The 72,089-nt window shown below is 40.5% G+C and overlaps 1 long non-coding RNA gene across 1 annotated transcript; it reads right to left on the bottom strand.

The window, feature by feature from the left end:
- Positions 1 to 20,669: 20,669 nt before the first annotated feature.
- On the bottom strand, positions 20,670 to 45,686 carry LOC120395929. Its single transcript, XR_005592892.1, has 3 exons — positions 45,502 to 45,686; positions 29,154 to 29,243; positions 20,670 to 20,930 (listed from the first exon to the last, which is right to left on the bottom strand). It is a non-coding gene; the product is annotated as an uncharacterized LOC120395929 (long non-coding RNA).
- Positions 45,687 to 72,089: the final 26,403 nt, after the last annotated feature.

The following is a 72,089-nucleotide window of genomic DNA, read 5'->3' as shown; positions in this document are numbered from 1 at the left end:
AAGAGAAGACTAAGGGGGGACATGATAGAGGTATATAAAATCATGAGTGATGTTGAGAAAGCGGATAAGGAAAAGTTATTTACTTATTCCCATAATACAAGAACTAGGGGTCACCAAATGAAATTAATAGGCAGCAGGTTTAAAACAAATAAAAGGAAGTTCTTCTTCACGCAGCGCACAGTCAACTTGTGGAACTCCTTACCTGAGGAGGTTGTGAAGGCTAGGACTATAACAATGTTTAAAAGGGGACTGGATAAATTCATGGTGGCTAAGTCCATAAATGGCTATTAGCCAGGATGGGTAAGAATGGTGTCCCTAGCCTCTGTTCGTCAGAGGATGGAGATGGATGGCAGGAGAGAGATCACTTGATCATTGCCTGTTAGGTTCACTCCCTCAGGGGCACCTGGCATTGGCCACTGTCGGTAGACAGATACTGGGCTAGATGGACCTTTGGTCTGACCCGGTACGGCCTTTCTTATGTTCTTATGTTAAGCGTGCCAAAGGTGACATGCAAGCTTATTTTCAGTGGCACTCACACTGCCCGGGTCCTGGCCACCGGTCCAGGGGGCTCTGCATTTTAATGTATATTTAAATGAAGCTTCTTAAACATTTTAAAAACCTTATTTACTTTACCTACAACAATAGTTTAGTTATATATTATAGAAAGAGACCTTCTAAAGACATTAAAATGTATTACTGACACATGAAACCTTTAATTAGAGTGAATAAATGAAGAGTCAGCACACCACTTCTGAAAGGTTGCTGACCCCTGATTTAGATGAATGGGCAGAGAAGGATACATCTTCCTCAGAGCTACCAATCTGTCTGTTTGCTTAGTCCATGTCTACACTAGGAGCGCTTTACCAATATAGGACTCCTGGAATACTACTCAGGCAAAAACAACGAGGAGTCCTTGTGCCATCTGATGAAGTGAGTTTTAGCACATGAAAGCTTATGCCCAAATAAATTTGTTAGTCTCTAAGGTACCACAAGGACTCCTCATTGTTTTTGCTGATACAGACTAACATGGCTACCACTCTGAAACCTGTACTCTGGCAAAGTGCTTTTAGTTTGGATGCAGCTTTACTAGCAAAGTTGTGCTTTGTACTTGTATAGTAAAACCAACCCCTCAGGAATGAAACAAGTTATACCAGTAAAAATGCAGACCTGACAGTATACCTGTTTCTACCCTAGGGACATCTTCTGACACAGCTATATTGGTCAGAGATGACACCTCTCCTTACCCCTGACCAGTATAGGTATGCTGGCAGAAGTCCCTAGCGTACATCTGGCCTTACTCAGTAAGGGCTAGCTTCTGCTCTAATTGAAACGAATGCCAAAACTCTCATTGGCATAAAGAGGGAAAAGGAGAGAGCCTTGAGAGAACTTTGCATATATGAACTTTCAGAAGCCTTTCTTTTTGTCCATAAGAGCTGCAGACTTTCTCGAGAGAAAGCTTGTTTTGTATAAAACTGTAAAGAAGGCTTGATAGAGCAGTTGTGATTTAGAGGTTGATGCACATTGGTGTGAATGGGAGCCTCTCAACTGATTTAATTGGGCACTGACTTGCTCTACCTGGAATATAATGACCTTTCTAATTGATTCTAATAAATCTATAAAGAAAAGGTGTAGATGAGACCCATAAGCAACATTTTCTTTGGCTTTCTGTCTACCACATATCTTGTACAGTTGACTCAGGAGTCAGATGATCTTGACACCCAATTATCCAATACTCGCATATTCATTTAAAAGAAAATGAAGTAAATAGTAAGGATAACAGTTAGTATTTAGGAGGAATAGTTCAGATTTCTGCTAATTAACTTCTGTAGCCTGAAATTTAAGAAAAATCTTGTAAATGAGCTAAGACATGTTTGGGAATGGTGAGAGGGTCTAAAATCATTTCTACAACATATAAAGCAATTTCTTTTCAGTGTGATCAATCCTTTAAAGGTCACAAATACAAAGTCTCAAATTATATTAGCTTTAACCGACAGTAAGTGCTGAACATGCTGATGCACAGCTAAACTAAGGGATGTATTTCGTACATTATTACCTTAAAAGAATTATGAGCTTCAAAGGACTATTTGAAACAATGTGCCAGAAAAAAATTAACTTTTGGGACAAACGAGGTTAAATGAGTTTCCCAGGAAATGTTCTGGGAGAAGTGAATGCAAATATACCACTTCCGGTTATTCAAAAACTCAGCCTTTTGAAGCTACACCCTGAGAAGGAGACTTTTGACTGCTCAGAGGTGTGAGCTGGATAAAGGAAAGACTAACTGATTAATCACTTTTTCTGAGCTTAGGCTATTATAAACTTGTAACCACATACCCCTTGTTCGAGATGCGGTAATCTCTGGTAAGCTTATTAGCATGCATGTAGGTTCTTTTATTGTTTTGATATTTTCTCTGTAATGCTTTGACCTTAAAAATAAATGTGCTTATTTAGAAAGATTTGAATGGTAACTTATAACTGCTGGCAATTGTCATTCAGTGCCTTAGGAAAATAAGCAAAGCACAGACTCTGGCTGGTTTAGGCAGTCTGGGTTGCTGGGAATAAGACATTTTAGGCAGGGAACTGTGCAGCCTGGAAAAATTCCAATTAGGAAGGAGGGAGTCTCTGCCCAAGACAGGAGACTGAGGAGCTGGGAGTCTAGAGTGGACCACGGAGAGGGAAATACAGATTCAGTTGCCCTGAACTGTGACAATTATATTACACATTTTTCACACTTTTATTTAGATAGCAATTACATCTAACAATAATACTAGAAAAAAACTGTTCCTGTGTTGTTATATATAAAATGCAAACAAACAAAAAACCCTTACACTATATTAAGGCAACTTTAAGATTGCACAATTTGGTATTCAAAATGCATTGCCTGAAGTTTATCTCTTTCCTCTTACCCACATGTATTTTTGATACATGCTATTTTTCAAAAACAATATAACATAACAATGTTTTCTACAACCTCAGGAATACTAGTGTTTCTAAGATAACCTAGGATCACATAGTAAGACTGCTTATACATTCTATACTTATACAAGAGACAAAATTTAAGAGCAAGTTAATCTTACCTTTATTTAGAAGTAATGTTAGAATTAATCTAAAATTCTCAAATTTCCTGATTTTTACATTCCTTAATTGTGCAAATTTTGTGTGGCATTAATGTATATGTTTCATTAAATAGTCCTAACATTTTTAAAGGGGAGGAATTCCTTGTTTTGTGACAGGTACTTGTCTGCAACAACTAAATTGCTTAACAATATCATTAGTAAACTACATACTTATATTCTTAACAGGTACCAGCCAGAAAATACATATTGGTGTCTGTTAGTACTGAAGGCTAAATACATTTCCAAATCTGTGCACATCCTTATAATTACACAGTTAAAAAAATTCTTAAAGCAAGTATAATCACTTTCCTAACCCTTTAGACTCTGTATGTCCTATATTGTGGTTCTAGAAAGATTTTAGTGTAGTTTTAAGAAAATTACGGCCTTAAAGCTGAATACACCTAATATCATTTTAGGTAGCTTAAGCCAATAATGAGCTCTCTGTTGGAAATGATCAGCTGTTTATGAGGCGTTCTTATTTCTCTTTTTTTTTCTAAATATATATTATCCTGTCTAGACCAATTTGATATTGGTCTTGTCAAAGTGACTAAAGTTATGCATTGCATTTTGCACAGTCCTGTAATCAATTCAATTTACTAATATTCTGTAAATTGGTTTCTCTGTGACACCAATCAGTAAAAAATTCCTGTGTAGTGTTAGCTACAATTACCCAATGAGGCATAGTGGTCATGTATTTTAAAAATTATATAAGTCATGTATCTGGGGAAAATCTAGCTCAAGTAACTGTTCCAGAAATGGGTCAGATGCATGGGGGGGGTTGAGAGAGAGAGAGGAGAGTCCGCGGGGCTGGTATCCATTATGTGTGGCCCCCCCCAAGGCTAATTGAGGAGGAGGACATAGTAGTAGGTCCTCTGGCACTGCCACCTCAGGGCCATCTCTACTTATCATTTCTTCTTTCTATGGGATTAATGTGTGTAGGATAAATAGATTGGCAGACAAATTAATTCAGCAATTACCAAACTGTGGTCCATGGACCACCAGGGGTCTTCAGAATACTTGCTGGTGGTCTGTGAAGGTCCTCTTTTTAAATTGCATTAGAAGATGTCATTGGTGTAAGTGGGGTGGTGTTATAGTGAATAGTGAACAATTGGAAGGCAGTACTAAAAACTGGCTGGATATTTTAGCTGTTTATTTCAAAACAGTCTAATATCTGTGTTTTTTAAAAGGTGTTGAATTTTGGGTGTAAGATGGACTCAATCAAAATACAATTTCAAGCTTAACTCTGTTTTGACTAAGTATTTGTTTGCCTTTGTGATGAGTATACCAGCCCCACACTGAACCAGCAAGTGTTAATGAACTGCTGTGGGACCTCTCAGCCCCACTCCGCTGCACCTCCACTCACTGTTAGTAAAAGGGCCAGTTAAAAGGGGACAAGGACAGTTCAGTAGTTGACTGACCAGGGAGAACAGACCTTCGGTCCTTTGTTTCCTGAGGTAAGGCCCAGAGGAGAACCTTTTAAGAGGGTGCTGACTGGCAAAGTCCCCTGGACAAAAGCAGACCTGGCACAATGCTATTGAGTTTATTTTCTTCCTGGGGACTATTTTTTGCTTTAATACCAAGAGACTACTGTGCAGCCTGGACAGCCTAATGAGACCATTACAGGCAGCTCCTGCTCAGGAAAGGATATGGTGAACTGATTGAATAAACTCTTGTGTTCCATACTTGATTCTGCCCTGTAATTTGCCTTGAACCATTAAGAGTGTGGTCACAGTCTTTGAATTTTAAATTAAAAGAGTTGTGAATAATAATTGCCATACTTCTTTTCTTCTTTTTTTTTCAGGTGGTGAGGACAGTTGTGCAGATGAGAACTGTAATGGTCCTCACTCGAGGTCTGGTTGGAGAGCGTGGCCTAGTGGTCACGGCCCCAATCCCTGACTGCCAAGAGGGTTGTGGAGAGAGGAACCGGGCCCCCCGACTCCACTGGGCTCCAACCTAGGGCCCTTTGGGCTACCAGTGTTTGACAACTAAGGCTGCTTAAGACTGTTCTCCCTGGGCCTCTTCCTCTCATCACCCCCACTTCCCTTGGGTTCGCTTAGATCCATGGCTTTCCCCTGTTGAGGAAGTCCAAACCAAAATAAGTTAGAGGGGTTACCAAAGTCCAGGGTCCACGGTAGGAGAGAGGGGGATATTTTCATCTCTAATTGTCTTGGGGGGGGGCTTCCCTTCCTTCAGGGAGAGCCCTTTTGGGCAGCTGTGTCAGAGACTTTAGGCTTCCCTCTGCTCTGTGCTGCTGGAGCTGTGGGCTGCAGGTTTTCTCACCTCCAACTCTGCCACCCAAATGAGCTAATTCCCTGTCTTTTAATTCCTCCAGCAGATGGAGCATTTGCTGCAGGTGTGGTGGGGCAGGGCTGGCACAGCCCAAAGTAATCCCTTAACCCATTGATGCCCACTGTGGGGTTTGTACACCCCATCACAAGAACTAAAACCTTATATGGTCCAATTATGCTTTCGTTCTCTATATCCTTCATAACAGAGATGACATTCTTGTTATTATTTATTTATTAGTAGGGCTGTCAAGCAATTAAAAATATTAAGTGCATGATTTAAAAACATATTTTAAATAATTGTGATTAATTGCACTGTTAAAACAATAATAGAATACGATTTATTTAAATATTTTGGATGTTTTCTACATTTTCAAATATATTGATTTCAATTAAAACATAGAGTACAAAGTGTACAGTGCTCACTTTATATTTATTTTTATTACAAGCATTTGCACTATAAGAAAACAAAAGAAATTGTATTTTTCAATTAATCTAATACAAGTACTGTAGTGCAATCTCTTTATCGTGAAAGTTGAACTTACAAATGTAGAATTATGTAAAAAAAAGTATTAAAAAACAAAAACAATGTAAAATTTTAGAGCCTGCAAGTCTACTCTGTCCTACTTCTTGTTCAGCCAATCGCTCAGACAAGCAAGTTTGTTTACATTTGCAGGAGGTAATGCTGCCCACTTCTTGTTTACAATGTCACCTGAAAGTGAGAACAGGCACTGTTGTAGCTGGCATCGTATGATATTTATGTGCCGATGTGCTAAAGATTCACAAATAATTTTTATTGAATTAATCATGTGAGTTAACTGTGGTTAATCAACAGCCCTATTTATTAGTGCAAGAAGCCAAAATCATGAACAGAGAAGAGAAAGCACAGAAGACAGCAAAACTTCATTCCCTCTTTTTGACTTTCCCTTTCCTCTTTATCTGTCTATGAAAATAGTAAGGAAATGTACTGTATCATAAAATTTTGCAAAAGAGAAGAGGAAAACACTCAGACTAATTACAGTATTTAACCTGAAGCCTTTATATGTATCAAAGAGCAGCTACTATATTTGAGCTACTGTTAATTCAGGACAAAAAGCTTTACTTCTTTAAGGAACTCTAACTTCTTTAAGAGTTCCAGTAGTCAACAGAGAATTCCTGAACCTATATTAAAGTGATGCATGCATAGAAAAGAAGAAGTATGTTTTGCTAATCTTAAAAATAAAGTAACTCTCCTCTGTCCAGGAAGGAGGAGGAGAGAGAGAAAAAGTGGGAAATGAAAATGTGAATGTGTACATCACTGATGCTAATAATATCAGCATCATTAAATGAACAAGAAGCAGATCTGAGGGAGAAATATTTTAGCACCTGGCAATGAGAAGAAAAAATAAAACATCCATGATCTACTGCTCAATTGTAGCACACAGCCAAGTGTGGTTTCTATGGTTTCTGAGGGCCCTCAGCCAATGTGAGCATCTACTAAATATAATGCAAATAAGAGGAATACCATATATTGTAAAATCAACAAATGAATACAATGTTAAGGTAAATGTAGAAGTGTACTCAAGAGCAGGCATGCAAAAAACTGAATACAGTCACTGGTTTACTTACTCTGTTAATATAATAATTTGTGGGCTCAGCAAAGACTGTACCTCTTACAATAAATCAATGCACTATATAAAAGCTTTATCATAACTTGTGTGGACAGAGAGATCTGTCCCCAAGGAACACAAATCAAAGCAAAATAAATAGACAAATGAAGCTCAGATGGGCAAGTCAACTTGATTTCTTGACTTCCTCGTAGTCTTCCAAAACCAAATTCTCCATAGATGGCTCATCACAGGTCTGTGATTTGGATCTGTAGCAAACTTTCACGATAGCTGGGCAACAAAGAATATATATATACACACACAAATATTCTTTATTGCCCAGCTACGGTGAAGGTTTGCTACAGATACAAATCACCGATCTGTGATGAATATATATATTCAATTGGTTCAAATACCAATCTCTTATTTTGGATTTCTAAACAGAAAAAGAGGGTGAAACAAAAAAGTTGGTTACTTCATTTCAGCATCTACTGTCCTGTTGGTCTCAGACAATATTAATTCCCTATTATGAAACCTCACTAATATGATGCTAATAGGCCTGATTACCTTCAAGAACTTAATGTTGTGAGATCTGATTTGAGCTTTCTCAAATAAGGAATCTTGGAAAGAAGGCATGAAGATGGGGATTTCAGGAAAGGTATCATACCTTGATCTTCAGTCCCCTCTGGCATGTGGATGAGATTTGACCTGTATGCTCTATTCTGCAAAATCTTGAGCTTGTCAACAGTCCAGGACAAGCTTAATAGTATTGGGGTTATACCCACTGCATCCTTAGGGGGTTATTCTCCACCAGTAGAAGCAGCTTTTTTTAACTAACCCAGCTTTTGCTTGCTCCCAGAAATAACTTTAGCAACAAGCTAATCATGTTTGGACAAGGACTTTCAGCTTTTGTCCATGGCTGTAGGTCACTACTAAATTCATAGCCTGCTTAGACATAGCAAAGTTAAACTAAAGGTAGGGAGCATGTGGAAATTTTCCCTGCTATTTTTTCCATAGTTTGTGAGTACCCAGAATGAAATTCACTAATTTTAATAATTTAGCCCAAAGACCTTTACAGAAACAAGAACTGGTTTATTTAATATTCATGAGACTTCCAAGAAATATGGCTGAAGGGGAGAATAGGAAATTCTTCCTCATAGCTCTCCAGGGAGAGTTGCCACCAACACTCAATACTCCCCTTTATTTTTAAAATTAAATTTGTGACTGCCATAATGAAGGATACTGTGAATTATTATTTTTTTTAAATAAAGGATTCTCACACTAGTGGGATAAAGAACCAGTTTTACTAATTTATCTTTGATTCACCTCAGAGACTCTCCTGCCCTTAAAAATCTGATTATGTAAAACATTTATTTTTCTGTCTAGGCTCAGAAATCCTTTCCTTGTAACCAAGCCAGTATCATAGGTTGCTTGCATTCAAATAAACGGCTAGTATAGTACTGTGCCAGAAAGATAGTTGCCTCCAAACATTCAGAGCTATTGACCTAAATCTCTCTTACATCAAAGCTTATATCCCCTCTCCATGTCTTGGGGAATTATGTTATTTATCTCTCTATATTATATCTCTTATGTTAACATTCTCTGTTCTCATATTCCGCTGATGAGGCCTTGGCAGCTGCATCATAGTGCTCATGATCCCAAGAATATCAACAACACTAAAATCCGAATTCAGTCAAAAAGCAAATTCACAGTGTGGATCAGGCTAAGGAGATTAGGTGCTTGCTCCATAATACAGGTTTGCCATGGGCAAACAACACCAAATGCCACTCCTGCCAATGCATCTCCAGTCAGATTTGTTGTTCTCATACAGTAAGAGTCAACAGGAACTGAATGGCAAGTTTCAGTTTCTACAGTTTAATAACAGCTTTAGGAAAGTATCCAATCCATATGCTGAGGGCTAAAATATGTGTGTGTGCCTTCATACTCAAAACCAAACTCAAGATTTATCAGAACTGCATACTTTCAACTCTACTTTATAGTGCAGAATGCTGGGAAATGACAAAATAGGATATGTCCAAACTGTCTTCATTCCATACAACCTGCCTCAGAAAAATCCTCTGTATCTTTTGGCCCAGAACAATCTCAAATCAAGACCTAGTCACACAGTGCAGCCAAGAAAATATGAGCACCATCATTACTAGGAGGTGCTGGAGATGGAAACTGATTCCATCACCAGAAAAGCATTAAGATGGACACCTGAAGGAAAGTGAAAACAACATGGCAAAGAGCTGTGGAACCATTGAAAGACTTGCCAGAAACAGACAGGAGTGGAGGAGCTTTGTCACTGCCCTAAACTTCAGAGTCATAATGGGTACTAACCAACTCATAAATTAGAGGAGGCATTGGGATGGTGGTATAGAGGCAACATATGCCATAACCTCTCCTTAATTATGGGTCTAACACTACCATATGTCCTCTCAAAGTGGAAGGTTTGAAGACTGTCACTGGTGAAGAAGTGCAGCATATGCATTCTGCTGCCTATGAGGGGATGCTATTGATCAGGGTTTGTCTTGGGTTTCTACCACTCTGGTGAGTGTCCTAACCAGTGGACTAAAGAGTCATTCTCACTCTTTCACTCTGGTCCAGTGTATTATTTATACACAATGAAGCAGCAAGAGATTGAGAGAAACCCATGTCAGAGTATCACAGAATTCAGTGTCTCAGGTAATCATCTGAAAGGTGAGAAATCCACAATTCAGATCATTTCTCCTCATCAGATGATGTCGGAAGAGAGAATTGAAGGGGACCTCCCTCATCTTGGCTCCATTGTCTAGCCACTGGATTTAAGGATTCTCCCTCTGCTTGCTGTTTTGTATGGAATTAGGCATGCTTTCAGAATTCCTGCTGAATTAGGCCCCACAGGTGAGCTAGGCAGGAGAATGCCGATCTTCATCTGGTTTGAGGATCACACTGGGGCTTAGGTATGAAATAGGCACCCAAGAGCCTAGGCTGATGCATTTTGCCCATGCCCAAAGATAGAAAAATAGGCCCCTAGGGGACTTTTATATAGAAAATTTAGGCACTGAGGGATTTTAGTTACTCAACAGTTAGGTATCAACTCAGTGGGTTTTTATGGAGATCTCAGTGACCCTTAAACTTTGGACTTAGACACCTACTTCCTTTTGTGTACCTGGACCCTAATACCTAGATCCAGGGGCATTATGTCAATGCTATGTGCTTTCTGTTTGCATTCAAATCATCAATTCATCTCCAACTGAGAACTCTTGATTTATGTATACAGTCCTCTTAGTCCACTGACTCATTTAAATCAATAGAATTGCCGCATGCATATTAACTGGAGTGGCATGTTGATGACTAGTTAAGTAACCTCTGTCACAATGACACTATTTAAGAATGATCTAACTTGTTGAACTTGGCCTCATTGTAGTTATACATTATAGAAAATAATTATTAATAACTCTTCTTTAGAATCTAATTTATTTTAAAGTGTCTATCCCCATAGTTTTAAATAATTTCAAACTTTATGGAAAGATTGAAAGGTTGTTACAGAGACTCAAAAAGACTACTGAAAAATTTCTTAGAGGGTTCATTTTAATTATCTTTAACTTGTAACTTATCAGTTTCCTTGAAAAATGCTCAGAAAATTTAGTCTTTACTCTCAAATTATATGTTGTAAATTTAGGTATGAGACACCATAATCTTCATTTAAGCACAGTCAACAGACAGAGACAATAGAGATCTATTTACATAATAGGTAACAAAGCTATCAAACTAACAAGCAGGGGAAGATACAACTTCCAGCAGGGAAGAGAAATGTCATCTGTGCTATTCATACCGGGGGGTTGAACCTCGAGTGATAAGCAATTGAATCAACTGATTGTGTACAATATTACTGTATCATAAACATTTATCAAGCAAGGTGTTTTAAGAAACCCTGTGCCACACTGGAGATTAATATAATAAAATGTATGTATTTACACTCTATAAAGAATTGTAGATATTCATTGATATTGGGCTTTATAGTCTGTGTATCACCCAGGCAGGAGAGAAAGTCATAGCTATCAATCTGTCTCCAATGAAATTAAGCAAGGTGTGACCAAAAACAATGGAAGTCCCATTTACATTCAAATCAGCAGAGGGATGGGAAGTCCACAGGAAGGGAAAACAGCATGAGGTTGTTCTGCCTCTTGAAACATGTTCATTGAACTTTGTTATCCAACACTAGACAGACCCAAAGTTCTTGCAAACTCAGAAAGATAAGACCTACCGAGGTGGGAGGGTAGGGGTAGAATTGAAGTCTCTGGAAACTGAATATAGGTGAGAAACCTCATTGCTTAAGCAAAGATTTTTCACCTAGGAAGAGAAGGACAGCCAGCATCTTCTACTTCTGTGAAATGTTCTGATTGTGGGAAAGTCCATCATGGCTGGGAAAGATGAAGATTTTTTTTTAAAAATAATTGGAGATATACCAATCTCCTAGAACAGACCTTGGAAGGTCATTGAGTCCAGCCCACTACCTTCACTAGCAGGACCAATTTTTGCCCTGGATCCCTAAGTGGCCCCCTCAAGGATTGAACTCACAACTCTAGATTTAGCAGGCCAACACTCAAACCACTGAGCCATCCCTCCCCACACACTGAGCTATCCCTCCCCCAAAACCAAGATATTTTTGGTGAGAGAAAACATCTTGAACAAAATCTGTATCTTGCTAAATTAAGTCTTATACTTGTAGATCTGTGTTTTCACTTCTGTTTGCTTGTAACCATTTCTAACTTTATTCCCTTTACTTGGCATCACTTAACTTATGCCCTACTGTTAATAAATTTGTTTTATTATTACTTTAAACCAGTGCTATCTTTGCAGGGAAGGGTGAATTTAAGTTAATGAACTGTGAAGGTATTTTGTCTCTTTAAAGGTTTCAGAGTAGCAGCTGTGTTAGTCTGTATCCGCAAAAAAAACAGGAGTACTTGTGGCACCTTAAAGACTAACAAATTTATTTAAGCATGAGCTTTCGTGAGCTACAGCTCACTTCTTCGGATGCATAGAATGGAACACACAGACAGGGGATATTTATACATACAGAGGAAATAGATTCAATTGGTGTAATGACCACCAATCTGTTTTTGAAGTTTTTTTGTTGCAAAATTGCCACCTTCAAGTCTGTCACTGAGTGGTTAGAGAGGTTGAAATGTTCTCCCACTGGTTTTTGAATGTTATGATTCCTGATGTCAGATTTGTGTCCATTTATTCTTTTGCGTAGAGACTGTCCGGTTTGGCCAATGTACATGGCAGAGGGGCATTGCTGGCACATGATGGCATATATCACGTTGGTAGATGTGCAGGTGTATGAGCCCCTGATGGCATGTCTGATGTGATTAGGTCCTATAAACAGACTCCAAAGAGAAACTGCTAAACTTGAATTAATATGCAAACTAGATACTATTAACTGTGGCCTAAACAAAGACTGGGAATGGTTGGGTCATTACACCAATTGACTCTATTTCCCTATGTTAAGTTCTCCTCACACCTTCTATGGGCCATCTTAATTATCACTTCAAAAAGTTTTTTTCCTCCTGCTAATGATAGCTCATCTCAATTGATTAGACTCTGCCTGTTGTTATGCATACTACCACATTTTCATGTTCTCTGTATGTATAAATATCCCCTGTCTGTGTGTTCCATTCTATGCATCCGAAGAAGTGAGCTGTAGCTCACGAAAACTCATGCTTAAATAAATTTGTTAGTCTTTAAGGTGCCACAATACTCCTGGGTTTTTTTTGTCTCTTTAAAGGAACTCACAAACCTTCTTATTTCTCTGAGCTGTCCAGGAGAGAGCTGGACACTTCAGGGCATATGGTTCTGGAATGGGAGTATCTTGGGGTCACCTTGCTGGCTGTAACCAAGGTTGGTGGAAGCATCTGTGAGGTTGTAAAGGCTGCTGGGGTCAGAGCTAATGAACCAGGGCTGTCTATCACACAGCAAGTCAGGGTATGATCTGCATGGCTGTAAGCTGGCTGTGAGCAATCCTGGCTGGCAGCTACAGCACAGAAGCATTGTGAAGAACCCAGGAATACATGGCAAATGGTGACACAACTCCTTACTGGTTTGAATTGCTCCTCCCCCGGCCCAGATCCCTATGACAGGATCACCAAGGCTATTCAATGAAAATACCATTAATTTAGACATTTGATATGATTTAATGTATATTTTTTTCAGAAACACTTAATTGACTAAATATTTAATGCCTAAAAACTGAAACACACCTGAAATTTTCTCCATATTTTCTCCATATAAGCCTTGATTGCTTTTTTAAAATGATGAATAACTGTGTAAAATAAAAGTAAAATAAAATAAAATCCCAGATAAAGGTTAATTAAAATTTTAATTGTATCTGTATGAATTACCAAGGGAAGAGGTAAAAATCATACACAGAAGATTTCTAGGGTGTTCTCCCCCTCCCCCCTTCCTTTTCTGACTATTTTGGAGAGTTATTTTTGTAGGCTACAGAGTACAAGAGCATCCCCTGCAGGATCATTTTAGGCCAGTCTTAATTTTTCTTTTCCACCGAAGCTTTTTCTTTTGTTCATTTGTATTCACCCTGTACGGTGCACAGTAATTGTGTCTAGAAAATTAGAGAGGGATGGCTATTGCAGTGGTAATAGAATTACTATCAGTGTTCTAAGCTGGTAAAAGGATTCTGAGTTTCAGTGAAAGGATTTAAAAACACATGCTGAAATGAATATTGGGATCTCTTTTCTGCAGCTACTAGTTAAAGATGGGTCTTTTGGGGGCTTATAAATGGTTTGACTTAAAGCCTGTAAATATGGTCTATGAAAATTCAAGGCTGGACTTTTTGAAGAGCTGGTTTTTTTTGTTTGTTTTTTGTTTTTGATCAGGCACTGCAAAGTAGCCTGATCCTGCCCCCTTAACTTAAATGGGATTTTTTTAATATTGATTCATTGGGAGTAGCATTGGGCCTAAGCTTGTCTTTTTATTGGCCTTTTTTTTCACTAACATTTTTTCCCCTCATTCTTCTTTGGTAGAAAAGGAGGGAGGAGGGGCTTGGTCAATATACTCAAAAGCTAAATGGAGGTATGGTGATGTTGGTGTCACTGAATCTGCAGTGTGAGGCCTTTTCAGGGAACTAATATTTATGAGCTCAGTTGTAACTCAAGCAAAACTCTCTTCGAAGTCAGTGGGAGTTTTGCCTAAGTAATGACTGTGAAAATTCAGAAAACATTTGCCCCCATGTGGTTTGGGCAGGTCTAACATGCATTTCCATATGTCCTTTCCCCAAATATACAAAATAACAACCAGCAAATGCTATTACATTTGGAACAAATGGAGGGTTACCATTTAATGAACATAGATGCGTTGGTTAAGTAAAGTTTCATTAATGCATATGTGGCTAGTAATTCTGCAGTGAAGAATAGATAAATTCTATCCTTTGTTCCTGTGAGGCATTGATGTCTGCTGTAAGTTTCTCAAGCGTGGGATCTAAAATGTAACCATGCCAACCCTGATTCTGTATAAAAGCATCTGCTGCACAAAGGCTTCAAATTCTCTCGCATGATTTCTGAAAAACACAAACTTGAACAGTGATGTCTGTGAAACTTGTGGTCAGATTCACACATGCAAAATAAACAAATCAAGAAAACACAAATTAGTGTAATTAGTACTCCTTTCCTTCCAATATGTTGATCCACCCAGGAGCAAAGTGAGAAATATATATTTCTCTGGCAGGCTGACTGCAGTGCAATGTGCTGCATTGGACTGGGAGGAACAGGGAGATAATGTCTGACTCCAGGTTTTGCTCTTAAATGAGCAGAAGTTGGGAGCCCACAATTCACTTACTGGATATATTCTTTTCTACTACAGCCCTCCTGCAGTTGTAATATGAGAATGAAGGCTGCAATCTAAAAGGAGAGCTATGTTTGTTCAAAAAGAGGGAAAAAGAGCTGAGGCATTGTAATACTGATTGTTGCAATGCCTAAATTTAGGCACCCTGCCATCCAGTGGAATTCACAGTCCCAGGTTGGAAGCCTTGGTTCCCTATACAATGTATGGGGAAAATTAAGCACCTAAGAATGGGATGTGCAAAAGGCATCACAATGAGCATAGAACCAGCATAAACTAGCCATTAGGAAATGCCGAGAAGGCTTAAGCCCCACACCTCAAAGTGACACAGGTGCCTAAATCCAGGGCAGTGGCTTGTCTGTACTTGGGATTCACAGCCGTGGATGCTCTCCGGGAGTTAGCCACCTAAGCCGGGTTAGTACTTTTTCAAGGAGTAATATGATAGCACTTGTTGGCCCTCCCTTGTAACTTTTAGGACAGTGGGATCTCACCTAGCATATGGGAGAGTCATGATCAACTCTCCGCTCTGCTTGAGGCAGCAAAAGGATTTTAAGTTGGTTCTCCTACTTCTCAAAAGGGTGCGCTAATCACTGAGCTATGGGACGTTGCATGGTAGGGCTCTCTCCATCTCTCCCCTTTAAAGCTATTAAATTTTGTATAAATAATTAATTATTGCAATAAGGACTTGAACTTGGGTTTCCCCTGTAGGTGCTTTAATCACTGGGCTATAGAGTCACTTAGACTTTCTTAGGCCCAATAATGAGTCAGTGTTTCATACAAAGTGGAACAGCTTCAACAGGGCCCCACCAGAATATTCTATAGTGCAGTGAGTAGGATACTCTCTTAGAAGGTTGAAGACCCACATTCAAATCCCTTCTCCATATTATGTAGTGGGGAGAATTGAACCTGGGTTTTCCACTTCATAAGTGTGTGCACCAACCCTGGGCCAAAAGTGACAAGGGAGCCACTTCCTCCTCTATTGACAGTAGCTTTTCTATGGATTTAAGTGTGCTCAGAGCTTGCCTCTCGTATCAGGCCCAAAAGGCAAGATAGGTGGGGGGGATCACTCATTTGTGAATATCTCTGAGTTTTAGGCATGAGTTAGGTGCAGAGCTGTTAGACTATGTGAGGACTGAAGTGGCTGTATTGGGTGCCCAGCTGCTGAAGTTTAGGCACCGGAAGGCCTTTAGGCAAATAAGTTTCTGCCAAGGTTAGGTTAGGTTTAGTGAATGCCAGTGGTGCCTAAATGCTGGAGTTAGGTGCTACACACCTAATTCTCTTTGTGAATCTAGCCCAAAGTAGTGAAAGATCAAAGGTGATATAAGTAATGAGAATGGTCTTACTGGTGGATCAGAAAACGAAGCTGAATTCTTCTCTCACACGGTTATAAATCTGGAGGAAGGGACTCAGTTGTGTAAATCCGACTCACAGAAGTCAACTCTGTTACTCAAAGTATATTATTATATTTGTATTTGCATATTCTTCATATGCTACCAATTAAAAAAAAATGAGAGTGAAAGAAAAGAAAAAAAAATACACCTGTGCACGTGAGAGCACACCTGAAACCAAATCTTTTATTGGCAATACAAAAATGCTGGATAGATGGCCAAATCGTGGCCCAAACAGCTGTAAAAGGGAATGAGGTTGCCTGTGCTATTGTGCATGGCTGAGTTAGCACATCCCTATGTCTCAGTGGATCCTGCAAGAGGAGGATGGGGTGTTCAGCTGATTCTTCCCCACTGAGTAGGTGACTAGGCAGAGCAGATATAACTCAGACAACTGTCAGCAGTCGTCAGCTGATTTTCATATTTCAGTTCTTCATTTCCGTCAATTACTGTGATTTTTCAAAATAACTCTTTAATAAAATCTAAAAGTATATTTAAAAATAGAACCCACTTAATTGGTACCCTAATTAACTGGATGCCTTATTTATAGGGATAATTGAATAAATGTTGCCTGGCAATCAATGCATTGCAATGATTTTATACAATATAGTAATGGCACAATGAGTTGTTGAATCCATTGAAATAGCATTGTTAGTGTTATCTACAAGCTTCATTGCAAATGTTAATGGGTGTTTGTAGTTGCTAGCATACAGTGAAAAATATACTTTCTCTCCCTTTCTTCAACATTAACTGATTCCCTGTTTAATTTTGGAGACTGCATGTTATAATGACATTTTTTTTAAAGATAATGCTTTGAAAGATGCTAACACAATAGAACCTCATAGTTACAAACACCTCAGAAAGGAAGATTGTTCATAACTCTGAAATGTTTGTAACTTTGAACAAAACATTATGGTTGTTCTTTCAAAAGTTTACAACTAAACATTAACTTAATACAGCTTTGAAACTTTATTATGCAAAATAAAAATGCTGCTTTCCCTTTTTTTAGTAGTTTATGTTTAACACAGTACTGTATTGTATTTGATTTTTTTTTCTTTTTTCTCTGCTGCTGCCTGATTGCATACTTCCAGTTCCAAATGAGGTGTGTGTGGTTGACTGGTCAGTTCTTAACTCTGGTGTTCATAACTCTGAGGTTCTACTGTAATTATAAAACCACTTAACACTGACACTCAACTTTTTAAAAGAACCTAAGAACAAAAGAACGGCCGTAGTGGGTGACACCAAAGGTTCATCTAGACCAGTACCCTGTCTTCCAACAGTGGCCAATGCCAATTCCAGAGGGAATGAACAGAACAGATAATCATCAAGTGATCCATCACCTGTCACCCATTCCCAGTTTCTAGCAAACAGAGGCTAGGGACACCATTCCAGCCCATCTTGGTTAATTGGCATTGATGGACCTATCCTTCATAAACTTATCTTGTTCTTTTTTGAACCCTGTTATAGCCTTGGCCTTCAGAACATCCTCTGGCAAGGAGTTCCACAGGTTGACTGTGTGTTGTGTGAAAAAATACTTCCTTTTATTTGTTTTAAACCTGAAGCCTATTAATTTAATTTGGTGTCCCTGGTTCTTGTGTTATGAGAAGGAGTAAATAACACTTCCTTATTTACTTTCTCCACACCAATTAGCAGTTTATCATAACCCCTCTTAGTTGTATTTTATCCATGCAGAAAAGTCACTGTCTTATTAATGGCTCCTCATATGGAAGCCATTCCATATCTCTAATTATTTTGTTGCCCTTTTCTGAAGCTTTTCCCATTCCAATATAGCTTTTCTGAGCTGGGGCAACCACATCTGCATGCAGCATTCAAGGTGTGAGTGTACCATGGATTTATATAGAGGGAAGATGATATTTTCTGTCTTATTATCTATCCCTTTGTTAATGATTCTCAACATTCTGTTCGCTTTTTTGATGTTTTCAGAGAACTATCCACAATGATGCCAAGGTCTCTTTCTTCAGTCTTCTTCTTCTTATTCACTCCCTGTGGAGCATAAGGCACCAACCACTCTCCTCCATTCATTTTGTTCTTCAGTTTGTTACTTTCTTCAGTAGTAACAGTTAATTTAGACCCCATCATTTTATATGTATAGTTGGGATTATGTTTTCCAATGTACATTACTTTGCATTTATCAACACTGAATTTCATCTGCCATTTTGTTGCCCAGTCTCCCAGTTTTGTGAGATCCTTTTGTAGCTCTTCACACTCTGCTTGGGACTTAACTATCTTTAGTACTTTTTGTATCACCTGCAAATTTTGCCACCTCACTGTTTGCCCCCTTTTCCAGATCATTTATAAATATGTTGAATAGGACTGGTCCCAGTACAAACCCCTGGGGACTCCACTATTTACTGCTCTCCATTCTGAAAACTGGCCATTTATTCCTACCTTTTGTTTCCTTTGGTGAGGAACCATGTAAAAGTCTTTTTGAAAATCTAAGTACACAATGTTCACTGGATCCCCCTAGTCCACATGTTGGTTGAAACCCTCAGAGAATTCTAGTAGATTAGTGAGGCATGATTTCTCTTTACAAAAACCCTGGTGACTCTTCTCCAACGAATTATGTTCATGTATGTGTCTGACAATTTTGCTCTTTACTATAGTTTCAACCAGTTTGCCCGGTACTAAAATCAGACTTACCAGTCTCTAATTGCCAGGATCACCTCTGGAGCCCTTTTTAAAAATTGGTAACATATTAGCTATCCTCTAGTCATTTGGTACAGAAGCTGATTTAAATGATAGGTTACAAACTACAGTTAGATATGCTGCAATTTCACATTTGAGTTTCTTCAGAACTCTTGGGTGAATACCATCTGGGCCTACTGATTTATTACTGTTTAGTTTATCAATTTATTCCAAAACCCCTTTTAAAGACACCTCAATACGGGACAGTTCCTCAGATTTGTCACCTAAAAAGAATGCGAATTCCCTCACATCCTCAGCTGTGAAGACCGATGCAAAGAATTCATTTAGTTTCTCCACAATGGCCTTCTTGTCCTTGAGTGCTCCTTTAGCATCTTGATCATCCAGTGGCCACACTGGTTGTTTAGCAGGCTTCCTGCTTCTGATGTACTTAAAAAAAAATTGCTATGACTTTTTGAGTCTTTGGCTAACTGTACTTCAAATTCATTTTTTGGCCTTCCTAAATATATTTTTACACTTAATTTGCCAGAGTTTATGCTCCTTTCTATTTTCCTCACTAGGATTTAACTTCCACTTTTTAAAGGATGCCTTTTTGCTTCGCACTGCTTCTTTTAATTTGTTGTTTAGCCACGGTGGCTCTTTTTTTTTTTAATTCTCTTTTTAGTTTGGTGTATACATTTAATTTGAGCCTCTATTATGGTGTCTTTAAAAAGTTTCCATGCAGCTTGCAGGGATTTCACTTTTGGCGCTGTACCTTTCAATTTCTGTTTAACTAACTTCCTCATTTTTGTGTAGTTCCCCTTTCTGAAATTAAATGCTATAGTGTTGGGTTGCTGTGTTTTTTCCCCTGCCCCAGGTGAAAACAAGTGTTGGTTCTTGTTTAGTCAACTCTGTTTTCCTCTCTATTCCTTAGAAACACCTTCTGGAAGGGATAGATGTTACACTGATGGCAAGACTCAAACTTATTTTGATCTCCAGTGGCAGTGTGTTTCATAGTAGAAACAAAATCTTTTATCTCTGCTCCCACTGGTATGCCATGACACTTTCAGTCAGGCACGTAACAGGCTAGGGACAGTCACGTTTACCTGGGAGCTTAGGTACTGCTTCAAACACTGCTCACACACTGCCTTCCTGCAGTAGGAGAAGGGCTTGAATGGGCTTCTCCTCCAGAAACGCCCGGCACCAAACAGGGGCCTGAAGTCCCCCGCTCTCTCTCAGAGAAGAGCTCAGGCAGCATATAGTATCCACCTTGATGCTGCCCCAGAGGACAAGGGGTCTCAACTCAGGGACTTAGCGGGCAGGCAGAATGCCTATCTTCACCTATCCCACTGAGGCTTAGATCTGAGATAGTTATCCAGGTACCAAAAGTGTGGTATCATGCACATGCCCAGAGGCAGAAACCTAGGAATATTAGATGCCTACAAGGTTAGGCAGTGGTTGAGTGAAAGTTTTAAAAATCTCAATAGCACCTATATTTGGACTTAGGTGTCTAAAGTGGGCAATTGAGTGGAAAAACCTATCAATGGTCCTGTATTGAAGATTATTCGTTCTGGGATTCAGTCCAGTGCAGTTGTTTTGAGGAAGAGGAAAACCCATATTTGGTGGGGGTGGGGGAGGAACAAATATTAGCTATTTTTTTAAGATTGATGTCTGCTTCAAAGTGTTCTGAGGTTTAGTGGCTTCTGGGGAGACAGATTGCATGGCAAGATGCAGGTAGGATGGTCAAAACAATTTGCTATTGCTTTGCAATTTACCCTATGGGTATCACAACCACACGGACATAAACACAGACTAATAATAAGCCTGATCTTTGTGTTAGCTTCTATCTTATCTCTGTGCAATGCATACAGAACTGGCCACATTACAAAGCTTGGTCTCCAACGTAGTTTTCAATTTAATTTTCCTAGATTTTATAGTTTTTGAATGGCAATTAATTTCATATTTTACTAGTTTAATTACAAAAGTAATGTGACTAATTGCAGTGGTTTACATGAAGAAGATAGATGTGGTGACTTGACCCCTCAGGAATGGTGATGCTGCCTTCAAACGTCTCTAACACTGCAATTCAAGAGAGCAATCTTTTAAATTTGATTTTTAGATTATCCAAGTACAGTAATAACCGTTTCTTAAACATCAATCAGATGTTAATGTTTTTGGTTTAATGTAAGGAATAAGTGACACAGACTAAAACACTGATACCTCCAAAAGGCTTCATGGCAGCTACATAGCTGGGAAGACACTTGGCTCTAGTGGCTGTCTCTTAAAAGTTGGAGAAAAGTTGAGCAGGGCAATTTCCCCTTTGATAAGAAGAATATACAGTAGCAGATCTAACGAGGTTTGCATGTAATTGAAAGGCAGTATAAATGATTTATTTCTGTCCATTTAGAAATGGTGTGGCTAGCAAATTTTAATGTAAATTATCCTCTCTCTCTGAGATTGTACTAGTTATTGACTAGAACTATAGCTTACAGTACATTGGAAAAATGACTAATTTTAATTATTGCCCATTAGAGATCACCTTCCAGTTTCAGTGATAATAATGGCTTTAGGAAACATGTCTTATTCAGGTAGCATCTTTTTCTTTCTCAACCCAACCAACATTTTAGGAGGTGGTGGGGGGAGACATGGACCTCCTCACCCCACTCCAACCAGTTCCCAACTTTCCCTACATACACATTTGTTTTAAAAAAGATCTAGATCTTTTTTTCAGTGTATTCTGACCTTCCCTGATATCCCAAAGAACATTCTTTCCTCCTCCTCCTATGTCGCATGCTTAGTTGCCATGTTCACACACAAGAAAATTAGTGAACAACTGTTTTCTTTACTGGCTGTTCTGATGGACTCACTCTAGCCTGAATAATGTCACTTAAGAACGATGCAGGTAGACAATTATTTTTTTCTCTTCAGATTTCAAGAAAAATCACTAGTTTTCAGTTTCAATTAAATGCACATAAAATATGTTCCCTGATAACTCATGTTTTGCTTTTTTTGTATTCTTGAAGATAAAGTCACTCAAACTGAAAAATTACTATTTTTCTAAATCTGTACTCATACCTTTGGTTTAAAAACAAACCTTTCCAGAACACCAAAAAATGTAAATAATATAATAGTACTGTAATAATTTTTCAAACTCTTATATTAAATAAGAATTTCTAAATATAACTGATTTACTTTAGTGCTCTAGGGTTCTGCTCCTGGCTCTTCAGGTAGCCTATTGGTGACAATCAGGGCCGGTGCAACCATTTAGGCAACCTAGGTGGTCGCCTAGGGTGCTGGGATTTGGGGTGGGGGCGCCATTTTCTTGGGCAGCGACTGCGGCAGCTGGATCTTCGGCCGCTCCGGTCACTGCTGGCATTTAGGCGGAGGGAGCTGGGGCAGGGAAGTGTGGGGAGGGCCGCCTGCAGCAAGTAAGGAGGGGGGCAGCCACGGCGTGCTCGGGGAGGAGGCGGGGCAGGGGTGAGCTGGGGCGCAGGGGGGGGCTCAGGGTGGATGGGGGTGGGAGCTGCCACAAGGGGGGGCGCCTCAGGGCGGAGCACCTCAGGGTGGGGGTGCGGGCACAAGGTGGAAGTTTCGCCTAGGGCGCGAAACATCCTTGCACTGGCCCTGGTAACAATGGTACCTACCTTGATTATGAAGCACTTGAAGATCTGCAAATGAAAAGTGCTGTATAAAAGCTAGTTATTTATTATGTTTAGACTAGGCTATGTAAAGATAGCACATCTTCTGCTTACACCAGCTACTGATTGTTCTATACACAAGACTGTACGAATTAAGCTTGTTTCTGAAACTAAATGCATGAATAAGTGATAATGCATAAAAAAGCAGATTGCAAATATAAAGAAAAAGTATTGACATAGTAGAAATGTAGCAACATAGAATTATCCATGCTAGATTAGACGACATGATCCAGGATTTTTCTAGCTGTGGCAAGCACCTGATGCTTCAAAGCCAGAAGCTATATTGTGATATTCTTGCTCTCGTTGTATTATAACTTATACCATGAGTAGTCTCATTTAAGTTGATGGGGCTGCTTGTGGAGTAGGGTACTACTCAATGTGAGTAAGGGCATCATAATCTGGCACCAGGTGATTGTACCTCATAACCTTATAATGCACCTAGCTATTGTACAGTGCTGTTTGGGGAACATACCGGGTGTTTTCCTCTCAACTAACCTTATCCTAGGAAGAATAACTCTCTTCACTGCAGGAATTACAGGGTGAAATTCTATGGCCTGTGTTATACTGGGGGTCAGTCTAGGTCATCACAATGGTCCCTTTTGGCTTTCAAATCTGAGTGAGATTTTGCAATATCCCATTGCACCCAGTTAATGCTCCCTTACCCCCCAAAATAACAGTCTTTAGTCAATGATGCCTTTTTGTTCACCTTGTACATTTCTATCCCCTGTTACTCATAACAGAACATCAACTAGAGCTAAGTAGATTTTCTTGATTAGTCTGTTCTGAACTGCTTGGATGGTTTGGAAAATATAATAGGAAATTAAAATTCAAAATACAGTACCAATGGAGGGAAAGTAACATGAACAGTGAATTCCCACCATACAAAATCTCACTTAGCTGAAAAGTAAATAGCAAAGGGAGATAAGGAATAAAAAAAATGCTGAGTATTCAGTAGATGTAAATACATACTGTAAAGCAAACAGACTGAACAAAATAATTATTTTATGTGAGAAAAGCCATTTAATTATATTTTTGAAATGTTTGTTTATTTGAAACTAACACAAGAGAATAATCCATAAGCAAAAAACAAAAACAAACAAAAAACCCTGTGAAATGTGTCAGTCACTGGTCTAACTGCATCTCTGACCCTTCCTGGTCTCTCCACGTGCACATCCCATACACTCAGGTTCATACTGTCAGCTCTCTCAGGTGGAATCACACAATTCTCCCACTGTCAGAGTGGGCTCTGCTCTGCAGTCCCCTGTGTGGTCAACCACACTTACTTCAGTAGGCCTGGCTTAGGTTCAGTATCTCCATTTCAGTTCCCTGCAGCAGCTGAGACAGTGGTATCCAGTAACAAAACTGACTTCTTGAAGCAAAGTGTTATTCATTTAGAACTAAAGCATTTCAGAGAAAGCCAGCCTTAAAACAAATAAACAGTCTAGACGTGTCTGTACATATGTATCCATCTTCAACATGAGGATCCTGGAAGATATAAGCTTCCTATGGACTTCCCAACACCTCTAGGGTCTCACTGGCATTTTCTGTTCCCTTAACTTACAAATCATGCCTCCCAACCTGCTCCAGGGAGTCTCTTGCAAAAGCTGTTCAGTCTTTTTTTGGATCACTCTGGTCCTCAGGGATTGTGGCTTCTTAGCTATCAAAGGGCTATAAACAGTTAAGTTCTCATCACTAGCAATAAAAGCTTGCAACTTTGGAGACGGGATGTAAGATTTTTAAAGGTAAGAGCTTCCCCCATTGCCTTACATGTTGAGATGTTCTTAGCTGGGAAGCCATCCCATTGCCTTCCTGATTGTTCTTCCAATAGCACCCATTGAACTAAAGCAATAGAAGTGTAAAATACACATTCCCCTACCCCAATGTAAATTATACAGGCTATCTTAATAACTGGGTTACATATCCATATCCTTATAGAAGTTCACATCCACCACAATAAGTATTCTAATTGAATAAATATTTCACTTGACAAAATCAGTTTTCTAAAATAAGTAAGAGGATAACAGATTGAAGATTATCATCATTAAGAAGGAAAAAATACTTGCTAGAAGTTCACAAATCAGCCATTTACGGGTAAATTCCAGAAAGTTTAGAGATATACTGATTATATATGATGGCTCAAGTCTTCCAAGTCAGTGGTATCAGTTTGATCCTCTGCATAAGTATTAGTTAATGCCTTTTCTGTAGAAAGTTGAAATGCTAGCCTTAGGGATAATGAAAAGCTTTAAAGTGACTGATAATTTCCAAGCAATCTCCTTATGAAAATAAAACTTAAAACAGAACTTTTATACCAGTAGAAATGTGGATGTAAAGGATAGCTGTGGGGAAGGGAGGTGCTATGGGTCCTTAATATCTCTGTATTCCCACAAGTTAATTGATTGAATATAAAAGCAACAAAGAATCCTGTGGCACCTTATAGACTAACAGACTTGCATCTGAAGAAGTGGGTATTCACCCACGAAAGCTCATGCTGCAGAACGTCTGTTAGTCTCTATATAAGCACAGGATTTTTTGCTTTTGCTACAGACAGAGAGACTAGCTACCCCTCTGATACTTGATTGAATATAGTATATCAACTATACTATCCCAAATGCAACAGGTATCTTTGGTTAAATAACAATAAACACATGATACAATTGAACAGTCCTACTCACTTATATATGTAGTATAGGTGACACCCCATATCCCTGGTCACCACACAGTTAGGACACAGTTTCAGTTCACAGTGGCAGATTAGCAGCAGAAGCTTTCCTTCTGATGGTGCAACATTGGAGGTGTGGGCAGCCAGTCTGTTTCTCTGAACATCTTTCTCTAATTATGGGTAGCAGGCCTCCATACTAGGCCCCTAAAAGACTGAGCTGGTGAGAGAGATCACCATCTAAAGACACCAGAAGATGTTTACAAGGCTGGCTATCTTTTCTAATGAAAATAACTCAATGCAATTGGTGAGAGAAGCCTTGTGGCAGATGTAGGTTACCACTCTGCCTGGGGCGTCAGGTGATCAGGCTGAGGCTGCAGGATCTTTAGGGGGAGGAGATGAAGAGTACACCAATTGTCTGAATTTTAAAGCTTTATTAATAAAATAATAAAATAACAGTGATGAGTGTCGGGACTGCTCCCACACCACTCAAAGGAAGTAAGAAAACGTTAGTACCCCAGCCCTAACCCACTTTCATACTCACACATGCACAACAAGAGGCTGGCCAAGCCTGGGTGTAACCTAAGAAGAAGAGGGGGAGGGGTGGACAGGAGTTCTTGTCCTGTGCACGGGTTGTCCAGGGTCTGCTGTGATCTCCAACTTGCTCCGACCCTCAGGGTTTTTTTAATTCCCAGGTTCTTTAGGGGACATTTTGTTCAGGGACCTCTGTTCCTGTGCTCTTTGTATCAGTCCAAACTGGCTTTCCGTGGCATCCTCTGCATTCGCAAAACACACCAGCTCCAGGGATGTGAGAGTCTGTTTTTCCCCTTGCTGGACTTCACCTTCTCACTAGTTTTGACTGCCTCTGCAACTCTGTTAGCTGAATCCTCCTTTCTCACAGCTGGTCAGGGTGGAATCCAGGTTCCCATCTTTCTTGGCAGGCAGCCGAGAGTCAGATGCATGCTGCAGCCTTGAGCTGGCTGGAGTCAGCGTCTTATCTTCAGACTGAGCTAGCTGAAGTGTCGAGTTAACCAGTTCTCTGCTCTCTTCCTTCTTCCCCTCCCCCTTTTCAGCATCTCGTAACCTGCAAAGGAATCTTCCACTCCACACTCACATCTTTGATCCTCCCCAACATGCTTTGCAATGATTGAAACAGTGTTAGCAACATGCAGTGCTGATCTGCCTTCCCAGGGGATCTGAGGGAGGGGGCCATTGGGTTGTGACAGCCTCACCATTGTAATTGGTGTAAGCAGGAGTCAGATGGGCATGGCTGAGTGAAAATTTGGCAGCCTGAACATTATTGGTAATATTCAGCTGGCCAAACAGCACTGCTGTTCATGTCCTTCTGCAAATGTATTTCATAGTTCACCAACCTTGGCTAAGAGAAATATTACCCACAGGGCTAAATTCTCCCATACAGAGCTTGGTGCAGTGACTGTAGAGCTGACAGGGAGCAAAGCATGGCTCCCTAGTTTTGTTCTGCCCTGTACAAGTGCATAGTACAGCTGCAGCGAGCAGTGGGGCTGTTTTAACATACTTTCACCTCTGGATGTTACATCACTGGTGTAAGCCAGTACAGTCTGGTATGGCCTTCTGGCAAGAGCCAGTAGGCCATCCTGGACTGGCTTCCTCAGGCTGGCACTTTAAAGGGCCCATGGCTCCCCACAGTGGCCGGAGCCCCGGGCCCTTTAAATCACCACCGGAGCCCTGCCGCTGCTACCTCGGGGCTCCGGCAGCGTGGCTCGGGTGGTGCTTTAAAGGGCCCGGGGCTCCAGCCGCTGCAGGGAGCCCTGGACCCTTTAAATCACTGCCCGAGCCCCATGGCTGGAGCCCTGGGGTAGCGGCGGCAGGGCTCCGGCAGTGATTTAAAGGGCCTGGGGTATTTTGATAATCTTGATTTAAAGGGCCAGGGCATTTAAAGGCCCCACCTGTTCCAGTTGAGGCCATGCCCCTTGCTCAGGACTCCGGCATACCGGTAAGTTACTTTCACCCTGGGTAACATCCCTAAGGGACGTTACAGTTGTGGAGAATCATGTGTAGCAGAATTTCATTCCACCAAAACTCCCTTTCTCCATCTTCTCTCCTCGCCTGTCTCATGGCACAGGAGACATGGAGGAGCAGGCGTGGAGGGTGGCATAGCCTCCTCCACCTGCTTTCTACTGGTTGGAGATTCACCCAATACTGGGGGAATTCTCTGGCCGATTTAAGTTTTGCAGCAAGAGGCTAACTCGGCAGTGCTGAGAATATAGCCCCATATAGGCCTTATTCACAGGGGTACTGCACACTTGCAGGACTTCTGCTAGAGTTGTGAATGCTCTGAACGTCTGAAAATCAGGCTTGATTAAGTGCAAGACTCAGTCTTCAAACAGCCATTGGTGCCAAAACAATGCAGATTTTCCTATACAGAATATTAGGTTTATCATCTCCTAGAAATTGATTGACTTCATGATTTTTTGCTTTTAATAGCCATATAGCTCTATGGGGGTGGGTCATGGGATTGGTCTATTCTTCTCTTTGGGGCCTGGTTCCAGAATTGTTCTGAGAAGTTTTAGTTTCAGTCATAAAGACTACTTCATATGACTGTTCAACTAGAGTTGAGGAAGATATTGACTATGATTTCATGAGAAGTTTTGGTTCTATACTCTAATGACAAAAAAACTGGAAGGTAAGGTACAATTTGTGTATTTTTTGTTCCTCTGTTTGTTTTGAGAGTGTGTTTGCTAACTAGGAACTCAAAGTGAAACTTGAAGGGTACAAACCCACATGGCTTGGAACATAAAAGAAGTGTTTTCTTGAAGCCATTTGAAGCAAAACTGTCCACTCTTTCACATCTCAGAACCAATCTCATTTGATACCACAAAGTAAAGTCATTGATTAGATGATGCCATACAAGATCAGATCTTGGCATATCTTCAGTATTATTTTAGGCTTCTTCCTATCTCACAGAAAGTTTGTGAGTCAGTCTTATAATATTAATTGTATAGTAGTCTAGACATTTCAAAGTCAGCATAATAATTACATAGAATATTTTAGCAGTCTAGTAATTACTTAACATAGAATTTATGTTAATGGAGTCAATATATCCCTGCAATATAATTACAGATAGCATTATCTGAATTTTTAGGTAGTTACATCTTGAGAGAAATGCTACTTTCAGCTCTGACGCAGTTCTTTAGAATCTTTGCATATTATCAGTAAAAAGTTTGTTCTGCTTCAGTTTTCTCTCTGGCCGAATTATTGCTTGGATGTAAGAGTACTGCCTGCAGATTGAGAGACAGCATGGTCCCGTGGTTAGTGCATTGGACTGGGACTTAGAAAGCTTGTAATCTAGTCTCATTTCTGCTACTGATCTGGTGTCTATTCTTGGGAATGACACTTAACTTGTCCATTCCTCTCTTTCTCTTCCCAAGTCTTGTCTCTTTAGATTGTGAGCTCTTCCAGACAGGAGACTGTCTCTTTATTATGCATATTTTTATATGTAAACATATATATAGGCCCAGCAGAACGGAATTTTGATCTTGGTTAGGGCTTATACATGCTATTATATACATCCATAGATATAAATACTCAGTGTGAAAACATTGCACTATTTATGGAGAATATTAGTCATTTTCCCCAATTACACTATCAATATTTATTGAAATCTCCTAACAAATGAGAGACATTATCCCCAGCAAAATTCAATAAATCAGCATTAATCTAGGAGTTTTCACCAACATTTTTGTAGTTTCCTTTTGATCCAAGTTAACAATTTTATTTTTCAGTGTCAAATTTTGATTCACAAACATTAATACTGTATGTAAAGCCTACAGTTTTCATTGTTTTGTGTGAATTTGATCCTGGGAACTATATTTCTATTTCTGAAAACAAATACCCCTTTTAATGAAGAAAAACATCAACACATGGGCAACAATCAAAACTGTTACTTCCTTTATTGTTGAAACTCACCTTTTTTGCACAGGTATGCCAGCAGTCTTACAGGAAAAATCTTACTGCAAAATTATAGTAGTTTTCCACCTTCAAAATTTATTTTAAACTCTGTAAAAATGTTAAGCAAGAATGAAAAAAGTATTGTAATGAAAATCTGTGAAATCATGAATTTTCATGGGTTTTGTCTGCAGTGAGAATCTTTTCTACTGTAATTTCAAGCTCTGGTTTTCTTATAATGTCAAATTTAAGAATTCACAGACAATAAAAGGAACAAATGTGTTCTGTTGACTCTTATTTTCTGACTTACTTTCTATAGCATAACATAGTTGTAGCACATAGCTTTCAGACTATAAAGTGAAAGCTAAATTACAGATTTTTGTTTCAGATTTTTACATCAAATTAGGTAAGGTTTATTGGAGGAGACTAAAACTCTTTGGCTCAGGTTTGCAAAGTTGAGGCAGACTGCCTACTTAGTGTTGTTATAGATCTGTGCCATACAAATGCAAATTCTGTGGACTGGAAGTCTTAGTAAGTAAGAGCTAGAGCACCATTCACACATTGGACACAGGATCCAATTCAGTCTAGTTCAATAGTGACAACTGACCAGAAGTTGTCTCTATGACTCTGCGCCAAGTGATCATCTATCTGACCTCAAGTCACTTCATAATGGAAAAGGGGCCACAATAAAAATCACCATCAGAACTCTCTTTAGTGGAGAGGCAGGGAACTGGATAGGCATGGAAAACAACCTCTAATGCAGTAATGGTGTGTGGCTAGAACTTCCAACCAAGCATCTCAAAGCATTTTACAAATATTACTGAAATCATTTTGGAGGACAATTCACTAACTTCAGTGCTAAGTCTGTTAATATGACATTAAATTAACTTACAATTAAATGTACTCGATCTGTTGGTGAGAATGTAGAGAGGGGTACAGAAATGCTTAAATTCATTAATTTGTATTACAGGTGTGCTTCTATGGCCGAGAGTGCAAAAACAGCTTCCTCTCCCAGCCGTTTCCTCCTTTGTGTATTTAATTATTGAACTGAAAAGCACTCCACTACTGTAGGTACATATAAGAACTACTTGAAATTGTGGATGACTTTGTAATCCTTTTATCAAAGCATCTACAATTTCCATTTCCAGGAAAGTAAAACAAAAATAAATATTTTGTAAAGAACATTATTCTGTATGCAGAACATTTTATTGAACGATAAAACAACAAAAGAATGGAACCGTAAACTCAGTGCAAGCACGTTGGCTCTTGCCAACTCCTTTCAGCGTCTGATGTTATACAGCATGTGACAATGATACAAAATAAATAATGGATGCACTATTGAATTATATATTGAAAAGCAAAGGAAATAAGGAGAATGAAACCCATTAACCCATTCATTATTGTTCTTCACTGCAGCCATTTGGGTAACATTGAAGCACCAAACTTCTAGTACACAGGATAACAATGTGCTTCACCCAATGCACCATGTGAAGCAGCTTCCCAATGATTAATTTTTGGGATTCAAGGGAAAGCTTCACACAAAGCTGATGTGTGAACTCATTGTTTTGGAAGCTGAGAGCATGGAGAATGCGACATTTACTGACAAATCAGGCAGCAATCACATTTGTGGGTTGTATTCTAGTTGGATTATGAGACCAGAGTAAAAAGAGTTGGACTAGAGGTACCACAGAGTATAACAGCAATGTTACCACTGATTTTTTTTTCTGTATTTGCGTGTTGCAATTCTCCACTCACAGTACAATATAATATGTATTCATGACAATACTGATGAGATGAATGGCATCACCAATGGTTTATTTCTCATTTTCCATGGCAAAGAAACATTTCTTTGCTATGGATGCTGACAGAGACCCAACATCTCTTCTTAACCTTTCATAAAAGTATGGCAATTGAGGGCATTGACCTAGTTTGAGGATTCAAATGCACTCTAAATTCCTATAAAATATCTTTAAAGAACTTTGATCATTTTATACTACAAAGTAGTTTGACAGCAGGATGGAAACTGCTATAGACCTGGGAATACTGCAGGTGTGGGTTGCTCAGCTGACATTACTTCCACAAAAAGGATGCCTGTCACCCATTCAGAATCCTCTGTGAATCCACCATGAACCTCCTAAGTGGCCAGAGCAGGCTTCATTTCTTTGAAAGCACAGGGTGTCCCACATTTCTATAGTTACCCTCTAACAGGATGATTTGTCCTCTAGCTGGGGGAGAACAGGGAGCAGCTGACCCTGACCAGACAGAAACCCAGCAAGCAAGTGCTGGGAATCAGCTGGCACATCTGATCAGCCCCGCATGATTAGCCCACACTCTCATCTGGACAATATAAAGGGGAGAAACCAGGAAAAAGGGGAATCTCGTAACTAGAGAAGGAAGTTGTAGGCAGGCAGATCCTGTGGATCCTCCTCTGCACAGTCAGAGAGGGCCCTACCCAGTAGCTAGTGGAGACCCCAGTCTGAACTCCTAACCAGATTGTTGTTTGTATTATTTTTGTTACACATTTTTCTTTCTTGTTTCTGAAGACAATAAATAGAACCCTGAAGAAAGGGACAGAAAACAAACCTGGGTGTGGCTGATTGTCTATTTCTAGATGTTGACTAGGGCCACCAGCGCTCACACCTCTGCATGGGTCCAGCGTAATATTTTGGAAGGAGGGGTCCAGCTGCCTGGATGCCCATTTTTTATGCTTCCTTTGTATTCCTCTTAGGATCTACACAATTTTTTTATATGGTATCATCTCAGGATTTGAGATTCTCCTCTGTTCAGCTGTGTAGTGGGAGCCTCACCTTCTAGCTGCTGGAGAGATTCTGCAGACTCAGAATGCATGTGATTTTTGGGGGGACTAACACATAGTCTAAGTTTTAGAGGTTCAGATTGTCCTCAAATTAATGCTGTGCAGTTATTGCCTCTGTGTGTAAGAGCGAGAACCTGCTTGATCATCCCTCTCAGTCCAGGCCATAACGAGTACAGTTGTATCAATAAGATAATGAGCCTGGGAGAGGTGGGATGGCCTGTATGTATCATCACCAGATTTGGGCATGAAGGAAATTCACATACAAGCCTGTGAAAATGGTGCTGGTAATGAGCCACACAGCTTCCTGCACTTCCATACTCCATGACTATCTTGAGCCTAACCCTTCTGCTGTGTGTGTGTGTGTGTGTGTGTGTGTGTGTGTGTTTCCACGCACATGCATGTGCTTGGGAATATAGTCCAGACATTTGCCTTTGGTGTTCTGAAAAACACCCGCTTGCAGGCACTAAGCCACAGAGAAATACACAGGCATTTATTATTTATCCCCTGTTCTTCGGTACTTAATAACACTTGGGCTGCCTTTAAGCACTGTTGCTAGTCAGAGCAGCTTATGGCTGGCAGTTGGTAATTGCTGTCTCAGCTGCCTGTGTCTAGCAGAGAGCCGATGACATGCTGTGCAGCTGTGATTCTCTCACTCTACAAGTGCAGTCAGTTTTGGAGAGCCAGATTCCAGGAGGGAGCAAGAGCTGCACAGTAGGATTATATTCTATACGCAGGAGTGAGGCCAGGAGGATATTTTGTCCCTGCCATCTAATTACTTACCCTAGCACAGTAACATGTAAATGAGAAATGCCAAGAATGCCACCAACTGGAGGTGTTTGATGCAGACATTTTGACTAATTTTCACAGCTTCATAAAGCAGAGTATGCCTCACCTTGTTACTATTGGCTATGTAGGAGCAACATTCCCCAAACTGCAAGATGGTCCCGCTTACATAGTGCTTGCAACACAATGTGTTCATTTAAGGAATAATTAACAAGAAAGTTTATCGCAAATCTCACATGATATATTATTTCTGAATAGGTTTTTTCTGGAGCTAGTGCTAATTGTTGTCCACAGGTGGACAGTATTATTAGACTATGGCTTAGATATAGGAGGTGAGGTGGAATGGAGCTTACATGCCCAGGGGGAGAGGCTAAATTCCAGGGTTTATTTATCTTGGGAAACAAGTAAGTTTGCTTTTAATTGTGTCTCAATCCACAGTGGTGAGCAAAGCAGTAATTTAGATGGATTCACCAAGGGCAAGTCATGCCTGACCAACCTGATTGCCTTCTATGATGAGATAACTGGCTCTGTGGGTATGGGGAAAGTGGTGGATGTGATATACCTTGACTTTAGCGAAGCTTTTGATATGGTCTCCCACAGTATTCTTGCCAGCATGTTAAAGAAATATGGATTGGATGAATGGACTATAAGGTAGATAGAAAGCTGGCTAGATCGTTGGGTTCAATGAGTAGTGATCAAGGCTTCAGTGTCTAGTTGGCAGCTGATATCAAGAGAAGTGCCCCAGGGGTCAGTCCTGGGACCGGTTTTGTTCAACATCTTTATTAAAGATCTGGATGATGTGATGGATTGCACCCTCAGCAAGTTCGTAGATGACACTAAGCTGGGGAGAGAGGTAGATATGCTGGAGGGTAGGGATAGGGTCAAGACTGACCTAGACAAATTGGAGCATTGGGCCAAAAGAAATCTGATGAGGTTCAACAAGGACAAGTATAGAGTCCTGTACTTAGGATAGAAGAATCCCAAGCACTGCTACAGGCTGGGGACTGACTATCTAAGTGGCAGTTCTGCAGAGAAGGACCTGGGGATTACAGTGGATGAGAAGCTGGATATGAGTCACCAGTGTGCCCTTGTTGCCAAGAAGGTTAATGGCATATTGGGCTGCATTAGTAGGAGCATTGTAAGCAGATTGAGAAAAGTGAGTATTCCTTTCAATTCATTACTGGTGAGGCAACATCTAGAGTATTGTGTCCAGTTTTATGAGGAGAGGCTGAGGGAACTGGGCTTATTTAGTCGGCAGAAGAGAAAAGCGAGGGGGGATTTGATAGCAGCCTTCAACTCGATAGCAGGGTTCCAAAGAGGAGGGAGCTTAGCTGTTCTCAGTGGTGGCAGATGACAGAACAATGAGCAATGGTCTCAAGTTGCAGTGGGGGAGGTCTAGGTTGGATATTATAAAAAAACTATTTCACTAGTAGGGTGGTGAAGCACTGGAATGGGTTACCTAGGGAGGTGGTGGAATCTCCATCCATGGAGTTTTTTAAGGCCCGGCTTGACAAAGCCCTGGCTGGGGTGATTTAGTTGGGGTTGGTCCTGCTTTGACCAAGGGGTTGGACTAGATTACCTCCTGAGGTGTCTTCCAACCCTAATGTTCTATGATTTCAGAAATACATTCCACAAGAGCTTCAACTTCATTTTCAGATAGGATCAGGTAACCTCTGACCATCTACAGCTGTAACTCTGTAATCAGACATGGTGGCAAGCTGCAGCATTTTTTTAAAAAGTTCCCCACTGAGCTATTGGACATGCTAAATATAAATTTCCATAATCTCTGATATGCTGAACACAAGTTGTGTTCTAGAAGTTCCTCTCTGAATAGGCTATCCTGTGTATGTGTGGCGGGGGGAAGGGGGGACACCAGGGTAACATGAGAGAGGAGAGACTTCAGGACCTATTCTGATATAATATCTTTCTTCTTGCCCTTTTATCAGCTAGCTGGGTTGAGGTTGACAGAGCAGTCTTTTTCAGGTTTGCCAGTCCAGCATTCACTCCATCCTCTCACACACAGTCTATCCATTGTTTTCTTAGCTATCCTCTTGTTCAGTGCCCACAAGTTCTAGTCTCAAATGCCTCTCTAACAGGATTCCCTTCATCTATCTTTCATGCATATCATTTCAGCCTCCTCTTTTGCATGTTCTCTCCGATAACAAAGACCTTGGTCTTACTCCCGATAGCATCTTTCTGCATGTGGTCCAGCTTACTTACTGTCCTCAAATATCTAATTTCAGTGGCTTCAGGTCTTCTCAAGTGCCTCTCTTTAGTAATTCTTGACTCTGATCCCTTTAGAAGACCTGGTCTAATTTATTTTGATCTAATACCCATTCAAAATATATCACTGGAGAAGCATAGAATGTAGAATATGAACTCTATACAGTCACGTCTATGCATTTCACTTTTGCACTATCCAAGTAGAGAGGTCATAAACTATATTACTGTTGCTTTCTTAAATCAGGGAACTTTGCAACAACCATCACATTTTCTTGTTTATGATGACTTTCCATTCAAATGTATTCCTGTTATGTTTAAAGTGCTTACCCTATAGGTCACGGGTGTTCCAGAAGAGAGATGTTGTACTCTCGGAAAGAGATATGCACACAATGCCTGAAGTTACACCTAGGAGCAATGGTCTGAACATTAATACTATGTTATGGATTTTCTTAATGGTGGGATTTTGGCCATGAGTGGCCAAAGATTTAATCCAATTTTCAGATACCATGGATAATTTAACATTAGTCTATAAATTCTTCCTGGTTTGGGATGCCAAAAAGTAGCACCTTTAAAATTGACATACATATCCTTTTTTTTAAATCAAGGAAAAGACTTATGTGACAATATGAATCTGACTGATATCAAATACCAAAATATTTTTATTTGTATTACTTCATAGACTGGTTTGTAAGTCTAGGAATTACTGAATAACTGATATGTCAAGTTAAAAACATTACTACATATGGCAGGGGGATGACTTACCTGTGCAGCGCCTCCTGCTGGTTGTCCAAGGAATTAGCTCCTTTCCAGCTCCGGAGCACGTTCTGCAGGCTGATGCCTTGCCTGCCACTGGCCCCTGTGTCCCTCCCGGACCCCCGGTGCCCTTTGCCCAAGCTTCTGCGCACCGCAGCAATCCACAGTATGGGTCTCCCCACCCAGGGGAGCCCCCAAACCGCTATCCCTAGCTCACCTCAGTGGCTACTGCCAGTCACCATCTAGCCCCTGCTCAGTGGTGCAGACTGCAGTCTATCAACCTCTCATCATCAGCAAGGGGGTTGGACCAGCTGCCTCTGCCTATTCCTGGACCACCCCTCTGCAGCCCTACTATGTTTTGTATGCCCTTAACTAGCCCTGCAGCCTGGGGCTTTTCTGGGCTGGAGCGCCTCAGCTCCCTCTGCCCTTCCCCAGCACTGCTCCACCTAGGTACCTGCCTCAGTTTTCCAGGCAGCCAGGTCCTTTTCTCTCAAAGACTAGAGAGTGTCTCTGTTTAGCTTCTGGCCCCAGCCCTCTTATAAGGGCCAGCTGGGCCCTGATTATGCTGGCCACAGCTGTGGTCAGTGACTCACTCAGCTTCTCACAGCTGTTCTCACTCCCTTTCCCTGCTGCAGCCCTCTCCAGGGCTGCTTTTAACCCCTTCAGGGCTGGAGCCATTTAATTGCTGAAAATCAGGGCAATTCATGGGGATTTACTATATTGTAAATGTTATCTGAAAACATTTCTCATCATATTCCATCTCCCATTCTCATTGCTGATTCCTTCCTACCCTAATGGATGGTCCATACTCTACGGTGACCCTCCACATTCCTTGTTCACTTCAAATAACCAGTTCCTTCTTTTCTACAATAACCTATTCTTTCCCTGTTCCTCCCCCCCCCGCCCCCGCCACCCCTTCTCACCACTTACACTGCTGTGGGCAAATCTGATATTTTTCTTGTTCTGGAGCTGTACTTTCTAAGGAGCTTTCACACTACTGGACCCTGTAAATTAACACTAGAAGCATTCATTAACCCTTTAAAAATAAATATGTGATTTAAAGAAGCAGACAGATTGTATTTAATGTGAATTTGCAGGAAAACCCTGCAGGGTTGTCTTTAGTCAGGCTGATCTGGCTGTGCATTGCCAATGAAAACACGTTGGGATGAGCATCTTCTATCTTTTTAAAGCAAGAAAAAAAGAGGTGTATCAGAAGAGATGGCCATCAATAATTTTTATTTAAAACTACATGGAATAATAACACAAAACATGGAAGCCTGAGGAAACCTACTCTAAATTTCCAATGGTGAACCTGGTACAATCAGCAAAAAATACTGTAGTGGCTGGAAGGTTTAAAACTGGTGAACAGGAACAAAAGAAATCTCATGAATTCTTCTGTGGATGGAAGCAGTTCCTGAAGTGTCCATTTTGTCTTAGAGTGATGGCTGTTTTCTATAGCAAAAATGATCGTTTATTGGATTCAGTTGCAGGATGGTTCAGAAGGGTTAGAAAAGGAGGTAACTATCATGATAATGACGGTCTTTCACCATATCTGGCTGTTAAAGCTTTTATCATTACAGTCACTGTGTTTGGTGTCAATATGAAGATAATCTTTGTCCATTTTTCTGAGCAATTTAGGTTTTTAAAAAAATAACACAGCAGGGCACAGATTATCCAACAAGTTCTTGGAATGTATTGGAGACAAATTTTTATTTCAGGAAGTGGAGAAAACTACTCGGGGGGAGGCTGTTGTAGATTTGATTTTGAGAAATAAGGAAGAACTGGTTGAGAATTTGAAAGTGGAAGGCAACTTGGGCGACAAGTGATCATGAAATAGTAGAGTTCATGATTCTAAGGCATGGTAGGAGGGAGAACAGCACAATAATGACAATATATTTCAAGAAGACAGACTTTAGCAAACTCAGGGAGTTGGTAGGTAAAATCCCCTGGGAAGCAAGTCTACAGGGAAAAACAATTGAAGATAGTTGGCAGTTTTTCAGAGACATTATTAAGGGCACAAGAGCAAACTATCCCACTACGTAAGAAAATTAAGAAGTATGGCAAGAGACCACCCTTGCTTAACCAGGAGATCTTCAATGATCTAAAACTCAAAAAAGAGTCCTACAAAAAGTGGAAACTCGGTCAAATTACAAAGGATGAATATAAAAAAAATAACACAAGTATGTAGGGACAAAATTAGAAAGGCCAAGGCACAAACAAGATGAAACTAGCTAAGGGACATAAAAAGAAACAAGAAAATAATCTAGAAATACATTAGAAGCAAGAGGAAGACCAAGAACAGTTGAGAAAAATAATGGAGCAAATAATTAACAAATCAATTTGCAAACACCTAGACGATAATAAGGTGATAAATAACAGTCAGCATGGATTTGTCAAGGACAAATCATGTCAAACCAACCTGAGAGTTTTCTTTCACAGGGTAACAAGCCTTGTGGATGAAGGCGAAGCGGTAGATGTGGTATATCTTGACTTTGGTAAGGCTTTTGATACTGTCTCGCATGGCCTTCTAATAAACAAACTAGAGAAATACAACCTAGGTGGAGCTACTATAAGGTAGTTATCAGTGGTTCACAGTCATGCTGGATGGGCATAACGAGTGGGGTCCCACCAGGATAGGTTCTGTGTCCGGTTCTGTTTAATATCTTCATCAATGATTTAGATAATGGCACAGAAAGCACACATATAAAGTTTGTGGATGATACCAAGCTGGGAGGGGTTTCAAGTGCTTTGGAGAATAGGATTAAAATTCAAAATGATCTGGACAAACTGGAGAAATAGTCTGAGGTAAATATGAAGAAATTCAATAAGGACAAATGCAAAGTACTCCACTTAGGAAGGAACAATCAGTTACACGTACAAAATGGGAAATGACTTCCTAGGAAGGACTATTATAGAAAGGGATCTGGGGGTCATAGTGGACCACAGGCTAAATATGAGTCAACAGTGTAACACCGTTGCAAAAAAAGCAAACACCATTCTGGGATGAATAAGCAGTATTGTAAGCAAGACACAAGAAGTAATTCTTCCACTCTACTCCGCGCTGATTAGGCCTCAACCGGAGTATTGTGTCCAGTTCTGGGTGCCACATTTCAGGAAAGATGTGGACAAATTGGAGAAAGTCCAGAGAAGAAAATGATTAATGAAAATGATTAATGGTCTAGAAAACATGACCTATGAGGGAAGATTGAAAAAATTGGGTTTGTTTAGTCTGGAGAAGAGAAGACTAAGAGGGGACATGATAACTGTTTTCAAGTACATAAAAGGTTGTTAAAAGGAGGAGGGAGAAAAATTGTTTTTCTTAACCTCTGAGGATAGGACAAGAAGCAACAAGGGCAGTTTAGGTTGGACATTAGGAAAAGCTTCCTAACTGTCAGAGTGGTTAAGCACTGGAATAAATTGCCTACGGAGGTGGTGGAATCTCCATCATTGGGGATTTTTAAGAGCAGGTTGGACAAACACCTGTCAGGGATGGTCTAGATAATATTTAGTCCTGCCTTGAGTGCAGGGGACTGGACTAGATGACCTCTCGAGGTCCCATCCAGTTCTATGATTCTGTGATATCTAGATGCATCTCATGCAGACTTTGTAATATTATCTTCTATGACTGTCAGATTATTTATCTGAGTGCCTAGTGAATCATTAAAGCACAACTTGTAGCAAAAGTTGATTGAAAGTTTATGTCCAATACAATTACCATGTTGGCCATCAGATTTGTAAAACTATAACACCAACTTAATTATTTATGTTTGAAAAGTTTACATTTGCAGCTACAATATTTTGGTATCAGACACACACATACTCAAATTCAAGTTGATCAACAGAAATTGTTCACTAGTGTCAAGAAATGTCCCTAGTGTTATTAAAAGTAACCTAGTTGAAACACAAGAGCCATTTGTTAACCCCATAATATTCAAATCTGCCAAGGACAATTAAAATCATAATTATAAAAACATTCACTTTGCATTTAAATTAAATGGAATACAAGTAAAATAGGTAATACATAAACCACATTGTTGTCTCATAATTAAAATATCTCTTCTGTTGTGTTGCTCAACATGCATGCTGATTTTATTCTACAAGTTTAAATTAAGCAATTAAGGGCCATCAATTAATTTAGGCTTGAAATTAGATGAAGGTTTCTAACCATCAGAGGAGTGAAGTTCTGGAAGAGCGTTCCCAGGGAGCAGTGGGGGCAAATAATGTAACTGGCTTCAAGACTGAGCTTGATAAGTTTATGGAGGGGATGGTATGATGAGACTGCCTACGATGGTATGTAGCCAATCTGTGACTACTAGAAGCAAATACCTCCTATGGCCAGTGATGGGACACTAGTTGGGGAGGGCTCTGAGTTACTACAGAGAATTCATACTCAGGTGTCCGGCTGGTGGGTCTTGCCCACATGCTCAGAGCCTAACTAATTGCCACATTTGGGGGTCAAGAAATAATTTCCCCCTGGGGCATATTGATGGGGCAGGGGGTGTTATCTTCCACTTCAGCATGGGGCACAGGTCACTTGCAGGTTTAAACAAGTGTAAATGGTAGATTCGCTGTAACTTGAAGTCTTTAAGTCATAACTTGAGCACTTCAGTAACTCAGCCAGAAGTTACGGGTCTATTACAGGAGCGGGTAGGTGAGATTTTGTGGCCTACAACACAAGCGCTGACTTTTGGTTTTGCCAGTGGGTGCTCCACGCCAGCTCCACCCCAACGCTCTGCTTTCTGCTCAGCCTCTTCCCCCGAGGACTCGCCTCCACCCTGCCTCTTCCCACTCCCACTCTGCCTCTTCCTCCTCAAGGTCCCCCCTGCCTGCCGCTTAGTTCTCTCTGCCCCCACCCCCAAGGTCCCTGCCATTTGCTCTTCTCTACCCCTGAGGCCCCGCCTACCTGCCACTCACTCCCCTTCACTCCCTCTTCTGAGGCCTCCATCTACTGCTTGCTCCTCTCTGCCTCTTTCTCCTGAGCATCTCCCACTAGCTTCTCTCTTCCCCCACCCCCAAGACTCCTCCTGCCCATCTACCTGCTTCTTGTTTTTCTCCATCCCATCCCCAGAGTGCTTTCCACCCACCCCTCACTTCTTTCTGCCCACTCTTGCCCTAAAAGTTTGTGACGGAGGAATGGGGCATAGAGGAGTGAGTGGCAGAGGCCTCAGGAGAAGATGTGGAGTGGATCACAAATGGATCACAAGTGAATCACAAGTGGGTTAATGGGGGGAGAGGCCAAGCAGGGATGGGGTCTCAGGGAAGAATGTGGGCGGGGCCATTGTCCGTGGGTGCTTGAGCCCTGGAGCATTCACAGAGTTGGCACCTATGGCCTGCAACGTGCAGGAGGCCAGACAACATGATCATGATGATCCCTTCTGGCCTTAAAGCCTATGAGTCTGTGATGGCTGTATTTGCAAATGTTCAAGTATGACCTGGCTTGTGAGTAGAGGCCAGATTTGCAATTACACTGTAATCTCCCGACAGTAAAAAGAAAGTTAAAAAAAAAGGTTTTTTGTTTTTGTTTTGTTGTTTTTTTAAAGGGGTTGTAGCTGTGGGCAGAATGGACTGGTGCAAAACCAACTACAGTTATGAGTGAATACTTGGGGGTCCCACTGAAGTTGAACTCCCATTGAAGTCAATTGGATATAACAAATGGATATAAACTGGACACTAGGAAGTTTAGACATGAAATTAGACGAATGTTTCTAACCATTAGAGAAGTGAAGTTCTGGAACAGCCTTCCAAGGGGAGTAGTGGGGGCAAAAGACCTATCTCACTTTAAGACTAAGCTTGATAAGTTTATGGAGGGGATGGTATGATAGGATGGCCTAATTTTGGCAATCAACTGACCTTTGATTATCAGCAGGTAAGTATGCCCAGTGGTCTGTGATGGGATGTTAGATGGGATGGGATCTGAGTTACTACAGAGAATTCTTTCCTGGGTGCTGGCTGGTGAGACTTGCCCACATGCTCAGGGTTTAACTGATCGCCATATTTGGGGTCGGGAAGGAATTTTCCTCCAGGGCAGATTGGCAGAGGTCCTGGAGGCTTTTGGCCTTCCTCTGCAGCATGGGGCACGGGTCACTTCCTGGAGGATTCTCTGCACCTTGAGGTCTTCAAACCACAATTTGAGGACTTCAATAACTCAGACAGAGGTTAGGGGTTTGTTATTGAAGTGGATGGATGAGATTCTGTGGCCTGCATTGTCCAGGAGGTCAGACTAGATGATCATAATGGTTCCTTCTGACGTTAAAGTCTATGAGTCTATATAGGTCAAATCCCTAGTGGCAAAAGTGGCATTTTTGAAATCCATTGCAGAACTAAGAATTTGTAAGGGCAGGGGGTATGGTAGAGGGTGCACCTGTTAAGTCAGTTTCAATACCTCATGAAATGTTCTATTGAATCGTTATTATTTATTTGTATTACCTAGCACTTAGAAGCCCTACTTATGGACCAAGGCCCAGATCCACAAAGATACTTAGGGTAGGTCCATACTTACCCGCCGGGTCGACGCGGAGAGTTCGACTTCTCGGAGTTCGAACTATCGCGTCTAATCTAGACGCGATAGTTCGAACTCTGGACGCGCTCCCGTCGACTCCGGAACTCCACCACCGCGAACGGCGGTGGCGGAGTCGATGGGGGAGCCGCGGACTTCGATCCCGCGGCGTCAGGATGGGTAAGTCAGTCGAACTAAGGTAGTTTGACTTCAGCTACGCTATTCACGTAGCTGAAGTTGCGTACCTTAGTTCGACCCCCCCCCACCCCTTAGTGTAGACCAGGCCTTAGAAACTTACATCCTGTGGGTTTGAGGCTCCAGGCCCAAGACTCCATTTGCTAGGAACTGTACAAACACAGAACAAAAAGACTATGCTTGCCTCAAACACTTTACAATCAAAGTATGAAATAAGGAATGAACCTTCAGGGTTCTCTACAATTTTTAAAGGTTTTCTCAGGACTGGTCTACACTACGATTTCAGGTCGAATTTAGTAGCGTTACCTCGATTTAACCCTGCACCAGTCCACACAATGAAGCCCTTTTTTTCCGACTTAAAGGGCTCTTAAAATTTATTTCTTTACTCCACCCCCGACGAGGGGATTAACACTGAAATTGGCCTTGCCGGGTCGAATTTGGGGTAGTGTGGATGCAATTCAACAGTATTGGCCCCCGGGAGCTATCCCAGAGTGCTCCATTGTGAATGCTCTGGAGAGTGCTCTCAACTCAGATGCACTGGCCAGGTAGACAGGAAAAGGTTGGTGCTACCCTCAGAGTGACTCTTAAAATCTGTAGAATTGAATAGAGAATAATATTCATAGACATAGAGTCATAGACTTTAAGGTCAGAAGGGACCATTATGATCGTATAGTCTGACCTCCTACACAGCGCAGGCCACAGAATCTCACCCACCCACTCCTGTAATAACCCCCAACCCTATGTCTGAGCTATTGAAGTCTTCAAATCCCGACCCCAAATATGGCAATCAGCTAAACCCTGAGCATGTGGGCAATACTCACCAGCCAGATACCCAGGAAATAATTCTCTGTAGTAACTCAGATCCCACCCCAGTTAACATCCCATCGCAGGCCATTGGGCATATTTACTGCTAATAGTCAAAGATCAATTAATTGCCAAAATTAGGCCATCCCATCATAAACTTATTAAGCTTAGTCTTGAAGCCAGATATGTCTTTTGCCCCTGCTATATTCCTGCTATAGCAGGGGTTGGCAACCTTCAGCACACGGCCCATCAGGGTAATCCGCTGGTGGAGTGTGAGACATTTTCTTTACACTGACTGTTGGCAGGCCATTTTGTGATTCACTGATCCTGGACAATGGGAGTTGCAGGCTGCAGGGACGTGCTGGCTGCCACTTCCCGCAGCTTCCATTGGCCAGGAATGGCAAACCGCAGCCACTGGGAGCTGCGAGGGGACATGCCTGTGGGCAGTCAGAGTAAACAAATTGTCTGATGGCCCACCAGCAGATTATCCCAATGGGCCATGTGCTGAAGGTTGATGACCCCTGTTCTATAGTTTTTTTTCAACCATCATATAGAATTTTATAACATGGATATGATTCTGTTGGATCCAAAGAAGATACAGAAAAATATCATTTTCTGTTAAATACTACAGAAGTTTCTCATAAAAAAAAACCTATTGTGGGAATAGAACCAGGCTCAGAAGCATCTCTGTGACTAATTTGTTCCCCTTTCTCCTATTCCTTGTCTGTCCTGTGCCTTAGTTTTTTTCTTGTGTGGGGTAAGCACATGTTACTGCTCAGTGCCAAACAGCTACAAACTAGTGCCCAGGGAATGTTTTTAATTTGCCTGCCGTGCATAGCCTGGCCCATCTAATGAATCAATGTAGGTTAGCTGGTGTCTATTGGTTGCCTTGTACAGACAGTGGGAACAGTTTCTCGTGACAAGTTTTGAGGCTGTAGTTGCCCCTTGCCCCTGCACATCTGTTTGGAAGTTCTATGTTGGATACTGTGATAAAGTTCCTCCTCTACTCTGGTGGGTCCTGCGCTTATTGGCAGATTTGCTCACCTCAGTGAACTTCCCCATAGTATGGGTCAACTCCTCCTGTGTCTGATCAGGAGTTGGGAGGTTTGGGGGCAACCCGGGCCCGCCCTCTACTCCGGGTTCCAGCCCAGGGCCCTGTGGATTGCAGCTGTCTGTAGTACCTCCTGTAACAGCTGCATGACAGCTACAACTCCCTGGGCTACTTCCCCCTGGTCTCCTCCAAACACTTTCTTTATCCTCACCAGAGGACCTTCCTCCTGGTATCTGATAACACTTGTACTCCTTAGTCCTCCAGCAGCACACCCTCTCACTCTCAGCTCCTTGTGCCTCTTGCTCCCAGCTCCTCACACGCACTTCTTCTCCTCTGGCTCCCTCTGGTCTGACTGGAGTGAGCTCCTTTTTAAAACCAGGTGCCTTGATTAGCCTGCCTTGATTGGCTGCAGGTGATCTAATCAGCCTGTCTGCCTTAACTGGTTCTAGCAGGTTCCTGATTACACTAGTGAAGCCCCTGCTCTGTTCACTCAGGAAACAGAAAACTACTCATCCAGTGACCAGTATATTTGCCCTCTACCAGACTCCTGTACCCCACTGGTCTGGGTCTGTCACAATACATATTCAGAAGTGGCCAGATATTCGCAAGTTTTCAGCACCTACCTGATCTCATTCCCCCTACTCTTTTATTCACAATTTGTTTGCAAATTGATCTACATATTAGTATCCACCAGTGTAGAGTCTAAAGGATTATGGAATCAGTCCTCTTGGGGGTGTCTCTAGATATGATGAAAGTATCCACTAAAGCTGGAGTTGTGTTACACCAAAAATGAATTTGGGACACTGCTATAAGAACCCTTAATCTGTTCTTACATTTGACGTAAAAGTTCCTGGGGTTTCTAAGGAAAACACTAAAGGACACGAATATACCTTCCAATAAAGTAATTGACATGGGCAATGTTCTTTTTATTGATGTAATTAATAATCCCTAATACAGTGTATACTAAAAATCCTAAACAAAACACAAAATCCCTGAGACACAATTCCCTTATTGCAAGTTAAAGAGCACTTACACTACAACAGCGTATAGTTTAAATGATTCTAAGCAAAGCAATTTGTTTTAAGTGACCAGTTTGCAACAAATTGCTGACAGCAAATCTTAAACTGATTTAAAGTTTACATAGATAAAATACACTCACACACATTTCAAGCACATACATACTAACCTTATTTATACTATCTTATCCTATACTTTCCCTAAGCTATCATTAAAATAATATTAAGCTTACTCTATCAATCCATTGCTGTTTTCTTTTACAAATCACTGCTATTGCTGTTCAGTTCCTGGTCAGTCAGCTCTGCTCTGCTTCAGCTTTCTTTTCTCTCTCTGCAGCAGTTTCTCTTTGGCTACTCTTGTTGGCTTCCAAGCTCTCCCTGCATGCCTCTCTCCTTCAGACGCAGACTCAGAACTCTGAAATGGTTGCTGGCAGTTCTTTCTTTATATACCTTCTTATACTTAGCTACAGTTACCTCAGTCACACACGCTCAGTTGTGACCTTTTACCTCAGAGTTCTGACTGACAGATCTGACCTTTAAAACAAGTTGTGACCAGTATGAGTAGGTTCTGTCCAGACAACTGCTCAGCTAACTGACCCCTTACTGCACATGAAGCCACTAGTCTTGCACATACTCACTATTGCCATTTACTTCAGAGCTATGATTCTGCAGGTCCACACACACATACTAGGCTCTTTGCCAGGCACCATTTAAGAAATCCTAGGTTTTCACTGAACATGCTCAGGGTCTGCAGCATCCATCTAAGGGCGGAGTGATTTTTGCTTATTCAGAATAGAGGTCAGAAAAACAAAGTAGAGACTGGAGAATTTTCTCTGGTAATAGTGGGAAATAGTGGGAAATTTGCAAATATTTTCTAAGAGAATATGCAAAAATTCTTCAGGGTACAAGAAGACAAAATGAAAGATATCCTTTTCATATCATAGAATCACAGAATTGTAGGACTGGAAGAGACCTCAAGAGGTCATTTAGACCAGTCCCCTACACTCATGACAGGACTAAGTATTATCTAAACCATCTCCGACAGGTGTTTTTCTATTACTTTATGCCTAAATCCCATATTAACAGTACACAAGATAGTGGCCAGGTGTGACGGGTTGGATCACAGAACCCCCCTTGGGAACTGCCAACTGATGTGTTAAGATTACTTCTGCCCCTGCTTTCCCTGCCAGCCTGGGACTCCAGCACCCTGTCTTGTTGAGCCAGACACTCCAGTCTGATCTAACACAGACCCAGGGTCTGAACCGCCTGCCTCAAAGCTGCAGACTTAACTGAAAGCAACTTAAGAAGTGTTTCTGTCTTTAACACTCAGATGCCCAACTCCCAATGGGGTCCAACCCCCATTTTACCCTGAGTCTAATACAGTAAGAAAACTGAACACAGACAAAATCTCACCCTCTGTGGTGTTCCAGTAAGCTTCCTTTTACAGACTAGCCACCTTCTACTTTGGGTCCAGCGATTACTCACACCCCTTGTAGTTACTGTCCTTTGTTCCAGTTTCTTTCAGGTATCCTTGGGGGTGGAGAGGCTATCTCTTGAGCAAGCTGAAGACAAAATGGAGGTGTCTCCCAGGGGTTTAAATAGACTTTCTCTTGTGAGTTGAGACCCCCTCCTCACTCCTATGCAAAGTCCAGCTCCAATATGGAGTTTTGCAGTTACATGGGCAAGTCCCATGTCCATGCATGACTCAGTTTTTACAGGCAGCAGCCATTGTTTACATGCTACCCTGAACATCCTCAGGTAGACTTCTCATGTGGATTGGAGCTTTCCAAAATTAATTGTCCTTTAAGTGTTTCTTGATTGGGCACTTAATTTGCACATTCCTTTCTCAAAAACTTGACCAAATGATTTACTAAGGCTACTTAGAAATGAAGCAAGTACACAGCCAATATTCATAACTACAAATACAACAATGACATATGCATACAAATAGGATGAATAGATTCAGTAGATCATAACCTTTACAGAGATATGTTGCATGGCATATGTAGCATAAAATATATTCCAGTTATGTCATATATATATACATTCATAAGCATATTTCCATGAAGCCTTATATGGGGTGCACCATCACACCAGGTTTTACAGATCCCTGTCCAGCATATACAGATTTTCAGAGAAGTACTTGAGCTTTATTCCCAAATAATTAGGAAATACTGGTTCTCCCAGGTGTGCCTAATAAGGCCATTAAAGGGGAATTTTAAAAGGGTTGTTGGCTAACACAGGGACAAAAGTGGCATACTAGTCTAGCAGGTCATAGAATCATAGACTTTAAGGTCAGAAGGGACCATTATGATCACCTAGTCTGATCTCCTGCACAACGCAGGCCACAGACTCTTACCCACCCACTCCAGTATCAAACCTGTGTCTGAGCCATTGAAGTCCTCAAATCATGGTTTAAAGACTTCAAGGTGCAGAGAACCTTCCAGCAAGTGACCCGTGCCCCATGCTGCAGAGGAAGGTGAAAAACCCCCAGGGCTTCTGCCAATCTGCCCTGGAGGAAAATTCCTTCCCGACCCCAAATAAGGCTATCAGCTAAACCCTGAGCATGTGGGCAAGACTCTCCAGCCAGACACCCAGGAAAGAATTCTCTGTAGTAACTCAGTTCCCACCCCATCTAACATCCCATCACAAGCCATTGGGCATATTTACTGCTAGTAGTCAAAGACAAATTAATTGCCAAAATTAGGCTATCCCATCATACTATCCCCTCCATAAACTTATCAAGCTTAGTCTTGGAGCCAGATATGTCTTTTGCCCCCACTATTCCCCTTGGAAGGCTGTTCCAGAACTTCACTCCTCTGATAGTTAGAAACCTGCGGCTAATTTCAAGTCTAAACTTCCTGATAGCCAGTTATATCCATTTGTTCCTGTGTCCACTTTGGCATTGAGCTTAAATAATTCCTCTCCCTCCCTGGTATTTATTCTTCTGATATATTTATAGAGAGCAATCATATCTCCCCTCAGCCTTCTTTTGGTTAGGCTAAACAAGCCAAGCTCTTTGAGTCTCCTTTCAGATGACAGGTTTTCCATTACTTGAATCATCCTAGCAGCTCTTCTCTGAACCTGTTCCAGTTTGAATTCATCCTTCTTAAAAATGGGAGACCAGAACTGCACACGGTATTCTAGATGAGGTCTCACCAGTGGCTTCTATAATGGTACTAACACCTCCTTATCTCTACTGGAAATACTATGCCTGATGCATCCCAAGACTGCATTAGCTTTTTCACAGCCATATCATATTGGCGGCTCATAGTCATCCTGTGATCAACCAATACTCCAAGGTCCTTCTCCTCTTCTGTTACTTCCAACTAATGCCTCCCCAGTTTATAACAATAGTTCTAGTTATTAATCCCTAACTGCATTACCTTGCACTTTTCACTATTAAATTTCATCCTATTACTATTACTCCAGTTTACAAGATCATCCAGATCTTCCTGGATGAGATCCCAGTCCTTCTCTGTATTGGCAATACCTCCCAGCTTTGTGTCATCTGCAAGCTTTATTAGCACATTCCCACTTTTTGTGCCAAGGTCAGTAATAAAAAGATTAAATCAGATTGGTCCGAAAACCGATCCCTGAGGAATTCCACTAGTAACCTCCCTCCAGCCTGACAATTCACCTCTCAGTACGACCTTTGTAGTCTCCCCTTTAACCAGTTCCTTATCCACCTTTCAATTTTCATATTGATCCTCATCTTTTCCAATTTAGTTAATAATTCCCCATGTGGAACCGTATCAAATGCCTTACTGAAATCAAGGTAAATTAGATCCACTGCATTTCCTTTGTCTAAAAAATCTGTTACCTTCTCAAAGAAGGAGATCAGGTTGGTTTGGCACAATCTACCTTTTATAAGACCACGTTGTATTTTGTCTCAATTACCATTGACCTCAATGTCCTTGACTAATTTCCTTCAAAACATTTTCCAAGACCTTGCATACTACAGATGTCAACTGACAGGCCTGTAGTTGCCCAAATCACACTTTTTCCCTTTCTTAAAGATAGGAACTATGTTAGCAATTCTCCAGTCATACGGTACAACCCCTGAGTTTACAGATTCATTAAAAATTCTTGCTAATGGGCTTGCAATTTCATGTGCCAGTTCCTTTAATATTCTTGGATGAAGATTATCTGGACCCCCTGATTTCATCCCATTAAGCTGTTCGAGTTTGGCTTCTACCTTGGATGTGGTAATATCTACCTCCATATCCTCATTCCTATTTGTCATCCTACCATTATCCCTAAGCTCCTCATTAGCCTCATTAAAGACTGAGGCAAAGTATTTGTTTAGATATAGGATCAAAGACAGTTTCTATTACCATTATTAACATGGTGCTTTAGGGCTCTGATTGAAGTACAACTAAATTTAGCCTTATAAATCATAGAATCATAGATTTGTAGAACTGGGAAGGACATTGAGATTAGATATTAACATAACTACTATGTGCTTAACTATCCTGACAGAAAGATTTTCCTAATGTCTAACCTAAACCTCCCTTGCTACAATTTAAGCCCATTGCTTCTTGTCCTATCCTATGAGGTGAAAGAGAACAGTTTTTCTTCCTCCTCCTTGTAAAAAACCTTTTATGTACTTGAAAACGGTTATCATGTCCCCTCTCAGTCCTCTCTTCTCCAGACTAAACAAACCCAATTTTTAAAATTTTCCCTCACAGGTCTTGTTTTCTAGACCTTTAATCCTTTTTGTTCCTCTTTGGACTCTCTCTAATTCATCAACATCTTTCCAAAAAATGTGGCTCCCAGAACTGGACACAATACGCAAGTGGAGGCCTAATGAATGTGAAGTACAGCAGAAGAATGACTTCTCGTGTCTTTATTACAACACTCCTACTAATACATCCCACAATGATGTTCGCTTTTTTTTGCAACAGCATTACACTGTTGACTCATATTTAACTTGAGATCCACTATGACCCCCAGATCCCCTTCCTAGGAAGTCATTTCTCATTTGGTATGTGTGCAGCTGATTGTTACTTCCTAAGTGGACTATTTTGCTTTTCTCTTTATTGAATTTTATCCTATTTACTTCAGACCATTTCTCCAGTTTGTCCAGGTTATTTTGAATTTTAATCTTATCCCACAAATTACTTGCATCCCCTCCCAGGTTGGTATCATCCACAAACTTTATAAGTGTACTCTCTATGCCATTATCTAAATCATTGATGAAGATATTGAACAGAACCAGACCCAGACTGATCCTGGTGGGACCCCATTTTTTATGCCCTTCCAGCTTCACTATGAACCACTCATAATTACTCTCTGGGTACAGTTTCCCAAGCAGTTATGCACCCAACTTATAGTAACTCCATCTAGGTTGCATTTCCCTAGTTTGTTTATGAGAAGATCATCCAAGACAATATCAAAAGCCTTACTAAAGTCAAGATATACCACATCTACCACTTCTCACCTATCTACATGTCTTGTTGTGTTGTCAAAGAAATCTATTGGTTGGTTTGACATGATTTGTTTTTGACAAATCCATGCTGACACTTACTTATCACCTTATTATCTTCTAAGTATTTGTGAATTGATTGCTTAATTATTTGCTCCATTATCTTTCTGGGTACTGAAGTTAAACTTACTGGTCTGTAATTCCCCAGGTTGTCGTTCTTCCCCTTTTTGTAGATTGGCACTATATTTGCCTTTTTCCAGGCCATCTTTCATGACTTTTTGAAGATAATCACTAATGGCTAAGATATCTCCTCAGTCAGCTCCTTGAGTATTCTAGGATATATTTCATCGGGCCCTGCCAAGTTGCAGACATCTAACTTGTCTAAGTAATTTTTAACTTGTTCTTTCCCTATTTTAGCTTCTGCTCCTACCTCATTTTCACTGGCATTCATGAAGTTAGATGTCCAGTTGCTATTAAACTTTTTGGTAAAAACTGAAACAAAAAGGTTATTTAGCACTTCCGCCATTTCCACATTTTCTGTTATTGTTTTCCCCCCTCATTGAGTAATGGGCTGACCTTCTTCTTGCTTCTAATGTATTTGTAGAGTGTTTTCTTGTTACCCTTTATGTTTCTAGCTAATTTGAGCTCCTTTTGTGCCTTGGCCTTTATAATTCTGTCCCGACATCCTTGTGTTATTTGTTTATATTCATCCTTTGTAATTTGATCTAGTTTCCACGTTTTGTAGGATTCTTTCTTGAGTTTCAGATCATTGAAGATCTCCTGATTAAACCAGAGTAGTCTCTTGCCATATTGTCTATCTTTCCAATGCATAAGATAAACTGCTCTTAATAATGTCTCTTTGAAAAACTGCCAACTCTCTTGAACTATTTTTCCCTTTTGACTTGCTTACCATTCCCAAAGCACAATATCATTGGCTGGTAGATCCTGAGACTGTTAATTTGGTGCTTTAGTCACTACAAATAAACCCACACCCTCTTTGGGTTTTTCTTTACTTTACCAGAAACCTTTGTGGAGCATGAGTGTTTGGCTGATAACCCCAAACTTTTCCATGTGTCGGAAGGGTGGGGGGACGGGGGAAGAAAGTAGATTTTTCCAGCAACTTACATAAAAAAAAGCTATCAGTGTTTATTATGTCACTCTTTTCCCCTCACCCTTGTGTGCACACCCAAATGTTTACACTCCCTCTTTCCCTAGGTTTTGGACTTGTGATTCAGTATCTTCTAGCTTTAAAGCAATATGGTGTTCTTCTGCTACTCTTTTGGCTCAGAGCTCATTAATCAGTGGAAGTTGCCTTGGAAGTGGCACACAGCAATGCCTTCCTGAACTAGACTAGTCATTACTCAGACTATTTTCTTTACCATCAAATCTCTGATCTGTGCCATTTCTTCATACCTGTTGGCCTATTGACTATAGTTGCTATTTTGCCTTTAGAAAGAGTTTTCTCCCAAAATTACTAATTGGAAAGTAGTATAAAAGTGCTAGAATTGTTAATATGGTTTAATAGCCTAAAAATCAATTGTTCATATTTTATCCCAGTATGTATATTTGAAGTACAAAAATATATATTTTATAGTTTTTAATTTACAATCTTTTACAGAGGCAGTGCAGGCATCCACTGAACTTTTAGTATAAGTGCTGATCATTATTAATTTTCTATATCAACACAGAAAAATTGATCTTTTTTTCTTTTAAAATATACATGATGAAATAATATATAAAATATGACAAACGGTTCTGTGCCTTAGTCATTGTCAAAACATAATATCAATTTAAACCACTTAAAAGCTATCTGGTGTAGAAATTTAATCAATATTGGCACGGATATGAAGTGTTGGAAGTCTTTGAAAACCTTTTTTAATATTTTAATTTTACACCTTTCATAGTTTTTAGTTCTTGGCTCTAAATAACGAGTCATTTTTAGAATGGAGTATGTTCTGAACTATGGAAATTCTGGGGCACTCTTAGCTCAAATTTGAAGCAGGCTTTCTAGCATCCATGTGTCAAGAGGGATTCTACTTAGCATTTCCCATCCTAACAGGTCCTAAAAATATGCTTCATATAGGCACTGTATGCAAATAAAGCCAAATTCTGCTCTCAGTGACACTGATATAATTGTGTTCTCCATTTGTATAGCACCTAGCATAATGCAGTCCTGGTCCATGACTAGAGTTCTTAAGTGCTACCACAATACTACTAACTAATACTATATATATATATATAATACTACATATATATAGTATAACTAATAGTAGTATATATAGTATATATAGTATTATATATATATATAGTATTAGTTAGTATTATATATATATAGTATTAGTTAGTAGTATTGTGGTGTATATATATATATATATATATATTCTCTCTCTCTTTCAGGTTATTTCAGTTACTGGGTCAGTTGGGACTGTGTGTCTGGGGACTTTTTTAGCCTTTGTTCTCTGGATCATCTTTGATCAGCCTCAGTCAGCCTTGTGATCACTCTCCTCCTGTGTGACTAATGAGGGGGTAAGGCTGACCTAGGAGAGAAGGTCTTAAAAGCCAGAGACTAAGCAAGCAAGGGGAGATAGCAAACAGGGAACTGCAAACAGGGGAGTATAGTGGGGTGAGCACTCGCTCCGGCCCTGCAGGGGTTGGAAAAGCCCTGCAGAGGGCTGGGGGTTGGGAAACTTAAAACCCTGGCTGATTGGGGGAAGTGGCTGCAGCTGGGGCCACGCCCCAAACTAAGCAACTGGGCCTTATAAGAAGGCCAGGGAAGCCAGAGGGAGCAGTCTCACTTTGACTGGAGAGGAAGACAGGCCTGGCTGCTGGGGAACTCACCCAGGGGACCTAGAGTGAGGCAGAGCTGGGGAAAGGCCTTAGGAGCTGGGAAGCCCCAGGCCAGCAACTCCCCAGGCTGCAGGGCCTAGTTTTAGGCCCACCTAGGTATTGGGCTTGCAGAGGGGCAGCCTGAGGGTAGGTAAAGGCAGCCAGTCCAGACCCCTTTGCCTATGATGAGTGGCTGATACTGCAGTCTGCCCCAGTGAACGGGGGCTAGATGGAGACTGGGCAGTAGCCAAAACTGAGGTGAAGTGGGGATAGTGGGTTGGGGGTTCCCCAGGGAGGGGAGACCCAGATTGATGGGGTACTGCCACGGGGCAGCACCTCAGTTAAAAGGGCACCGGGGTCCTGGGAGGGGCACCGGGGCCAACGGCAAGCAGATCACCAGCCTGCAGAGGGCGCTCCTGGGTCAAAGAGCTAATTCCCGAGGACAACCAGCAGGAGGCGCCACAGGGGTGAGTCTGCGCCGTGCTACAGGGAGTTTGAGAGGTAGTTGTAATATAGTCGCTATGGTTAGGAAGGGTCACATTGCCAGTGCCAATGCTGCTCCTGTCTCCTCCACCTGTGCCTGTGTCCAGACAGACAGCCTGACCATAGATGCCTCTGCCCAGATCCTGGTATGGATTTGCAGAGACTGTGGCCTGCATTTCCCACTCTCATAAAGCCAGGCTGGGGAGACCATCCAGTGTGAAAGGTGCCTGCTGGTGGAATCTCTCAGGAAGCAGGTGAGAGAGCTACAGGAGGAGGTGGCTAGGCTGAGGAACATCCGTGCCAATGAGGAATTCCTTGAGAGTATTCACATGGAGACAGCCAAGGCTGAGGAAGCTATCCAACTACAGAGGACTGCTGTCACACCCCTACTCCCAACCCATCCATGGTGATGGAAAACCAATATGCTGCCTTGCAATGAGCAATGAGGAATCACCCCCACAGGAGGAGGAGGAGAAGCTATGTACCCCCCACCACTCCTAGGAGAAAAGGTAGGGTAATCGTGGCTTGTGACTGTCTTCTGAGGGAGAAGGAGGTACCATCTGTCACCCTGACATGGCATCTTGGGAGGTATGCTGCCTGCCAGGGGCCCATGTCCGTGACGATACGGAGGGATTGTCGAGAATCATCTGGCCACTACCCCATGCTACATCCATGTGGGCACTAATGATACTGTGAAGTATGACCCTCAGCAGATCAGAAATGACTACAGGACTCTTGGAGTAAGGGTGAAGGAGTTCGGAACACAGATGGTGTTCTCTTCGATCCTTCCAGTCGAGAGTAGGGGCCCAGGCAGAGACAGATGTATCCTGGAGGTGAATGCCTGGCTGCAAAGATGGCTGCAGGAGGGCTTCAGCTTCATTGACCATGGGATGCTGTTCGAGGAAGAAGGACTACTAAGCAGAGATGGGGTCCACCTATCAAGAAAGGGGAAGAGCATATGTGGATACAGAATGCTAACCTAGGCAGGAGGCCTTTAAACTAGGTTCTAAGGGGGCAGGTTACCAAAGCCCACAAGTAAGTCAAGAACATGGAGACCTGGGAGAAGGTTTGGAATTTGGGGTGAGGATGGGCTGCTATGGCAGGGATAAAGGAGAGACAAGACAGACTGGGGAGGGAGATCAAGTCAGTATCTGATATGTCTGTATACTAGAAAGAATAAGCAGGAAGAACTTGAAATGCTAGCAAATAAACACTATGACATAGTTGGCATGACAGAGACCTGGTTGGATAATAAGAATGACTGGAAAACTGGTATAGAAGAGTACAGCTTGCTCTGGAAGGACAGGCAGGGAGCAACGGGAGGAGATGTTGCCTTGTATATTAAGAAAGTACACCCTTGGACTGTGGTTGAGATGGAAATAGGAGACAGACTTGTTGAAAGTCTCTGTTAAGGATAAAATGGGTAAAAAACAAGGGTCATGTCACGGTAAGGGTCTACTACAGACCACCTAACCAGGAAGAAGAGGTGGATGAGGCTTTTTTTTTTAAACAGCTAAAAAAATCATCCAAAGCACAGGACTTGGTGGTGATGGGGGACTTCAACTACCCAGACATATGTTGGGGAAATAACACAGCAGGGCACAGATTTTCCAATAAGTTCTTGAAATGTATTGGAGACATTTTTTTTTAATTTCAGAAGGTCTAGACAGCTACAGGGTGGGAGGCTGCTCTAGATTTGATTTTGAGAAATAGGGAAGAACTGGTTGAGAATTTGAAAGTGGAAGGCAGCTTGGGTGAAAGTGATCATGAAAGGATAGAGTTCATGTTTCTAAGCAATGGTAGGAGGGAGAACAGCAAAATAAAGACAATGGATTTCAAGAGGGCAGACTTTAGCTAACTCAGGGAGTTGGTAGGTAAAATCCCCTGGGAAGCAAGTCTAAAGGGAAAATAATTGAAGACAGTTGGCAGTTTTACAAAGAGACATTATTAAGAGCACAAGGGCAAACTATCCTAGTTAGATAATAAGTATGGCAAGAGACCACCCTTGATTAACCAGGAGATCTTCAATGATCTAAAAATAATTAAAAAAAAACACAGTCCTACAAAAAGTGGAAACTTGGTCAAATTACAAAGATGAATATAAACAAATAACACAAGTATTTAGGGACAAAATTAGAAAGGCCAAGGCACCAAACGAGATCAATCTATCTAGAGCCTAAAGAGTAACAAGAAAACATTCTACAAATACATTAGAAGCAGGAGGAAGACCAAGGACAGGGCAGGCCCATTGAGGAGGGAAAATGATAACAGAAAATGTGGAAATGGCAGAGGTGCTTAATGACTTCTTTGTTTCGGTTTTCACCAAGGTTGGTGGTGATTGGACATATAATGTAGTGAATGCTAATGAAAATGAGGTAGGATCAGAAGAGGCTAAAATAGGGAAAGAACAAATTAAAATTACTTGGACAAATTAGAAGTTTTCAAGTCACCAGAGTCTGATTAAATGCATCCTGGAATACTCAAGAAGCTGACTGAGGAGATATCTGAGACACTAACGATTATCTTAGAAAAGTCATGGAAGATAGGAGAGATTCCAGAAGACTGGAAAAGGGCATATATACTACCAATCTATAAAAAAGGAAATAAGGACATCTTGGGGAATTACAGACCAGTCAGTTTAACTTCAGTACCTGGAAAGATAATGGAGCAAATAATTAAGCAACCAATTTGAAAACATCTAGAAGATAATAAGGTGATAAGTAACAGTCAGCATGGATCTGTCAAAAACAAATAGTGTCAAACCAACCTGATAGCTTTCTTTGACAGGGTAACAAGTTTATGGATAGGAGGGAACTGGTAGACGTGGTATATCTTGACTTTAGTAAAGCTTTTGATACTGTTTCACATGACCTTCTCATAAACAAGCTAGGGAAATGCAACCTAGATGGAGCTACTATAAGATGGGTGCAAAACTGGTTGAAAAACTGTTCCTGGAGAGTAGTTATCAGTGGTCTGAAGTAAATAGGATGAAATTCAATAAGGACAAATGCAAAGTACTCAATTTATGCGCTTGACGAAGTGGGCATTCACCCACGAAAGCTTATGCTCCAATATGTCTGTTAGTCTATCAGGTGCCACAGGACTTTGTTGCTTTTTACAGATCCAGACTAACACAACTACCCCTCTGATACTCATTTTGTGGTATAATATCCTTTTTGAGATTAACCTTACTAGTATGCAGCTTCAGGAAAAGAACTTGAACATACATTCTACTATTTAAAAACTGCAGCAAATTAAAAACATTCTAGAGGAATTCAGAAGTAATGAAGGAGTCAAAAGAACACTGGTAGATTCTCTTGAGCTTGCTGAAGAAATAGACTTTCCGACAGAATTTGAACCAGAGCCAGTTTGCATTCAGCAAAAGAAACAGCAGTTTTCGTATGAAGGATGAGACACGTGCATTCAGAACCGAAAACAAAGGTTCAAAATGAATTTCTGCTTCACAGTCCTTGATACTGCTGTTCACTTGGTTGATGAAAGATTTCAACAGATGCAGCAGCTAGAGTAGTATTTCACTTTCTATATGATATTCACAGCTTGCAAAAGAAAACAGCAAAACAGATAAGATAATTTTGTATAAAACAAGTTGGCATTGACTCATGAAAATTCAAAAGACATTGATGCTACAGATTTGTGTAGTGAGCTTCAGGCTTTTTCAAGATGACTTAAGAAACATTCCACTCCTGAAGAAGTACTGAAAATTTGTGAAAATAAACTCAGACAGTTTTCCAAACATTTTTATAGTTCTACACATTCTTTTAACTTTGCCAGTTTCCGTAGCTAACATTTAGCTTTGCCACAATGTTAATAGAGCATGAAATAGCTGGAAAACTGGATCTAAAAGAACTAGTGACTGCATTTTCAAACTTAAAGCAAGAAAAATCATGTTTTAAGAGCACGGAGTGTTTTTTATTTTATTTGTAAATACAGGTTAAAGTTAATTGAAGAGTTTTGTTATTTCTTTTATATCCGATGTGGTGGTAATGGCAGTTAAAGCAGGATAGTGTAATGGATGATTTCAGATTTGTAATAATAAAAAATATAATTAACATTTAAAATGAATTTTATTTGAAACCAGACTGAAACATCATCTAGCTGTCATGTACAAATCTATTCTGAAAATTTCGTGTCTCTATTTTATCTGATCTCAGAAACATTGGTTGGACAGACAGATGGATGGACAAACCGAATAATTAAGCCTCTGTTTAAAAAAACAAACAAAAAAACCCTCTTAAAAACATTAAAAGAGAAAAAGGGGCAACATGTTTCCCAGTTTACCAAAAGTCTCAGTTTAGATCTGCCTTTGGGGTTTGTGGGTGTGGGAGCCTATTGCATGGTTCACCTAGGGCACCAGTTGATGGCAGCTAGTCTAGGGCCGTCCCTGATCTTCCAGATGAAGAATTCATTCAGGAGCACCTGTTTTAGTGCCCTGCAGTTTGCACTGCACTCTGCAGTACAAAGGTGTAAAGTTGCAGTGTCAGGACTTTTCCCACAGTTCAGTGAACAATCTGCAAATATGGTTCTCCCTACATGAAGCCAGTCGGACCTCAGGTGATACAACAAGACTGAGGAAACAAGGAGTTTTACAGTGTGTAACCTTGAAGTTTGGCCAGACTTGCCATTGATGAAGTGTTTGCATTGGAAAATAAATGAAAGCACATTCTGATGTTAGTCCTGGGGAAATTCTGCACCAAGAAATTCAAATTTCTGCAACAAAACATTAAAAATTATGTACACAATATTTCAAAATCTGCAAAATTTTGCATATTTGATTTGTCAAAATAACACAATATAATCACATCTGTTTCAATCATTTTTGGTCATTTATTTCAAAATACTTGTCAGCAAGTATGTCTGTAACAATACAGACAACAAAAAAATTCAGAAAAAGTTTTTTTGACAAATAGGCATATTAATACAGAACTCTGAGTAATAATTCATTTAAACTATATTTACCATACACCCCAGAAGCAGTGCAAAGGCTGGGGGAAGCCAGGGGTAATGGATGGGCTGAGGGAGAGGAAAATAATTGCTGGGAAGGAGTCTGGGTGTGAACTTGGAGGGTTGTTGGTTATGGGTGGGAAAAGTACAGAACAGGTTTTTTGGGGTGTGTAATAGGATGCTGACCAGGAACTGCTGAGCCAGCCCGGTGTCACTGCAGCTCCAATTCACCTCCCTTAATTGGAGCTGACTAGAGGAACCTGAGCCTGATTGGCAGAGGCAGAATAGCTGCCAGCCTGATTAGCTTGGGGCTATATACAGGGTCAGAGAAAGGAATCCAGAGAGTGAAAAGAGAGAGGTAGCTATCCTCTCCTGGCTGCAAGAAAGAAAAGCCCCCTAAGGCTGGAACCCCCAGCAATATGTGGGGAGAGGTAGTGGGTTTGCACTATGTAAATAAACTACACCGGTGACTGCTGAGCCAGAAGTTCTCAGAGTGATTTTTGGAGCAGAGCAGAGGGAGGACCTGCTACACCCTGTTACAGGGGGGCAGGGAGGGATTGTTAGGGAGCTTATGCCATGCAGACCCTGGCTGACCCCTAGCCTCTCCCATTCAGTCATACACGTGTCCCCCTATCCCTACTCAGAAACCTACTCTGCCCATCCCCATGTGTCCTTGCACCCCATGTCCATATGTGTCCCTCCACCTCCACTCAGTCACCCACTCCCTCAATCTCCATGTGGCCCTGCACACCTCCCCCTGTCCCCATGTGTTTCTGTGCCCCCACTCAGCCACACCCCTCTCCCTATGAGCCCCTGCACCTCCTCCACCATCACCATGTGGCCCTGCACCTCCCTTCCTCTTGTGGCCCTACACCTCCACTCCCATTCAGCCCCTTCCCCAGTCTGTCCTCCCCCACTAGCCCTTATGAGTCCCTATCAGATGCCCCAGAACCCACACTGTCTGTCTCCACATAGTCCCTGTCTCCTGACCTGGCCTGGCAGGTGCTGTGAAGAAGGCAGGCTCTTTCTCTTCCATAGCTGGTGGGGAGTGTCTGCTGTGTTCTAACGCCACTGCACTCTCTAGTAGGCAAAAGGAGGAACTGCATCAACTTTCCAGTAGAAGCTTTTTTCTGCGTGAAAAGTTAAAAATATGTGTGTCCCATTAATTATGTGCACATGCAGTGGCTCAGTATTTCCCCAGGAGTATGATGTGCACTTACATAATATTTATTTATTTTATAAATACTAGGTACCAGTAAAATTGTGGGGGGGGAAATGTTCTACTATAAATCTTTTGAATTGTGAGGCTTAGGGAAGGGAGGCACAGAGTATTTTCTTAGTCCAGTCAGTAGAGAACCAAAGGCACAACATCTTTTATTACTGGGAATTATCCTGCTAATTTCTTGAATACTAAAAAGGAAGGCTGTTCCTATGGTTAAAGTACTGACCTAGGACTCTGGAGCTCTGGGTTCAGTTCTTGATTGTGCCACAGACTTCTTGTGTGACTTTGGGCAAGTTACTTAATTCCACAGTTCCTCACATGCTATAAAAAGAGTGAGAGAAAGAAAAGAAGTTAATAATCCTTCTTTCTACCCAATCTTTGTTTTGTCTATTTAGATTTTAAGCTGTTTGGAACAGGTACTATGTGTTTGTACAGTGCCTAGCACAACAGGGATTTGATATCATTCTTGTCATTTAGGTTTTACCATAATATAAATAGTAAGGATAACACCAGTGGAACAATATACCCATTAATTAAGGTAAAGTTTTAAAATTATGTCTCTATTAAGCATAATATTTTAAAGAGGTGCTGGTGGGGATATATCTACCCTGTGACTTGACAATGCTATTCTTGCAATTCTGAATAGCAAAATTTTGCTGACAAAAAAAGTCATCATTTTCTTAGTAGGCTAAATTCAAGCAACAAGATGTTAATCAATTGATTTATGAAGGAATAAACCTGTTTGCTTCGAGGCATGTGGTCTCTGCTGAACACAACACACACACACACATTCTTCCTCGTAAACGTGTAGCAAAGTAGTGAATCTTTTTTGGGAGGTTGAAATAGAATTTCATTAAAAAAGATGAGGGTAACCAGCAGTTGAGTTGTGGAATGAAATGATTTACCTTAAATACCCTTCAAAAGCTCTCCTACAGGAACTAAAACATTAATAAGAAATTATTAGATTAAACTTTCTTCTTGGAAAACAGCTACTGAATTACATGGGACTCTAATCATAATTATCTGTTAAAAAGACATGTCAAGGGAATTAGCTGCCTCAAGGAAATGTAAGACCTGAGGCAGAGCAGTTTTATGATATGAAAGAGAAAGATTATGGCTACTGCAAATAAGGAAATATTTTTGTGAAGAAGGAAATAAAATGTCATATTTTACTTTGACAAAATTGGTTGCAATGCCTTCAGTATTTGAACTACAGTTTTCCCTAGTTTTATCCTTTGCTTTCTCCAGTGAATTATTTCCATAACAGGCAAAACATATGGTCATATAGATATATAATGTATAGCATTACCAATATTATCAATGGGAATGAGGGAGGAGAGAGAAGTGAGGTTTATTTACCTCCTAAGGGCCCACTCCTGCAAACACCTTCACACATGAGAAATTCTGCATACCTAAGACATTGAAATCAGTAGACTATTCAGGCACACACATGCAGGATCAGGGACTCAGTATTTAGGCTTTGTCCTTACATCATTTCTATAAATCACAGGATAAGGAAGTTTGAAGTCATTAGAGTAAGAAGTATGAAAAACCCTTGACTTGCTCCAGAAGAACACATTCACATTTGTTTTGTTTGTAAGGACCTGAATCTCAATAAAGCTGTAATCATTGCCCTTGACCAAATAATTAACTTACCATTCATCAAAATGGCTGGTGTTAAACATTAATAGAAAGTTCATATGGCAAATTCTAGACCATACTAAATTTGGTCTGCTATTGCTGATCTGTACAGGGCAAATTCTTCCTAAGAACATAGCTGGACTAGCTGTGCTGTGTACTGTGACCAGGGACAGAGAAGGGACAAATTATAGTACCACCTGCCCTATGGCATATTATAAAATAACCTTTCTGGTCCTTTCTACTATAAGGAGTAGCTGATGCTATTCTGGCTTCATAAAATCATAAGAATGTAGGGCTTGAAGGGACCTTGAGAAGTCATCAAGTCCAGCCTTCTGTGCTGAGGAAGGATGAAGTATATCTCTAGATCATCCCTGACAGGTGTTTATCGAACCAGTTCTTAGAAACCTCCAGTGATGGGAATTACACAACCACCCTTCAAAGCCTATTCCAGAGCTTAACTACCCTTATAGTTAGAATGTTTTTCCTCATAGCTAACCTAAATCTCCCATGCTGCAGATTAAACTCATTACTTCTTGTGCTACCTCCAGTGTACATGGAAAACAATTGATCACCATCCTCTTTATAACAACACTTAACAATATTTGAAGACTGTTATCAGATGCCTCCTTACCTGTCTTTTCTCAAGACTAAACATGTCCAGTTTTTTAACCATTACTCATAAGTTAGGTTTTTCAAAACCTTTTGTCATGTTTGTTGCTCTCCTTGTGGACAAAATGGAGAGAGACCAATCTTTTCTAAAGTGTGGTGCCCAAACTTGGAAACAGCACTTCAGCTGAGGCCTCACCAGTGCTATGTAGAGCAGGATAATTCCCTTCTCTGTCTTACATATTGTTAGCCAAAAGGGCTCGTTTTCCCCCCGGAGCTTACCTAATTACACCAAGGAGGCACAGAGACAGGAAGACAAGTACCACACCCTTTATTGATCGGTCAGCTGAGCGGGTGTTCCTCTCGGCTAGTGCCAGAGAAAGAGACACACCTTACATGGCTAGATGGGCCTACCTTTATACCCCGAAACAAACAACTTAGCCTACATTTGTCTACGTCATTTGGTTGACCTGTAGAACCTGTACATGCATCTATTAGGGGATAATTGGATACGCAGGATACATATATCATTTTGTGGGGGCTACAAGAGACATACAGCTGTTGAGGATACATTTGTCATTCTGAAGGGGACACAAGATACATCCGTTGACCCTTTGTACTAGATACTTTGGATGCATACATGTGAACGCAGCTGCATACAGTTGGGGAGCCAACATATACTTGGGGAGCCAAACAAAACTGATAAGTGAAATAGCTGACTTAGGTAGATACACGGCCTTCAGTCTAATGAGTTCTGTAAGCTTTCCAACACGGTTTGGACAAGCATAACATAACTTTGGTTTACTCAGGCCTAATACGGAAAGGCTTCATTAGCACTATGATTTTCCAACAATATGACACTCCTGTTAGAACTATTCAGTGTATTTTATATATGTGTGTGTGTATAAAATTTTTATATATATAAAAATTGTTAGAGCACTTTATACAACCATATTTCAACCTACAGAAATACACAAACTATTTATTTATGACTACTATTGGTTATTCATGATGTAGGATTGCTTCCCTATATCACACAGTGGTCTTTCTGTACCTGATTGGAATCACTGAATCTTTTAGCAACAGGAGGAGGAGAATCAAACAGATCTCAAGATGGCAAACAAACCTTACGTCAGACGCCACTTATGACACTTTTCAATTGACTGCCTGTTTCGCCCCTACTGTGCTTGTTTGCCTCTTACACACTTGATTTGCATAAAGTTCTGTTGAAATCTCTTCCTGGTTGCATTATACTGGTATGGAGCTGCAGAGGGCCTCTGCTGATTGACTTCAAGTCAGCTGGATAGCTTGTTGCCGGGTAGGGTTGCCACTTGTTTGCCCTAGGCTCAGCCAATCAGAAAACTTGAACAGTGATATGCTGCTCAGAATGCCAGCAACACAGGTCCATAAAGCCAGGGAGAACAGCACGCACAAAACTTGAACAGTGATTGGCTGAGGCTCAGCATGCGTGCTATTCTCCCTGGCTTTATGGACCTGTGTTGCTGGCACTCTGAGCAGCATATGTGAGTTTATATGTTTATCTGAATGCTTTTTACAAAATACAGTGTACAGTAAATACATTGAAGTTGCAACATTAGTCATCTATAATTCATTTAGTACAAAAATCTGGGTTATTGTGGTGAAAGTAGTGTATCAAGCTTTGTTTCATGAACCAATCCCCTTTTCATACCATTGATTCCTATGGGAAAAGCAGTTTTGACTTACAATGCAATTCTGAGGAATGAATTCTTTTGTAAGTCTGAGGACTCCCTGTAAACATATATTTAAATAAATATTGGTATGACTTTGACTTTCTGAGAACAAGATCACACATTCACGTTTCTAGAAAGCAAATGAAAAGCTGCAGATCCATTGAAGGAAACTTATGGTATTTACTTAATTTGTGAGTACTTTTCTGCAGTAATTACCTGCTCCATTTATCTCACCACTTATCTATCTCAGAAGGAAAATCACATTAATGAGTTTTTGGCAGATGAATGCTCACCTTTATATACAATAAGCATTTTTGCATCCTCCTCCTCCAGAATGCATCACATCCTCTGTATTCAAAAGGTGTTGAACCTTGGTGCCTACTGTTATTGCCCAGGTTGATCTGTTTAGTGGTAGGATATTTTATGTGCCTACTGAGCAGATTGAGAAAAAACTATGTAGTATGCATAGCCTTAGAGCAAAACTAACTTCAGCTGTTGTAGTGACTGAGGATCTGAATTCTGAAGGAGGAATGATATGCCAATGTGGACAATTCAGAGTTTGAGTTGGATTAAGGTCTATTTTACAATATTTGTAAATCAACCTATTATTTCATGAATACAAAACAGACTAGAAATTCACTGAATATAGATGCATTCAAAACATGCATTTATTATAGCCAGGAAGGATATTTTTTAGTGTTTCTCTTTTCTGTACTTCTATATAACGTTTTCTACATACTTTAATTGGTAATAAACCAATTCGGGTGGGGAATAGCAACAAGATAGAATTTGTCTAGATTTGATATAATATTTTCTACAGATTTTTCTTGTTTTCTCCAAGATGTGATTGTGACGCATGCGGAGGTGATATACAATAATTTTATGAATTCTAGGTGACCTGGTCAGTGAGAAGAATTGTATGTGAGAGGTAGTAAAATGTTTACTATAAAACCTGCAATTCTCAGATTCAGTGAGATCTGTACAAGAAAGTGACACAATTGCTTACCAGGTAAAAGCACCCATGCAGACATTTGAAAGACAATGGCATCCTTCCAGGCTATAGGCCAAAATGACACTGCTGTATTGTCAAGCTGGGAGGTTATAGTTCAAAAGAGCTATAAGCAGTATAAGTGTTTTGGCCTCTGCAAAGGGGAAATGAATCCCAGGGGTTGTCCAGGGAGTGCCAGTGAGCTCAGACAGGAAAATAAGTTGGCTGAGAGCGGCTCTAAGGAAGAGTGTATAGGGAGCTAGTTCTAGTAGGGTCCCATAGAGTACCCAAGTGAAAGAGGATTAAACAGCTGGTAAGCTGGATATATGTGCAGTATTATTTAGCCTTGGCAGAATTTGCTTTTGATACATATATGTATATATATATATATAATTTTGATGGATAATATTTATATTTATTTTTAAGCAATTCTTTTAATTTTATCAATTTAAATTTTCCCAGTTGCAGGAAATGAGATACAGAAGTTCAAATAATTATTTAATGACAGGTGACTTTGAGAGTAAAAAAGTTAAAGCTTTATAAATCCTATAACACAAATTGTCAACATCACTTTCCAAAATTTACAAAATAAACAGCCTACAATCAAATTCTAATAAGTTCTCGAACAGCATTTTTCTTAATTTGCTTTTGTAAATTTCAATTATTATGAATGAAAATATTTTTCATCAGTTTGTGTGTGTACGTTGAAATTAACATTTACCAAAATTGATAATTAAAAATCTAATCTTTCAAGTCAATGTATTTTTAAGATAGGTTTTCTCAAAACATTTTTGTTCTAATAATTATTACTTTGCTTTAAGGAGGCTGTTTGGTTCCTGTTACCACCATCACTGCACCAGAGAGAGCAGAATTGCAGGGTGTGGACATAAATCAGACCTGTACAGGTAAATCATGGTTGATACACTGGGGACTGTAACCAGGGTCCAGCCTGAGAGTGGAAGAATTGCACAATTCCACCCTGAGATACTGGTGATAGTTAGAGGCCTGAGACCTAGAAAGGATGCACTTAGAGAGACAAGGAGCAGTCAGAGGTGCAGTTAGCTTAGTGACTCTAACAGTGATATCTTTTTTTGTAAATCTTAAGGTTTTCATTCACGAAATTGTCACTAGTTATTGTGTCACTCAGCCCCATAACATGGGCATTGTCTTTGACTTGGATTTCTTTCTAGGTCCTCACATCCAGGCTATGACAATCTTGATGGATTTTTTTGCATAACATAACCAATGTATAGCCTCTCTTATCCATCCACAAAGCTAGAACTCTCTGGCAGACTCTAATCTTGCATCTCAATTACTCCAACATCCTTCTCTCTTGTCTTGACAAATGCAGTTTTGTCTCACTAATATGCATTCAGAATGCTGCTGCAAAGCCATCACTTTGATAATGTCACCTTTCTGTTTGTATCCCTCCTTTGACTCCCCCATCTCTATTGCATCAAACACTTCCAAGGCCCTTCGTGGCCTATCCTTATCTCTCTTTCATTTGCTGCTGTGGTGTCTACTTATGTCTCCGATTACCCTATGATGTCAGTTTCCATTATCCACTTGTTAAACTTTCAAACAAGCACCTTCATGGTCTCTCCCATATTACTTTTCACTCCTGGGAGCAGCTCCACATAAACATCTGTAAAACTAACTCATTATCCTCCTTCAAATCCTTTCCTTTGCAGTGATGCCTAGAGAAGATCTGGCAATGGTTAGGCCACTGGTGTGCTAAGACAGCAGCCTGTCATACTGACCAATATTGTCTCGTTTCCTTGTAATCCACCAATTGTCTGTGTCCATTTGTCTCTTGTCATATATTTGGATAGCAGGGGCTATCTTTTTTTGTTCTGTCTGCCTAACACAATGGAATTCTGGTCCATGACTGGAGCTCCTAGGATGCTATGGTACTACAAAGAATTAATGTAATAAATAATAATAAATAATAATAATAATTAATAAAAATAATAAAGAAAGAAAACTGATAGTGGGAAACAATCTCCCCCAAACACAAAATTTAATGCTCAAGGGTCTTCATACAAAAACTATGAGGGGGCTCAGAAAATTTCCTTTAGAGAAAGCACTAAAATGTTGAAAGCATCTCCAGCAAAAAGAGCTTTCAAGACATTCCTCAAGTAATGCATGAAACTCCTTTTGACTTTCAAAGTCAGATCCATGTATGGAAGCCTGACAGAATCAGACTAATTCATTAGGAGAGTGCGGAAGCCACATCCATGAGCTATTCTTGTGATGACAAATTGTTACTCACATATATCTTGCTTCTCTCTCATTTGTTTTGTTACTGTGCAGCTCTGATTGATCTCTCAGTATTGTCTATGGAAGTTTGTGTTCTTTGTATGACACAGGTACTGTGCATGGAGTTTCCAAACATCTGAGGAAGTTAGAAATGTTGCTGGTTGAATAAATTTATGATACACTTTAATCCTTGCTCTATGATTACAAAGCACTAAAAATACACTGTAGGGAACAATCCTGAATGGGCAGAAGGATAAAAAGGATGATTAAGAAGGTCATTTCTATCTCAGAACTTCATGATTTTATGAATAGAGATAGATCTTCTGTTATGCTCCCATCCATTGTTATGAATTGTGCTGTTCCTTGGCTTATTCATAAAACCCCTGTGGTCCTCCTTAAAATCCTGCCAGTTCTCCTAGCTAGCTAAAGTTACCCCAGTATTTGCAGTGTTTCCTCTTACTATTTATGAAGAATTGATGTTGTGTGAGTGTTTAGCTAAGAGTGTTATATACCTTATCACCAATGAGTATATATCAACTTTATACCATGCCATCATATATTCTATACATGCCACACATATTACAGAATAGTATATTTTGGACTTTTTTGTGTAGCATGAACACAGCTGCACAGGGTTGAGAGGGCTATAAATATTTTGGTGTAACCTCCATGTGGCGTTTGCCAGCTCCTAGAACTCTGGACTGAATCTGTAGGGGTCCTAACTGATGAACTATTACAAAAATGGCTACCAAAGCTACCTGGGACACCGTTTCTCAGCATGTCTGGAGTCAGAGGTTGAGATGTAATGGACTAAAAACTCTAGCTGAGGCTGATAGTGAAGCTTCTACATGCAGTCATATGGACAATGTAGGAATAAAATGAGAATTGCTAAAAGTCAAGCTGAATTTGCTCTTCCAAGGAAATAAAAATAAGAGTCTTGGGACCAATCTTCTTCAATATTTTATTAATGACCTTGGCATAAAAAGTAGAAGTGTGCTCATGAAAGTTGCTGATGACAAAGTTGGAAGGCATCGTCAACACAGAGGAGGATCAAAACATTATACAGGAAGACCTGGATCACCTTGAAGATTGGAGTACTGTTGAATTTCATTCTATTTCTGTCAAAGAGCAAAGCCCGTGCATATAGTCTGATAAGAATTTCTGCTAGAAGCTGGGAGCTCTTCAGTTGGAAGCAACAGAGAAAGAGAGAGAACTGGGGACATGGTTTGATCACAGGATTACTGAGCTGCCTATGTGATGCAGCAGTAAAAAAGGCAAATGCTCTCTATAAATACACTAGGGAGGTAAATACCAGGGAAGGTTAAGCTTATTTAAGCTCAAAGACAATGAGGGCACAAGAACTGCTATTAGGAACTTGGAAACATTTTGGAAAAGGAGAAGCATATGGAGGAAGGATGGGTTCCATCTCAAAAATGGAACCAGACTCCTGGCATGTAAATTTAAAAAAAAAAATTGTAGAGGAGTTTTAAAGCTAAGGGCTGGGGGAAAGCCAAAAGACACAGAGGAGCACACAATTTGGATAGAGAGGGGAGGATTGACTAAACAGGATACTCTATATCCTAGTAAAGAAGATAGGATAGAAGTTGATAGAGTACAGGTAGGAACTGTAGGGAAACAGTCACATGAAAAAGAGTCCCATTCAGAGTCCCATCACATGAAGGTAGACAACTAAATATTGAAAAAATGTACTAATGCGCATATACAAATGATAGAAGTTTAAATACTAAGATGGGTGAACTTGAGTTCCTGGTTTTAAATGAGGATATTGATATAATGATGATCACATAAACTTGGTGGAACAATGATAATCAGTGGTACATGGTAATCCCAGGATACAATATATATAGGTATGACAGAGTAGGTCATGCTGAAGAGGGAATGACGCTATATGTGAAAGAAAGCATATAGTCAAATATCACATTTTCAATGACTCAAACTGTACCATAGAATCTTTATGGATAGAAATCTCATGCTTGAACTATAAGGGTATTAGAAGTAGGAATATATTACCAACCACTTGACCAGGATGGTGACGGTGATTATGAGATGCTCAGGGAAATTGTACAGGCTACAAAATCAGAAAACTCAATAATAATGGGGGATTTCAACTGCCCTCATATTGACTGGGTACATGTCACATCAGGACAGGATGGAGACATAAAAATTCTAGACACCAGCTAGTCCTGGAACCAACGAAAGGAAAGGCAATTCTTGATTTAGTCCTAAGTGGAGCAAATGATCTGTTCCAAGAGGTGAATATAGGGTGAACTGATCGGTAATAGCAAACATAAAGTAATTAAATTTAACATCCTTGTTGGGCGGGGAGGGGAAATATCAAAGAAAGCTACCACTATAGCATTTAACTTCAAAAGGGGGAACTACACAAAAATGAGGAAGCTGGGCTATGTCTACACTGGCAATTGAATGACAAAATTTTTGTCTTTCAGAAGTGTTAAAAAAACAAACAAACATGAAAGACAAATGTTTTGCAGATGACAACCGCCAGGGTGAACAGCACTTTGTCAGCAGGAATGCTCTCCTGCCGACAATGCAAACGCTGCTCATTGTGGGTGGAAGTTTTTTGTTGGTGGGAGAGTCGACAAACAGTGTCTACACAGTCAGACCTTTAGTGGCATGGCTGTAGCGACACAACCATGTCGCTAAAAGCTGCGTACTGTAGACATAGCCCTAGTTAAACAAATTAAAAAAGAACAGTCACAAAAGTGACATGCCTGTGATCTGCATGGAAAATATTTTAATACCCCATAATAGAAGCTCAAATAAAATTACTCAAGATAGGTAAATCAGAGCTGACAGTGAAGAGTTACAAAGAGATTTCACTAAACTGAGTGACTGGGCAACACAATGGCAGATGAACTTCAATGTTGATAAATGCATAATCCCAACTATGCATTCAAAATAATGGGTCTAAATTAGCTGCTACCACTCAAGAAATGTGTAGCAGCAATCAAAAAAGCTACCAGAATGTTAGGAACCTTTAGCAAAACTATAGATCATAGTGCCACTATATAAATTCATGCTGTGCTCACAAGCTTGCATATTGTGTGCAGTTCTGGTTGCCCCCATCTCAAAAAAAATGCTAAAATTAGAAAAGGTACAGAGAAGGGCAACAAGAATGATTAAGCTTCCATATGAGGTGATATTAGAAAGACTAGGAGTTTTCAGCTTAGAGAAGAGATGATTTAGGGTGGGGGATATGATAGGGGTCTATAAAATCTTGAATAGTGTAGAGAAAGTGAATAGGGAAGTGGTTTTTACCCCTTCATATAACACAAGAACCAAGGGGCACCCAATGAAATTAATAGGCATTGGAGATAAAACAAACAAAAGAAAGCACTTTTTTTCATAACACATACACAATGTGAAGGCCAAAAGTATAACTGGGTTCAAAAAATAATTAGAGAAATTCTTGAAGGATAAGTTCATCAATGGCTACTAGCCAAGATGGTCAGGGATGTAATGCCATAATCTAGATGTCCCTAAACTTCTGACTGCCAGAAGCTGGGACTGGATGACTGGGGATGGATTACTAAATAATTGCCATGATACGTTCATTCCCTCTGAATCATCTGGCAGCAGCCACTGTCAGAAGACAGGATACTCGGCTAGATGGCCATTGGTATGATCCATGATGGCCATTCTTATGCTCACATATTCTTAAGAACAAATGAATATAAACTAGCCATGAACAAATTCAGGCTGGAAATTAGAAACTTTCTAACCATCAAAGGGGTGAGTTACTGAAACAGTCTCCTAGTAAGAGTTGTAAACAACATAATTAGTTTTAACACAGAGCTGGGCAAATTTGTAAGTACAATTGTATGATGGGGTTGCTTTTGAGGGTAAGAAGCATGGGTCAACAGTCCTGGGGCTCACTTCAGGTTTATGGCTTATATTGCTAAAGCTCATGCTTCAGTGTTTCTGCCAGCCTCTGACAGAGGTTAGGAAGGGATTTTCCCACAGAGTTTATTAAGGGATGGTCATGGCTATAGATGGGTCATTTGGCAGGGCTCTGAAGTGGTATTGTCTCTCTCAATTGGTTGTCTGTCTGGTTCTTGCTCACATGCTCAGGGTCTAATTAATCCCCATATTTGGGATTGCAAAGGAATTTTCTTCCAGGTCAGATTGACCTTGGTTGGGTTTTTTTTAAACCTTCCGCTTGCCAGGACTATCTTGCAGTATCTCACTTAATCATTTCCCTGCCATAGAGAGTACACTTATAAAGTTTGTGGATGATACCAAGCTGGGAGGAGTTGTAAGTGCTTTGGAGGAAATGACTAAAATTCAAAATGATCTGGACAAACTGCAGAAATGGTCTGAAGTAAATAAGATTAAATTCAATAAGGACAAATGAAAAGTACTCTACTTAGGAAGGAACAATCAGTGGCACACATACAAAATAGGAAATGACTGCCTAGGAAGGAATACTGTGGAAAGGGATCTGGGGGTCATAGTGGACCACGAGCTAAGAATGAGTCAACAGTGTAACACTGTTGCAAAAAAAGCAAACATCCTTCTGGGATGTATTAGCAGGAGTGTTATAAGCAAGACATGAGAAGTAATTATTCTGCTCCACTCCACACTGATTAGGCCTCAGCTGGAGTATTGTGTCATGTTCTGGGCACCACCGGAAAGATGTGAACAAATTGGAG

This window comes from Mauremys reevesii, linkage group 1, assembly GCF_016161935.1.
Source record: "Mauremys reevesii isolate NIE-2019 linkage group 1, ASM1616193v1, whole genome shotgun sequence".
Taxonomy (NCBI): Eukaryota; Metazoa; Chordata; order Testudines; family Geoemydidae; genus Mauremys; species Mauremys reevesii.
This window is presented reverse-complemented; position numbering and strand designations above follow the sequence as displayed.